The sequence below is a fragment of the Helianthus annuus genome, chromosome 9, assembly GCF_002127325.2.
Source record: "Helianthus annuus cultivar XRQ/B chromosome 9, HanXRQr2.0-SUNRISE, whole genome shotgun sequence".
In the NCBI taxonomy this organism is placed as follows: Eukaryota; Viridiplantae; Streptophyta; class Magnoliopsida; order Asterales; family Asteraceae; genus Helianthus; species Helianthus annuus.
The window spans coordinates 154,823,596-154,895,684 of NC_035441.2; the positions used below are offsets into that span (position 1 = coordinate 154,823,596).

The window sequence follows — 72,089 nt, forward strand, 5'->3', positions numbered from 1 at the left end:
ATAGGGGGAAGGAAAATGGCAAGGATGTTGAAGGAAGATGGAGAAATGGCTTCAAGATCAAGCACAGGTGATGTCCAGAAGTTGAAGACGGAAGCAGGTTTTGTTGCTTTCACTGCTGATTATCATATGGCAAAACACCACCCTCCTAGGCATAATTGAAAACAGGCAATAATATATTACTAATTACTGCTTGTATTTGTTAGTTTAATCATATTTAGATCTCTCATATTTTTTATACATTTTCTTTATTTTTATTTACCTCTTACATGCTTATATTATTGAGAATATGTAGTTTTCTAAAAACAAATTATCTAATCACATTTTTTAATTGAGAAAATAATCTCACTCTCTCAAACATTCATGTTTTGAAAGAAAATTTACTTGCGAAGTAAAGATTTTGGCTTTGACATTGTGTATTCTTCATATTTTGTCACAAGGTTTCCAAAACTTAGTCTACAAATTTTCTGTAAATCCATATTGCACTAATTAAAATGTGAAAATATAAATACTTTCAAAATATATATATATCTTGGATACGGAGAAGTATTAGACAAATTGACAACCCACTGATTTATTTGATTAGTTTTATATCTCTAGCCTTAAAAGATGTGTTAGGTGTGGATTAATTATAAGCTTAAGGTGTAATATTGTAAGGGAAGTTAATATGCTTTTGTCATTATTTTATGAACAGATATGCATGCTTCAAAGAAAGGACCACAAGACTTCTTGAATAATCAATTAGTAATCCATCTCTCCCTTTGTGCTGTATATCGTTATATATATAGTACTATTATAAAGATTTTTTAGTTGCATACATTAACATTATAACTCATTTTACTTACACATTACCAATTTTGGAACATCTTTGATAGCTTATTAAGACAAATCATTGTTCTCATTGCAGGGACAAGAAAATGAGTCCGAAGAGATGACCGTAAGCCCTAGCCAAAGCGCGCTAAAAGAAGATTTTTCTTGTTCTAGTGAAAGTCCCTCAAGTTTTCGTGCCAACAAGTTGTTTCCTGGTGATCATCAAAGCAATGAATGGAAAAAAGTACTTGAAGAAGCCGACAAGAAAGTAATGCAAATGATGCGAAGGGACTACGGTGGCATGAGGAGGCCACGACGGAAGCCTCCGATCAACAACGACGAGCCTAGAAACTGACTAAACAAAATAGCGATTTGGTTTAGTGTTTAGGTGTGTGATTCAAACTTTAAAATGAAAAATAAGAAACAAAGAAGAAGAAAAAGAAAGGGTTAGGTATAGGCTCACAATTTTGCTCCCCCTATAGAAGTGAAGTCCCCTAACAACTATAGATAGTATTAACAACAAGCAAAACCCAAAATGGTAGTATTTTTGTTTTTGGGTGTCTGTATTTTTTGTGTTTTTTAATAGAAGGGTCATAAAATGTTTTGTTGGTAATATTTTGTATATTACGTATGCTTTGTTTTCATCCATGAAAGTGTGCTAGTTTTAAGAGATCATGCAGAAAGAGCCATGTTGTATATTAGTTTGCTATATCATGAAGAAAGAGCCATGTTGAATATTTTGGTTGTAGAAAATTTGTGTTGTTCTCAAAAAAGTTTTCATAACCCCCCCCCCCCCCCCCCCCCCCCCCACACACACACATACACACACACCCACCACCACCATTTATAGTTTTGTGTTCCTTCTTCTTTCGAAGGCATGATGTGTTCCCTACGTTCTTTTTTTTTATTTATGATACAAGTATGTTTAATATGTTATTAGTTAACAGTTGTTTGACATACGTTTCTTGCGACACATTATTTTTAGTGTTTTGTGTTCTTCGCTGGTTTCTTTTTTTTTTTTGAACGGTCAACGAATCCTTCAAATGGGCTATTGGCGAAATTCACAAGATTGGGATACACTAGCCTCCGAACCGGGGAAAACCCTCACCTAGGGCTGAAACCCGTGAACACTCGCCCAAAGGCACGACAGTGCGGTGAGGTAAAACCCGCTCAGTTCAAGGATCGAACTAGCGATCTCCACCTATTCGCCTAGTCTTCCATCATCACCAGGTGCCACAGAAAATAATGCGTAGGGCAGAAATCGAACTTGGGTCCCTTAGAACATCCCTTAGACGACGGCGGATGGTGACAACGGTGGTGGTGGTGGATGACGGTGGAGGTAGGTGGCGGCGGTGGCGATGGTGGTAGCAGCGGCGACGGTGGTCGGAGGTGACAGTGGGTGGTGGCGGTTGATAGCGGTGGGTGGCGGCGGTGATCGGAGGTGGCAGTGGCAATGGTGGCGACGGTGGGTGGCGGCGACAGCGGTGACGAGGACGAATGTGGGTGGCGGCGGTAGGTGGTGGCAGCGGCGGTGGCGGGTGGCGGCGAAGGTGGGTGACGGCAGCGGATGACGGTGGTGGTGGTGGTGGTGTGTGGTAGCAACGGTGGTGGGTTGTGGTGTTGTTAATGAAGCGTGAAGAGGGAATGGAATGGAAAAAAAACAGGGGGGCGGATGGAATGATTTTGAGGGAATGGAATGCATTTTGGAATGGACGATTTCATTCCATCGACCAACCAATCACTCTTTTCTTCATTCCCTCACAATGATTCATTCCATTTCACCTCTCATTTCTGCATACCAAACGCTACCTTAGTGTTCTCGTGTTATGTATATACATGCACTATTTGTTACAACATATATATGTAAAGCCTCAAACATAACAATGTTAAACAATTTATTTGCTTGTCAAGAACATTTAGCACCTTTATGTGTTCAAATGCGTCAAGTTTTCATAGGAAGATTGTTTTTTTGAGACTGTGACAAGAAGCAATATCCCATGAAAAGAGACACATTTGAATCAAAAGTTCGTAAATTTAATGTCATTAGTGGCCTTTTAGTGTAATTGGATTTTACTTTAAATAAAATGATAAACTCAGAATAAACATTGATACGGATTTGGAGGTGCGGAGCATACGCTCGTTCAAGAATATTCTTCTTTCGGGCACCATGAAACCTAAAGTTCTTAGGCTGGGTGGTGTGGTACAAAGCCCCTAGGGGCTTTATCATGCCACGTAACGACACGTAATCGAGGGGTGTTATTGTTATCTTGCACGGTGTGAAAAAAAGCCCTTTAAAACCCCCATTTACTATATAAAAAAAGAAAAAAATAAAAAAGAAGAAATTTGATTGGTTGTTACTCTCTCTCTCGCTCCTCTTTCACGTCCGCTAACCCATTGACGAAGGCATGCCATAGCGCCCCCTTTGGCGGCCGGGAAAAAAGGGGAGGGACGCTATAGGGCGCCAAACTTGCTGATTAGGCCAGGGGCGGTACCATAGTCACCTAATTCGCGGTTCGCTTCGGTTCGGGTACGTGGTTCGGGTTCGCGATTCGCTAGATGGCACGAATTCGGTACGGAGGGGGGTAGGTTCATTTCAGTACGATCCGGTACGGTGTACCTAATTCGCGGTTCGCTCCGGTACGGTGTACCATTGAGACCGCTGTTTCGTGTTTAGTGATAAGGTAGTAGAAAATTAAAAAAATAGCTATTCATAATTTATATATATTTATAAAGTTTATTTTATATTTTTTATCTATAAATTTATAAGTTTGAGGACAAAATGTGAACTAGTGAAGATAGAGGAGGTTAAATGTTCAAATTAGTAAATTAATTTTACACTTTATATGTAAAAATTAAAGTTTTAGGGATTAAATATAAAGTGGTAAAAGATAAAGGGTTTGAATGTAGTTTCTAAACTTATTAAAAACCTAAAGCTGAAACGCAAGTTACGGCCGCCATTCTCCTCCTTCCTCTTTTCTGGCCGATATTGCAGCACTGGCGCCGGAAATCTCTGTCAGTTGAAACGCTCTGGAAACACATACTGGAACAATCTGGATAAACGAATTGAAACGACAAACCAAACCCTAAATTCGCGAATTGGTAGCGATTTGGATCGTATACGAATTTCGTATGGTACAAAACGTACCAATTCGAAATTCATGTTATTTTGAGCGAATTCTGTGACTATGGGCGGTACACACCCCCTGGTCTTAGGGTGAAGCCTTTTACACCTAAGCTACGGGAGCTCCAAGGGGGCAACGCCCCTCTTGGCGCGGGTTTGGGGAAACACCTTGATGGGGTCTAAGGTGCTGAATCTTATTGAGGTATCATTGGGAATGCCTAGGATTTGCATGGCAAGTGAAAAGTTCCATAAAAATAATCTTCTTTGGTAACTTGGATGATCATGGCAAGTAAGCTCAACATTGAATTAGCACAAACCTCAATAATCAGTGGTAAGTTACCATTAGGTCAGTTGTAAGGAAGCTAAGAAGTTACCATGCTCAGTAGCAAAATATGCTAAATATTAACAAAATATTAACAACGCTTAGTACTAACAATGTTCAATACTATCTATAAGCAGTACTAGTAATACTTGGTTGGTACTATATTGAACTAATTTTCTACTTAATTTTCCTAGGAAGAGTTGCTACGTATCAACCTAATTGATGTGATGGTCCCTTACCTATAAAGGAAAGAACTTTGTGTTGATTAAGAAACATGATTTTACATTCTCGTTCTTGCATTCCTTTATGTCTTATCTGATTATAGATTTTGTACACTCAAAATACATTAATTTAAAAAATCTCTGATTCGAAAAGCTCTCTGGTTATTTGAATATACGAAACTTACAAAAGTGATACTAAATGTGAACGAGAAACCATAACAACCTATTATTGTTTATAACAATTAGTGGAAGTGGATTTAAGCTTACATCTGATCCTTTCTTTAGGCTCTCAGTATTCACACATCCCCCATTTTTATTTGTACATCCCTAACCCTACAAGAAGCATATTGGGCTATATGGTTCCTCTGAGGCCAAGCGTATTGATCTATACGCTTCAGATTGGACAACTTTTCAGTCACTTTTCAGATGCTTTTCAGCTAAGGATTAGGGACCAGAGGAAGTGTATTGCCCTATACGACCCTAGAAGAATTTTCCTTTTCACGCATCACATATTGCTCTTACCAAACTTTAATTTTTTTTTTAATTTGAGTTAGTTTTTTTGTTATAAAATAATGATGGTTTTTTGTTAAAAATTTTTGTAAACAACATAGTTAAATTAAGCAATCCAAACAAACTAAACATATACATACATTATAACTTACCAAAACAAACATATCCTAATTAAACAGGAAATTATACATCAAAACATTAAAACTAAATTGTTCGTACAATATTACATCATATAAAAACATCACTAACACTATCTTCATCAATCCTCGTCAGACTCCTCGTCAGACTCCTCGTTAGACTCCGCGAGCTCCTCCTCCGTAAATATCGGGCCACGCCTAATAGAGAGCGACGGGTTGTGCTGCATACAGGACGTGCCCGGAGCCTATAAAAAATTTAAACAAAATAATCATTACATAATATTAAAATTGTTCATAAAAAATTGAAATAAAAACAAAATAACATACATGCAGTTCTGAACTACCTGCAGCATGTCAGTTCTGAACTACCTGCAGCATGTCAGAGCATATTTGTTCATCGTATCAATATGAAGCGTATTGCCCTATACGCTTCCTATTGATTTAATTGGTCCACCAACCAAAACCCTATGGGAAGCGTATTGCTAAATACACTTCCTGGTAACTGTAAAGGAATCGTATTGGCCAATACGCCTCCTGTTGAACTCAGTTTTCAAAAGTTGTCAGTACTTTTCAGGTCTGAACTCTATGCACTTCCTGCATGGCAGAGAGCAGCAGGTTTCAGCAAGCGAATAGGAAGCGTATTGGCCTATACGGTTCCTATTGGTTTAGCATTTATTGCTTTTAAACCTGTAGGAAGCGTATTGTGCTATACACTTTGTATTGAGAGATGTACACTAATTTTTGGGGGGTGTCTAGATACCATGACCCTTTCTTTATTGACACGCCATTCATCGTCTCAAGTTACCAGCCTTTTGACATTAGCAAATATGATAATTGAAACTTTGAAGAGGGTGAGAACAAAGCTCAATTAAGTGGAGAATGAATTCATATATTATTAGCTTTTACGTGCAATTTGATATGTTGTTAAAAAGGTTTGATGAAAAAATAATGTGTAACACCATGATTTTGTTTTTCTTAAAATAACATTCAAAACGAAAGACTTAATTAACAATCTTAACCTTCTTGGATCGTTCTATGCATATCCTTTCCCCCACAGGACATATGCTATGATCTTAACCATCTTCTTTTTTTGAACTTTAGCTGGCATCGTCTCTCTCTCTCTATCTGCAAGAGAATCCAGGTCGATGTAAATGTTGACCATACGCCAAAAAATCAGTAACCGGGTTACAAGTTCATCACCAGGGTGTGCTAGCTAGCTGCTACATGTAACTCCACGTTTTCAGAGGATCTGGTCGGACAACATCTCATTGATCCTATTTGGTTTATGGTTTTCTTCAACTTTTACATATAATTATACAAATTCAAAACGAAAAACTTTAGATAAGTTTTGGTTATTTAGTTTAATTATCTTTTTTGAATTGTGTAAAAACTTAAAGTAGATGCAATTAAAAAAATACAAATTAAAAGGTTTGATTCTACTTATTTAAAAGCTATAAGGGGGGGGGGGGGGGGGGGGAGGGGGCATAGTCACCTAATTCGCGGTTCGCTTCGGTACGGGTACGCGGTTCGGGTTCGCAATTCGCTAGATGGGGCGAATTTGGTACGGAGGGGGTAGGTTCATTTCGGTACGATCCGGTACGCTGTACCATTGAGTCTGGTTCGGTGTAAACAAATTAAAACAAAAATTACTAAATTCATAAATCCAAATAACCAAAATCCAATATTTGGTAATAGAAAACATAAAAAAAGTTCTAATATTCTAAACAGTTAACCAAATTATACACCTATCTTTTATGCCAAATCAAAACGGTTAACCAAACTGCTGTTTTATACTTTCATGTACTACAAAGGACAACCAAAAGTCTAAAACAGTTAACCAAATTATATAGAGCATAAATCACCCGCTGAGATACACAAACAACATAAATAACCAAATTTATACATGATTTTGAAAACGAATTGCTGTGAATTAATTTTGGAAACTGAGTATTATGGAAACGAATTGTTGTGAATTGATTTTGGAAACTAAGTATTAGGGAAACGAATTGACTGGTTGCCTGATTATACGGTATTCTCTGTTTTCCTGCCAAAAAACCCTAAATTCGCAATCTGTAATACGATTTCCAAAATTAAGGTACGTATCTAAAACGAACGCTAAATCGAACCCCAAACGAATTGCTTAATCAGATCGACGAATGGAAACCCTAAATTCGCGAATTGGAAGCGTACCAGTTCGTATGCGTATTCCGTACCATACGAAACGTACCAATTCGAAAAACGCGTGATTCCCAGCGAATTAGGTGACTATGGGAGGGGGTGTGCAAGCAGTAAAGAATGGAAAAAAAGGGAAGTGCATTTAGATACACCTATTGTTGAACTCAACTGAATAGGATGAAGGTTTGATATTGTTCTAGATAACTGTTAAGTTTATTAGGAAACAATTTGAGTTGTCATATGTTTCCTTATTGTTAGAAGTTTATATTTGGTTAGATAAGTTAATGTCACGGGGTTACCTTTCGATTCCCGTGTGGCGTCCCTATTTTCCTGGGATGATAAGCCAATTCGTCTAGCTTTTTGTGTGGGTCACTGGTTTCGTCATGCCTAGGGCTCATCAGGAGAGCGGCGTTGTACCATAGAGCACCAACAAATATACCACCAAATAATGGGATTTGTTGGTGCTGTTCAATAATAGCACTATTAAATCTCCAAACACACCACCAAAAAAAACAATGATGAAACACAAGTCCCACCACCAATAAATCTTCAAACACACCACCAAAAAATCAATGATAAAAAACAAGTCACTGGACCATTAAATCCATAAACACACCACCAAAAAATTAATCAAATAATAACAAATCTACGTAGCACCGAAAAACAAATCTCCATAGCACCAAAAAATAAGACAAGAAAAAAATATAAATTTTTATTATTTTTGCAAAATTCCAGAATTTTTAGTAATATTTTCCAATATAATTCCAATTACACACAAATGCACCTGCTCACGACAAAAGTTAACTAGTATTAAACAACCCAACAACTCGTTCAGGTATTCGGAATTACAAACGTATAAAACACAAACTAATGCTTACAAGATCAAAACATCTTTTTAATAAATCCCGACAATAAATCTACCACTATAGTCTCAATTTGAGATTCTTCAAAATACCCTTCTTCATTCCAAAGCTAAAAACAAATAAATACAAAAGTTAGATTTCAAATATATATAATTTAATGCAACAAACAAAGTTTATGAATATTTACGAAAACTCACTTGGTTAACCAAATCATGTTGTATAGAGTCGATAAACTCTTTCATATGTTTGATTACCATATACCCACATTCCCAACTGCCTTTCTGTTGTGCACTGCATCATATTCACAATGAATTACATTGACTAGACTATTTTAAACAAATAAAGTATTCACATACCTGTGCCATGTGCCACTTAAAATTAACCTCAAAATCTTCTTCAATCATCTTATCATCTTGACGAGCTTGTAAGTTTTATGGGTCTTCCCTTCATTTATAGAATCAACAATATAGCCGAATTTGAAGTCCGGGCAAAACAATAAGAGACCAATGTTTACTACAAAAATAAAAATTATAGAACCACCGGTAGCGGCCTCCGAGCTGCTTATCAGTTTGATGCGTCACCTAACCGGAAAAAAAAGCGGTCAGCGAGAAAGGAATGTTTTTAGGGATGATATGAAGTATTGCATTTCCATACATATTTTAAAAGAAATAAATGAAATGCACAAAAACCTACTTAAAATACATCCCGACCCTATCGACATGGCTGCCAAAGAACTGAAAAAGCCAGTAACTTCCCAACTCCAGCCAAATATCTTCAATAATTTACCTAGTTTTCGGTAAAATTCAAAATCGAAAGTATACAGAACATAATTTCTGTTAAAAATTATTAACCTTGCAGATATCTCTGGCGCCTTCTCCAAAAGCGCCTTCACCACATGATAAAGCCCATTCCTCGAAGTCGAATGCAAAGCAGTCTTCCCATTACTTCTCGCACACCAAACTAGTCTCTATATTCTTCAAGTAGTTCATAACATCGATGTTCCCTTGCACAGCCGCGGTGTGCAACATCGTGGTTTTCGATACATCCACTGTCATGGCTAACTCCGGCTGCACTTGCATCAAGACTTTTAACACACCTGTAATCAAAACAACAATTATCACAATTCATAACATGATACACTAATATAATTAATGATATTACCTAGTAGGCGACGCGATTCTATTTCTATGCTTCAATCAGTGAAACTTCAGGGCTAACTTTAAAAATGCTTCAATCTATTTCTATCCAGCAGATAGAACGTATCCCTCTCTTTCAAGTACATTATCACCTCCACTTTTACGACTAATCTCACCCTGAAAAAGTTTATTAGTGTTATAAGTTCTCAAAGGAAACTGCATCATTTTCATTCGATATGCAAAATATGAACTACTGTCAAGGATCCGTGAAACTTCAGGGCTAACTTAAAAAATGCTACATTTTAGAATAATTTCTCAGATTCTACAAGTAGGAACAACATCTACCAGAAAATTATTCATTGTTAGGGGTGCGCAGATCCTTCGTATAGAAGCCCAACTAAGACAAGCGCTGCTGACTGAAAATTGATTATATAACAATTAGAAGCTACTAGTTTTATTACAAAAACAAACTAGTTTTTTTTCATACTAATTACCTGCAGAAGGGTTGGTAATTCCAGTTTCGGGAAGGAAGATGGATGGCGAGCTGTTATGTGTACATCTAACGATTGCAAGAAAGAATGGTGTTGGTGCATTTTAAAGCATCAGCAGCAAGTCTAAATGTAAAAACAAAATAGCTGGATTAAATCCGTGCAAGGTAGATTCACAATCCACTGCATTGATCCACTTGGCTACATCCGCCTCTACCTCCGAACTGGTTTCAGTCTCTATCTACGTGCAGATCCTTTCTAAACTCCCCTATGACCGCTATCAAAGAGAAGCTTTTTTCCTATACCATGGTTGCACGTCTATTCTTCTTGGTTACTAAGATAAAAACTGAAAAATCCAAATAAGCACTTAAGTTAAGTTCTATTTTTTTGTCATTCATAACAAATAAGTTTCATATATGTTCTAACTAAATCACTTAATTTTTAATTTATAAGAAAAAATAGAAGTGAGAATACTCGAATTAAGATAATTTATACTTAAGAAAAAAAGGTCTGAGTGATACTAATAAAATGACAATAGTTTTTTCTTTTTAATAGCTTACCTTCTTTACCATACACCTTCAAAAAAAAAAACCTTCTTTACCATACTTCTTTCAGTTACATGAAAAAAGACCAAATCTAAACATAACTTATTTTGATACTTGTTGGAGTCTTGAGTTGATTCATCGACTCATTGTTCTTAACCGGTTCTAGTAGATTAACTTTTAAAAGATATTTATAAGAGCTTGATTTCTTAGTACGAAGCATCAAGGAGTAGTGATTTAAATAATAACCCTAACAAAACAACATCCTCCTAACATTGGATAAGCAAGTATTTAAATAATAACCCTATCAAAGATGTTCCCCAAAAATCAATTACTAGATGGATCATCAATCGCATACATGACAAACAATCTAGCATAAAGTAAGTAAAAAATAACATCAACTTCAAATAAAAAACCCTAAATGGAGAAAGAGGAGTTACTTTGGGTGGGATCAAAACGAGGAGGAGAAGGGTGGTCCGGTGGTACAGACGTCAAAGCTATACATGGTGACGGTGGTGGCGAATTCCGGTGAAATTAGGATCAGAATCGGCTTAGAACGTCGAACATCACAAGCACCAAGGACGGCTTCTCGTTGTCTCATGTTGTGAAAACAGATTTGAGAGAGAAAGTGACTAGGTGGGTAGATAGGGTATGGAATTGGGATTGGGTGGGAAATTGAAACTTTTGAGGACAAGAGATAGTGAGCGGGTAGATTCGAATTGGGAGGGAATGTGAAATTTTTTTGGGGTTATTATTAATATTTTTTTATTATTATTATTACCATTATTATTATTATTATTATTATTATTATTACCATTATTATTATTATTATTATAGTTAAATGCTTCGATAGTCCCGGTGGTTTGGCCTTTTTTCACCTTTAGTCCATAACTTTCTAAAATTACAGCTATAGTCCTCAACTTTTTCAATTTCGTTCCCGAATGGTCCCTGGCGCGGATGGAGGTTAATATTTTCAGTTAAGTGGGTGTGAAATGACCTAAATACCCTTACCATTAAAAATAAACTTTAAATCAATAGCCACCTTCAATCCAAACACATCTCTTCTTCCTCATGTTCGGATTCATCTTCAATCCAAACACACATCTTCTTGATAATTCTTCACTACCACCACTACCACCACCATCTCCACTGTACCCCACCCTTCACTCTAATTGCCGCTACCCCGTTATTCTGGCGACCACTTCAAGTATATAAGCCAATTTCTGGTGGTGAAAGGTGGATGATCAATGATAAATATACATACAGTCATCAACACAGCCTATAAACATTAAGCACTAAAACCATTTTTCACCAAATGAAACTCTATGACTGTGATATCATTAAAGCTCATAAAATTATTACAAAAGTTTAACGATCTGAGCCCCTATAACCACTTTTCTTAACCATTTGAGTCCAAACTTCTAACTTTTTTTGAATTTTCTGTTAGCTTTTAATTAAACGACTAAAATGCCCCTGCATATTATTATTATTATTATTATTATTAATTGTTGATAATACATAAATCCCCACACACTCACGATTACTCTGTATCACTCTTCTTCATGTCTCCCCCCTTCTCTCTCAACCACACCACCACTATCCTAACGCAGCCACCATCACCATCACCATCCTAACGCCGCCACCACCACCACCACCACCACCATAACATCGCCGTCACCACCCTAACTCTACCACCATCACCACCCTAACGGGCCACCATCACCGTCGCACCACCACACCACCACCACCCTAGGATCAGAAGAAGATGGTCGGGAGTATGATGTTTCCGGCGAGTCGAACTGATTCCACACATGATTGCCGTAAAATGAGATCGGATCCCAGTTGAAACAGACCCAACAGAGCCAAACTCTTAATAACAATGAAAACTCTCTTAGACATATCATCGAGCACTTGGTGGGTCTCATTCGCAAGCGCCAAATCATCTCGTTCGACTATGGGTCTTATGATTTCTTGATGCTGGAAATCTTCAAGGGTTTTATTTGGATTGTTATTGGGCTTGTGGGTTTGGTCTGGATCGGGTTGAGGAATGGAGGTTGAGAAGAATTTTGGGGTTAAAGATTGGAGTGTGAGGCTATGGTTGAAAATGGGTGCAGATTCTTGGATGCAAGTCGGCGGGAGATTGTGGACGCCATTGTTGTTGTTTGTGTGAGGAGGAAGGGTTTTGTTGTGAAATAACTCAATAAGTGTATTTTAAGGTTGTGAAATTTCCGGCACGCTTCAGTGCTTCTGGCCACAACGGGTTGAAGGTTTGGTGGGGGTGGTTGTGGGGGATGGCTTGTGCCCGGCTTGCCGTTTCAAGCTGGAGACTCTGATGGTGATGATGTTTGTTAGGATCTGAGGCTCTCATGATTGTGTTTGTTTGTATGAACTTGACAGATCAATGAATATGTAACAATGTAAAGTGCAGCAGAAATGGATACAAATTGTATAAACACAATCAAGGAAGAAAGTAGTTTGATAAACAAGTGCTTTTCATTGAGTCAAAAGATTGAAAATATAAAGCAAATGATTACAGCATGTTTACATAAACTAAGCTCCCCCTCAGCCAGATACTCTAGGGTTGGTTGCACAAGATGAAAGGATGAATTGAGGAGAAGAAACTCACTCAAAACAATCAAATATAACAGTACAGAGTACTGTCATATTTATAGGCAAACCAAACTACTGATGTACCTCAGCTGACGTCACCATGATAGTGACATCTAACGACCTGACAAACTATAAACACTTATCTATACAAAATTACTGATGTCTAACAACTTATTAATAATACAATACAAAACAAGTCTAACACTGTTCACGTTCCACTGTTGTAGTCTAAGCACTGGTTACTTGAATCATCAGTGCTTTCTTCAAAAGGTGATCAGTCTTTGAATGAGCAGTGCTTGGATCTTCAGCAGTACTTATGAGACAGCAGTAGATAGAGCTCAGTGTTTCCCTTCAGCAATCTTTAAGAGTATCATCAGTGTTTAGTTTCATCAGTTGTTGTAGTGAGCAGCACTTAAGATTCATCAGCTGTTAGAATATCACTGTCAAGGGGAAAGCAGAGAGTAAACTGCTGCTTATTGATAGTCCACTGATGTGATCCGGTTTTGGCTTTACATTATCTGTTCCTCTGTTAGGGTTCAATCCCAACAATGTTATGTGGTGGTCCTCGATCGAAGCTGTCTTAGGGTAGTTTTAGGAGTTAATGTCGGCGGCGATTTCGAATTTTGAGGTGGTTCCGGTGGGACGAGCAGGAGATTAACACCAGAACGCGGTAGGATATCATTTTGTCTTTGAGTCATCTCAATAAACTTCTGCAGATCAATGAATTCGTCACCGTTAGCATCCACATAGTTGATCATGCTCTCCAGTTCGTTGTCCGTTGTAGTTCGGTCTCAATCTAGATGCGAGAGTTGTTGACGGACAGTGAAACAACACCATTATGGCTGTTGTAGATGTCGGATTTATGATAAATTTGAGTCGATTGTGATGAATTTGAATGATTGATAGGATCTGGGGATATATATAAGAGAGAGAGATATATCTACGAATACTTTATATTTTTAACTATAAGGGTATTTTGGTCATTTAACAATACTTAACCAAAAAATTCTAATAGTGTTAGAAATTTGGACTCAAATGGTTAAAGAAAATGCTTATGGGGACTCAGGTCGTTAAACTTTTTTCTTTTGGAGTCAACTAGTTAAAACCCATAAAACACAGGGACTCAAAAAGTAATTTACCCTAAAAATAATTATTTTGGTGTTTTGGTGCTATTTAAAAGTTTAAGCCTCAAAAAATCAACTTTATTTTGTATTTACGTCTAAAAAATCAATTTTATTGTGTATTTTGGTGCTATTAGCAACCTTAGCCTTAAATAATTAATTTTTGGTAATGTATAACTTGTAAGCCTCAAATAATTATTTTTTGGTGGTGTATAACTTGTTTTAAGTGGTGTGTTTTGTTATTTGGTGCTTTCTATTATAAGATAGCACCAAAAACATGAAATTTACACCACCAAAAAATTGGTTTTGTACTAGTGACTGTCCCTGATAAAGTCCCGGACTAGCCGGTGAATCCAAGCGTTCAAGCATAACCCATAGCATAACGACCTTCGAATATTTGGCCCGTGACACTCTCCCACCACCATTTTATGCACGTCCTCGTGCATGCTCGTTGTTCCATACCTGCTCGCATACTTGGACAATGCATCTTCCCTTATGTTGAGCATGATTCACTTTGGGAGGGTAAGACACCCAATAGCACAACAATAATGTTCTTCTTTCGTGCCGGTTCAAAGTATTGCATTAGATCGCTTATGTTGGCGCCAATGTTCGCCAGTAGTTTCAGGAATACGGGGAACTTGAAGAATGTAGAAGCTTTCACCCTTTATCTTTTACGGCACTGCTAGTACCATAGTTTTTTAACGCAACACGGAGGGCTTCATTGACCCCGGATCTCATACTCTCATAATACAAAGACCTTCATAAAAGAGATGTGAGGAGTTTTTCACAAAATATCGATTGCTATTTATGTAATCGATCCAATTATTTCTAACAGTTGCCAGATTGCTTGTTATTTACCAGCAAATTTAACAAGCTGCCACATTATTATCTTCTATTCTTCTATGAGTTTCTTTCCTCAATCTTGAGTCGGGATTATGTAACTTTTTTTAATGACAAAGATTACATTATTCACATTCCTAAATTAGATCATCATCATACGCAGTAAATTCTATCAATAGCAAAGCTAAGGTAGGGTCTGAGGAGGGTAAGATGTAGACAACCTTACCTCTACCCTGTAGAATTAGAAAGGTTGCTTCCAATGAGACCCCCGACTCGATAGTAGTTTTGCATCAAGCATTGCACATAAGGATAACACTCAACAATCGGGACAAATGCCGATTCTTGCATGTACCCTTTTATCTTTCGGCTATAAACGCCACCACATGATGTATGATTAATCGTCCGCCGCTTTTAACATTATATTCACAAAATTAGTAAAATAACGTTAAAATTAGGACAATTTCACTTTTGCCCCCGATGACCTACACATATATACATTATATGTACTCACCGCAAGCGAGGCGTATCCTAAACTACACCAATAAATACTAATTATACCTCGTGCCAGGATTTGAACCCTGGTCTTTTCTCCAAGAGACAAGACACTCTACCACTTAGCTAAACCTGGAATGGTGGTTGAGTATGTAACTAATAAAAATGAATATTGAGGAAATTAGAACATAACTAATAAAAATTTAAATTCTTACCGATAGAAACCAGTTCCTAACAGTAATATAGCCGTTTGGAAGAGGTTATTTACCATTGTAACCCTCTAAATTATTATAAATAGGCCTATAATGTTTAATTTTAACCACACAACTTCTCTAACTCTCTAAAACACAAAACCACTCAAGTTTTTTATATATCCAAGACTCCAACGATGGCAAATAATAAAAATGTTGTTTGGTGCTTGAAACCAAACGAAAGCCCAAGGTTTGGAAGCACCACAACTTGTTTCTAATGTCGTACAACACTGAGATGGCTCGGTGCAAATATTGTGAGAAGTTTTTGAAAGCCATGGAAAACCCAACTCTTAAAAACTTACAGACAAACATTGCCCGGTGAAAAAAAGAGGGTGAGTTGACTGGATCTGTCAGCCAAAAGTAGTGGTAGTGTTTAACTTCCATTTTACGTGTTATTTGTTTAAGTTTATTGTTAAGTTTTAATATTTAAGCTTAGTATGTAATGTTTAATATTTAATATTTAGTATGTAATGTTTTAATGTTTCCTGTTTATTGTTAAATGTTCAATTTTAATAAAATAACATTAATATTAAACATAGTTAACATCTATTATAAGCATTTAAATTTCAAGCTTGGTAAACGGCTCTCCATTAATTCGTTCATACTCAGCCATTGATTCTTCAATAACTAACTTGCTGATCGTCATTTGCGCCTTCCTACTCATCCATTCTTCTGTAAATTTTGTGAAATCTTCCTATTGATTGGCACATGCTTATGATCTTTGCTTTAAGACCATTACTTGTACGGTCGGTTTGAAAACTCATTTCCTCGTCAAACCTCTTCTCAACGCGAGACCAAAATCCATTCCCAAAATTACTTACACCCTCCTCTCTTAAGTCGTCGGTTCTAACGTATACAAAAGCTAGACCCAACATGTACTCCTCATCATCACTCCAAGCTTGAGACATTTTCGTATGTTGTTTGTTTTTGCCATTTTTTCGGTTCGTTTATGCGTTTTCGAGTTGGGTAATCAACCAATACATCCCAAAACTATATATTAATGATTTTAGATGACCAAGAACCGGTTCCAACGGTCAAAAAATTGTTTTAAATGTTAGGAATCGGTTTCAATTTTTTTACATGTGGACGGTTATTACCCGGGTAAATCCAGGTCGAGTAGAAACCGGGTAGTACCCAATTCTTAATAAAATGTGGAATCGGGACCAATAGGTTATAAAAGGGTAGGGACCAATGCCTCCTACTACCGGGTAGGAACCGGAACCGATTCCGGGTCAGGTACGCCAGGTCGTGTATGGAACCGGTTATTTTGTACACCTCTAATTATGAATACCAATATTAAAAGTTACTTGTAATGTATAAAATGAGTACTAATATAAAATATAACTAGTTTAGGAACTCGTTTATTACACGCGGCTAATATTAGAAGTTACTTATAATGTATAAAACGAGTAATAATATAAAATATAACTAGTTTTGAAACCCATGTATTATACGCAGAATAAAGAAAATATTATATTGTTAATAATAAAGACTTAAGAATTACATATTAGTACTTAAAGTAATAAAGAAACAATATGAAAGGGTAATAAGATATGCTTTATTACTATTATACTCATGGTTATTAAAAGTCATCGCCTCTTGCGTCTAGGTCCAATTTTCTAGCGAGGTGAGGCAATTGCGCCTTAAGTCAAGGGAGTTGCGCTTTGATTCTCCAGATGATGATTCATGCGCAGATTCCGGCGAGATTCCTAGATTCTTGAGAGTTTTCGGCCAAATTCTCTAAATTCTGGCAAGATTCTAGCTAGATTTCTACTTTTATCAAACGAAACTACTTTTCTACACTAATAAACTAGCATTTTATAACTTTTGGTACTAAATAGACGATATTAAATGTTATATAATAGCTTTAGTTTATTTTATTTGAAGAATAGTATTAAGTTTCTATTATATAAAAATATTTTTTGTTTTCTTTGTTGTACGCTTTTTTTTTTCTCAGGTCCGTGCTTTTTTTGCGTCTTGCGCCTAGGCCCCAGGCGAGACCTATGCGCCTTGAGTGTGCCTAACGCCATTAATAACTATGCTATTACTATTGTTTTTTAATTAACTTTTGTTAGATTAAGAAATAGAATACAAATTGGTGAAAATAGGAGAAGCACACGTGATACAACCAATAACTATAATATCCTAGTATTTCGAGCTAAAGGGTCCATCGAACAGCTGGAAAAAAGCCCGGGCCCATTTACAGAAAGTATAAATAGAAGCAGATGAGTTTCGTATGAACAGATGCTATGAGAAACTCTATTCAACTGAATCTTTCAACCTTCTCAAGTTTAGCTAAAAGTTTAGGAGTCGAGGCCGATTCGCCTCATTTTTTGAAAGCTTTAACCTAAATAGTCTGAATCTAGCTACTTCTAACTCGCTAGCTTAAAGAGAGCCAAACTCGAGCCTCGTAAGTTTAACGAGCCAAGCTCGAGCTTAGGCAAGCTTGGGCTTCCCTCGGCTTGTTTACACCCCTAGACCCTTATCTTGGATTGATCCACATTCTAATCTTTATCTGAGTGATGTGTAAAAGTGACCAAAGAAATATATAGTGATTCATTTCTATATAAAACACACAACATATTCAAATCTTTCAAGATTCAGCTATACTGGTCATCTTTTTCAACTGATTCTCCTGTAACTCAATGCACCCGACAACCCCCAAGAATTCTTCGCCCGCAAATGACATGGTACTATCTTCCCGAACCAGCCGCCGCTGTTTTAGCTTCGTTATAGCCTGGGAAACCTCCCCAATGGAAGGTCGTTTCCTCGGTGTCTTATGCAAGCATCTGTGTGCTATTTGTGCTAAGCTTCTTACATCTTCAGGGTCACAATCACCAACAAGCTCCTTGTCGAGAATCTCATCGATCCCATCTGAACTCATTGCTGCCTTTTAAATTAAAATGAAAATAATCAAATCTTTCATCATAACATGTGTCATAAAGCTTTGACATGAACTCATTTTGTTAAAGAATTAGAAGTAGATGGTATTAACTTACTAGATTGACATATTCCATGAGATTTTGTTGAGGGTGAATGGCGGTAATGAGTTCAAATAGGATGACCCCGAGACTGTAGATGTCGCTTTTCATTGTGAACTTGTTTGTGGATATATACATTGGATCAATATACCCATATGTGCCTTTAAGGCCCGAGTTTCGACCATCAAACACCTCTTCTTTAGATAGACCAAAATCAGCAACCTGTTTTGTTTATGTTTTTCAAGCCCATTTTCACAACTATGCGATAAATAAATAAAATCGGGCAAATGATTTTCGACCTATGGTACTTGAAATTTTTGTCGTAAAAAAAAAAAAAAAAAAAAAAAAAAAAAAAAAAAAAACATTATACTTCAGAAAATATGAAAATCTTTACATTCAGAAGGTGCCCAATAAGACTTTTTTTGTACAAGAATTATGACTTATTTGTAACAAAATCCGAATAAAGTGGTTTGGAAACTTAATCATTTAAGCAAAATCTTACCTTGGCTCTCATTAAGTGGTCTAGCAATATATTTGCAGACTTCAAGTCTCGATGTATGACAGGTGGAACCGCCTGCTCAAGTAATATATGCACTTACATAAGATCCATCGGTTCAACATGTAAAAACAACAAAGACGACAAGAAGAAAAAAAAAAGGCCGAACCCCATCATGAAGATACTCTATTCCATGTGATATATCAAGGGCGATTTGTAGTCTTTCTTGCCAATTCAACGCAACTTTTTCTTCACCTACACGTAGCCTTAGTTAGAACATGAAAAGTAAGTTCATAATTTAGTATGAAATGAGTAGATCATGTGTAAGTTAGAACAATATAGAGTGAGTAAAAACGAGTGATTTTGACGTACTATGTAGAAAACTTGCCAAGCTTCCATTACTCATGTATTCATATATTAACATACGTTGTCCTTTATCTACGCAATACCCAACTAGATTCACCAAGTTTCTGTGGTGCAATCTTCCCAGTAATGATACCTGCAACAAGACTATCTCCATTTATAACAAAGTATGCAAAACAAAATACTATACGTGTTCCTTTTCATTTGTAAGATCCGTTGAAACCACACATAAAGAGCCATATGAGGAAATACAAACATAAAGAACAAAGGCCCTGTTGTCGACTAAGCCAAGACTTGAGTTTATCGGCTCCTTTACATACATAAATAAATCTACAAGTTTAGAGACATTTTTGTGACAGTTACACACATGATTAGATACAAGTTAGCAAAATGACACCTTATTTAACTTATTTAAAGGGGACATAGTTTAACTGCAATGGCACATAGGGAGGGATTACCTCGGTTTGAAATTCTTTCTCCCCTTGTTTGGATTCAGCAGCAAGAGCCTTTACAGCAATGACTTCACCAGCAGGCATTTTGGCTTTATATACTGGACCAAAAGACCCTTGTCCCAAGATGGTTGTAAAGTTATTTGTAGCTTTTTGTATGTCCCTGAAAAATTTTATGGGCTCAAATGATGCAACAATATATGTATACATATATGTGTGTGTGTGTTGACTGAATTTTATGAAATAAATTTCTTATTTTTTTTGTATCAAACCGGTCATTATTCTTCTAAAACGTCAAAAAAACTATTATGGGTTGCAAGAATAAACGATTTAAGACGCATTTTATCTAAATAATCAATAAATCTAGCTCTTTTCGGGTAATGTTTATTAAAAAAGACTAACGGTTGTGAAACAACATACTTGTAAGAGTATCTTGGTAATCCAGATGCTGAAACTAATTGTTCATTTCTTTTCTTTTTCCATCTAAATAGTGGGGAAGTTTTCGCAGGATAAGTTGAAACTTTAACGCTCAAAGACCTTGAGAAAGATTCACTCAATACATTACTCGCGTTTAAACCGCTTTGGCGTATAGGAAGATTTGATGAACCATGGTCATTTGCACCCTTTCTAAGACGAGCACGCCTTTTGTACCATCTTACACCAAAACATACAAGCGATACTAGAAATATGCCAACAGCCACACCAACACACACTCCAATTATCACTAAATCAGTCTTCTGACTCATGTTTTTTATCTCCTTGTAGCATCAATGATAACATCTTGCAAGAAACTTCTTTGGGTTCTATTTTCTAAATCATCAAAAAATAGAATTTTGTTATTCTCTTCGACACGTTTAGCTCCACAGCGTAATTACGTAATGCTTAGTAAAATCAAGAATCAGATAACTTGCTACAATAAAGTGACTAAGTTTATGTATAGTTAAATACATTTTACATTTGCCCAAAAATTTCTCTTTTGTTGTAGCAACTTCTTCCTTGCTTCTCGAGATTCGATCATATTGTTTTTTGACCCCAAAATTCTGAATCCGAATCATAGTTGTTAACAGCCATCGCCTCTTGCGCCTAGGCCCATTTTTCAGGCGAGGCGAGGCAGTTGCGCTTTAAGTAGAAGAAATTGTGCTTTAATTCTCCAGGTGATGGTTCAGGCGCACATTCCGGTGCGATTCCTAGATTCCGGAGAGTTTCCGGCCAAATTCTCTAAATTCCGACAAGATTTTAGCTAGATTCTTACTTTCATCCAAGGAAAACTACTTTTCTACACTAATATTTTAGAACTTTTGGTATTAAATAGATGATATAAGGTGTTATATAAAAGATTTTGTTTATTTTGTTTGAAGAATAGTTTTACTTTTTTCTAATACAACAACAACCATACCCAGTAAATCCCACAAATAGCAAGCTACTTATAGGGTCTAGGGAGGGTGGGATGTAGACGGACCTTGCCTCTATCCCTAGGGATAGAGAGGCTGAAAACGAACAGCATACCAACACACCAAGTCAAAGAATATAGAAATAAGAAGTCAAAGAATATAGAACTACTTTTTCTAATGCATAATGTATTTTAATTTTATTTCATTATGCGCTTTATTTTTCTAAGGCGCTCGCCCTTTTTGCGCCTTACGCCTAGGCCCCAGGCGAGGCCTATGTGCCTTGAGTGCGCCTAGCGCCTTTAATAACTATGATCCGAATAGGACTTATCCAACATTGTAAAACTAACTTTCATAACTTCAAGTCAGGACATTCAGACTCTGCAGAATATCCAAACACCCCCCTAAATCTAAATTGTTGACAATTAAGGAACAGATAAAGAAGCAAAACATGATTAAGATTGAAATATTGAATGATGGTATAGAATGTATAATATGCTTATCTACTATAGGGGTGGCAAAGGGAACCCTAACTCAATCAGAAATCAGCAAAAAATAAAAGAGAAAAGGTTACTCAAAACTTCAAAAAGGTTGACAAACACAAAAGTAAACAGTCAAACAATATTCTTTATGAATATGCCAATCAAGAAACACCCAAATTCCCCAAGCTTTATTATTACATCACACACCCTGTGATCGAATAAAACCTGATTACAACCAAGTAGCTAAACCCCAGATCAAGAATTTCAAAACCCACAAATAAAAACAAGTAATTTACAACAAATCAAGAAACGGACGCAAATTAACAAACAACAAATGCAATCACACAAGAAAAATGGATGGATCGTTACCCTTTTTTAATCAAGTGAGAGAGATCAGATTGTACAGTGGATTATGGAGAAAAGTTGATGGAGAAACAAGACCGAGTTGAGTGGTTAATGTTGAAAGAGAGTAAAGATTAAAGGGTCTACCAAGATTAGTATGTATGAATTGTAAATGAGGCCGTACGGACTATTTGAATTTTGAAAGCCACTTGAATAATGTGCTAGAGTAAACTGCAATTTTAACCTCTGGGATCTAGATCAATTGGTAATCTGACCCCCTCTAACGAAATAATTGCAATCTCCCCCGCCCAATGTTGATATTATGTCGCAGTTTTACCCCCTGGCCCATGTTTCCGGCACTTATCAACGTTTGCTGTTAATGGTCAAAGGGCAGAAAGGTAAATTCACCCTAAGCTTTACCTGCAACCTCATATAATTCCCATTTCATCACTTTGAAACCCTCAAGTTAACCTACCTCTAAAATCAAGAGTTGTACATGGCGATCAGTCATTCTTGAAGAATTACAGTCGATTGGAACTCTGTTACGAGCATGGATCGTCGATTATGGAAGGTTAGAGCTGAAGATCAGTATTTCAAACCGGACGAAATGTACCGTAAGTGACATGCAAGCTCACAGGGTCTGAATTAGGTAAAATTTGAACCTTTTGTTGTGTTAATTTGTTATTGATGTTTGTTTACAAGTGAAACCGAAACTCAATTTACCATTAAATTTCACCATGGAGGTCATTTTGTAGAAAACCCGAATAGGAAATACTTTGGTGGGAAGATAAACTACATTGATCATGTAGATTTTCGAGTGTTGAATATGGATGTTTTAGAGGAGATGGTTAAGAAATTAGGATACAATGATGGTCTCTGTTTTCTGCATTCATTACAAGGAACCCTACTGTTCTTTGGATTTTGGTCTTAGGACATTAAAATGTGATGTTGACTTAGAGCCTATCTTTGATTATGTGCGTCAAGGAGTCCACATGATAGACATGTATGTTGAACACCGAAGGTCAACAATCTTGATTGAGTCAAGTGAAGTTCCTGTAGGGCCATGTAAAGCAATTGTTCCAGCATCATTTCTAATAAATAATCAGAATCAAAGTCTGAATGAAGATGAGGAAGAAATTGAAGATCATAATGAAGAGAGTGAAGAAAGTGATCCTGATTATGAGTATAATGAGGAAGATAATTTGGTTTATGAAATAGAGGTGGATATGCAGAGGTTCAGGGCTAATGTTGAATTTACTAGGGAAGAACTAGATGGTTCAAGTGATGGGGATCATGATGATGGGAGAAGCGAAGAAGGTCATCTGCCTGTAGACCTGGAGGACTTTGAAAGTGGGTCTGATGACAATTCAAGCCTTAGAGATAAGGTTGCCCGGAAGATAAGGAGGAAAAAGAAGGGTGGTTTAAAAGGACCAAATGATCTGCCATTCTTTGTTGGTCAGCTTATTGGTGACAAGAATAAGATGAATCAGATGGTCAAAGATTATGCTCTTAAGGCAAGGAGGGATGTGTTTATCCTAAAAAAACGAATTGTTAATGTATAGGGTAGTATGTTTTGGAAGTAATCCACCACTACTTGGTCCTGTAAAAAAATAAGGGAGATGAGGGGCAAAATAGTAAATGCAGCAAAGTAGGGCAAAAATACAAGCACCTTAAAAGGCATACCAAGCCCACCTGCCCTTGGGCAGTTCACATCTCAAGGCATACGGCCAAGGATAAGTGGTGTGTGCATTCATAATCAACATAATTGTTTGACAACAAGGGTCGTTTCTTTCTACACAATGAGTTCGATTGCCAGAGAGATCCAACCTATGATTGAAAGCAATCTAGACATGCCAATTCATGCAATTCAAAGTCAACTGCTTCGGAAGCATCAGCTAGAAATATCACTACATAAGATCTTCAGAGCCAAGAGGATAGCAACTACGAGCATTTATGGTGATTACCAAGAACAGTATGGTCTGCTAAGGTCATACTGTGATGAACTTCTAAAAGCCAACCCAGGTAGTACAATTAAAATTGATGTGGAGCCATGTGGGAACTCAGGTAGTCCTACAAGGCAGTTTCGAAGGATTTATGTCTGTTTTGCCTCTATGATGAGAGGATTTAAGATGATTGGAAGACCGTTGCTGGGTGTCGATGGTTGTTTCATGAAAGGTCCATTTCCTGGACAGATCTTGAGTGTTGTTGGTATAGATGGGAACAATAGCATATATCCAGTTTGTTATGCACTTGTTGAGGCAGAAACAACACAAAGCTGGAAATGGTTTTTGCAACTGTTGAGAGATGACCTAGGGTGTACGGCTGAGTCTTGTTTCACCTTCTTCAGCGACAGACAAAAGGTAATCACTTCTTAAGTGTGAATTCATAACTTTCAATTAACTTTGGTTGCAAAATATTAGGATTAATAGCAATTTGTATCACATGGTCTGATTCCAGCTATGCTAGCTGTTTTTCCTAATGGTGAGCACAGATTTTGTTTAAGGCACATCCATGAGAATATGAAATCGAAGTGGCGTGGAGATCTTCACAAGAATTTGCTTTTGTCAGGCGGAAGGAAGACATCTATTCCATATTTTAACAAAGCTATGGAAGAAATTAAGACAACATAACGAGCTATATATGACTGGCTGAAGGAGATCCTATACACCGCTTGGTCAAGAGCATATTTTTCTGGAAGAGCTAAATGTGATATGTTGCTGAACAACATATGTGAGGTTTTTAACAGACAAATCATATGAGCAAGGGACAAGCCAATTATCACATGCCTAGAATTCATTAGGGAGTACATGAACAAAAGGATACTGAATTTCGGCGGAAAGTGATTCGATTATGTTTGCATATGGATGCTTTATTATGTTCACATTTGTGTTCAAAAAGAATTTCGGCGAAAAGTGATTCGATTACATTGCAACATTTAGTACAAATTCCTTAATTAAGTGGTACAAAAATACAACATACAACCAAACAAATCTAGATGCTGCTTTCTACCCTATTTCCAGTGACAATCATCCAAACAAGACCAATCCGAATCAGAACCATGCTCCCCTTCATATGGATCAAAGTACCAATCATCTTCTTCATCCCAATATGTGTAATCCCATACATGTTCCAGCACTTCAGGGTCATAATCCTTTGTCGGATCTCCGAATATATTTTCGTTATTTGTTTCTTGCTCCAAGTAAGGTCTGAGTATCTGAGAGTCTTGATCCTCAAAGTATACATAACTGTCTGGTTCTTCGGCTGCAACGCCGTCTTCATCCTTAGCAAGATCTTTCTCATTCTCAACTATATATTTCTCTTTGTCAGCAATACCTACAGCATTACAAACAGGCTACCAAAACAAACATAAAGTAAGAACTTGAAAAGGACCATTGCATAAACTTGAAAACTCATAACTCAAATACAATTAGGGTCAAAATACACAAACTGATCTAATTTCTCTACATTTAACTACTTAATCAAATAAAGTAGAACAATCAAGACCCAAGTAATTCCTAAGTACATCTTCAGTTTAACACATCGCCATTCTTGTACCGAGCCAACTGGTCTTTGCACTTAGCCAACTCATCCTTATCTTTGATACTTTGAATTAAAGCAGGCATTACCTCTCGACAAATCGGACATCCCTGTTCTTCACCAACATCAGCCCATCTGAGGAATCCACATCCTCCAACCTATAATCGGACATCATAAGCAACACCACAACTCGTAATAATCACAGGAGTAGTTTCAATAAGCATAAAACAGAATTCACTTACACATTGAAGATACCATCTTCCAGGATTAGCCTTGGTTTCTGATTGTTTGTAAACTGTTTTCCCACCACAAGGACAGATAATGTCTGAGGGTTGAGTTTTGGCCATTGTTTCCTTCGATCGAAGCACAGAGGAAGAAGAGGTAGACATGTTCAGCAACAACGATGAATTTAGGGCTTGCAGATTTGGGGGGCGACTGAACAATTGGGGGAGAACGGTTGAACAACGATGGAATTAGGGCAGAATGATTGGGCTATGCTTCTTAAATGAGGAAGACGAAGGGCAAAATGGACATTTCAACATAGACTAACGGTAATATTAACGTTGGCTGGACGGAGGGAGTAAAATTGCGACATAATATCAACGTGGGGGGGGGGGGAATTGCAATTATTTCGTTAGAGGGGGTTAGATTGCCAATTGTTCTAAACCCCAGGGGGTAAAATTGCAGTTTACTCAATGTGCTGTATTAGATTGTACTCGTTACCTAAATGCTTCTACAATATGCCTTTGGGAACCAATGTACTCATTACTTAAATGCTTCTTCAATTGCCTTGGGGAACTATTTTTTTAACGACAAGGACGTGTTAACCACCGTAACACCGGGCGCTATGATCAAGGTCGACTACTCGATCGTCGCCAGCCCTTTGGCTCTCCCCAGATGCGTGGAAACCCGACCTCCACCCGCCCGAAGGCACGACAGTGGAATAATCGGTAAAACCTTGCCTTCCATCCAAGTCGAACCGGCATCACCTGTATTCGCTTTTCACCTGGATGCCGCAGAAAATAATGAGGAGAGTGAGAATCGAACCTGAGTCACAAGGACACCACCAATTAACATTTTCTCCTAATATTATTACATTCTTTAACCGTGTGGTAAGGATTATATAGAACTTTATGATTTACATTTTTCCGATATTCAGCCCATGTAATACACAGGTTTGTAAGCTAGTACTACATATATGTAGCATATCATATACTGCATTACATTATATGCAGCATATGCATATGATACAATCAGATATAATATAGAGTAGTTTTTCACGAAAAAAGAGTTTTATCATGATCCTACCCTTATACATATAGTTTTATTTTTCTAAATCTTAAAATTTATTAATGTTGATAAAATGTTATATAAACCTTAAAATTTATTTAGGGGAAAGTGAATATGAGGCTGTCACACACCTAAGCTTAGATGCGAAACCCATAAAACTACGTCATTTTAATTAAAAATAATAATATTGGAAACCAAAACATACCATTTCGGTTCTTCCTTTTTCTATGGAAGTTCTACAAATCCTATTTCTAAGAACATATAAAAGTTGCAGCTTAATCAAATACATTTTGAAAGATCACGAAATTTTCATGGAAAATCAAAACTAAGAATCATATCAATATCAAATGAAAGAAAAAATAGAACAGATAAATCATCAAATCTTGACTATTTAAATCTCAAATTAAATCTTCATATATCGTTTTGGTTTTAAAGATTCAATTGGCTCAAACCTCCACATTAAAGCATTTATATGTAAAAATTTAACCCTAGTCTCTAAGCAAAGTAAACGTCTCTGTTCTTCAAATGGTGAAATATGTTTCAATTTTGTAACATCATGCCACCACCAGTTCCGGTCATCAAGATTTTATCTTCAATCTATTTTGATTTTCATTTCATTCAATTTGATTTGATAGTTTTGAGTTTTTTCAATTAAAGTTCACCGCTTTATAGAATTGAAGAACATGTATTTAATTAAAGCTACCTTTTATATGTTTTTTGAAATAGAGATATGTAGAACTTCTTCATCGTACAAAAAACAGAAGATAGATATAAGATGGTGAATTATTAGGGTTTTTAATCAGAACTACGTAGTTTTGAAGGTTTCGCATCTAAACTTAGGTGTGTAACAGCCCCATATTCACTTTTCCAATTTATTAATGTTGAAATAATGTTATATAAAATGAACTATTTAAAAAATGTCATGAAAAAATAAAATTGTTTGTTATTTGATTTGGAACATAAGTACACTTTATCTTGTTGGTTTCGTGTATATGGTATTTGGCTTTAATGTTGATAGCATATTATTTTGTTCTTCGAATACAATCAATCTTATCATTTAACCTGTGTAATACACGGGACAATAAACTAGTTAACTAATAAACCTCAACATGTGCCTTACGCATGATTGGTTTATTATTTTACTAATCAATACGGTTTCATAAATATTATTTTTATACAACTAATGGGTTGCTCAGAAATATGATTTGGAACTCTAGCAGAAGCCCTGGGAAGACGGTCAAAATTTGTGTTTAAAATAATAAAATATTAAATAATCTTATTGGTGAAATATATATGACTGGTCCACCGCCTATAATCTTAGGTGTTCATCCACCTTATTTCCCCATGTTAAGTTAAAATGGCATCCTCAAGAAAACATCCAGGTGATTAAGTGGTGTGTTTCAAACTAAAAGATTGAGAGTTTAAATCTTGCATCATGTAAGTATTAGTATAATTATCCTAGAAAATGTATGAGTTGTTTTTAAAAAGGTAAAATTACACACTTTTGTGAAAGAAAAATAAAAAGCATGAGTTTTAAAGGGTCGTCTACAGAGCCTGTCCAGGGGTGGGCAGGAAGGACCATCAACCAGGACACGTTTAAAAAGAATCTTTATATATAGAGAGATATATATATATATATAGAGAGAGAGAGAGATAGATTAAGTTGAAGCTAGAAAGAAGATAATTAGGTGCAAAAAAAAATCCTGAGAGAAAGAAGATAGAAGAAAATGAGGCTTTCGTACTCTTAATAAACATTTTAGGGTCAAAACAACTTAACGATCAATAAAAGCTTTCAATGACACTGACAACACATGTTGATGAAAAGGCTACAGAAAAGCTTCATTTCATTCCCCTTGTTTTTTTTTTCTTTCTCATCATTTTTTTTTTTGTAGGATTTCTTTATTTTATTTTAAAAATTCATTCCATTTTTGTTGTTAGGTGGCTAAAAGTAATCTAATTTATATACTATTAAAGAGAAAGGTAGGTGGAGAACTTTCTCTTTTAACCCTCAAATTTTTTACTTTTTAATTTTTTTTCTTCAAAGTTTTGAACCAAAAAAAGGCCCTTACACTTTCAAGTTTCTCCACTTTACACCCTTAATTTTTTGACATGAAACACTATTAACCCTTATCTTTAAGTAAGTCGCACATTCACTTCTAACTTTCAGTAATTGACAACTTTGACCTTCTTAACCTTTTCTACTTAATAACTTGACACCTCCTTTGGTTTAAATGACTTTTACAACTTTACACCGCAACGTGGACAAATTATTATACTTTTTTTTTATCTATGTTCTACTTATTTTGTGTGCATTCGTAAACTGTATTTGAAAGCAAGTCGGGTCAAATATACTACGTTTCCATTCGATGGAGGTGTAATTTTTTAAGTAAAGAGTCGGGTCAAATATAAACACGAGTTACTTTAACTTTCGACGCCGCCGCAACGCGCGGCGGGTCAAAATCCTAGTTTAATACGTTTTTAAAAGATATACAACTAACTATGTTAAGGTGTACTATAATTGTTTTAAAACAATATTTGTTTCCATAGCATAATATATTATTTAATTATTTTCTTCTATGTGCGGCTTTTTTTGCTCGACAGTACTTTTCTTGTGCCTTGCGCCTAGGCTCTAGACAAGGTCTATGCGCCTTGTGTTTTTTTAAAACATAGGTTATATGTTTTTTTTAATAGAAAACTCATAAAACATAAACTTTTATCTTAGTCTCATTTAAAACTATTGATCTCAAAATTTATAACTTAATCCCGTTAGGTATTAGCCCAATGCGCATTTTATTTTCAAATAATAATAATAACAATGAGCGGCAAAAATAGTTTACATTATCTATTTCATTAAGACCTAATGGACACATTTTTCCATACTCAGACAGGGCACCTGAATTCTGGCCCGGTCGTCTATGGCCATTTATACTTACAAAGGCACCCCTAAGAAACGTCCCCGAAGGTGACAAATTCGTTTGTTACCACCACATCACTGTCTATGAGTCTCACAAAAAGTTATTGGTGATGGTATAACTTACTTTATAAATATTTTTATCTTTATTTGTTAAAATAATGGGAAAATATCAAATAGAAAGTTTAGTTTGGGTAGAAATGATAGGAAACAATAAGGGATGACATGTGGCAAAGATGAAAAAAAACATAATGAGGGGCATTTTGGTCAAAACTCACCATCTTAAAAAAACCAGCATCTGCAATTCATTTCTCTTCCTCGTATACTCAAATCCACCATTTTCAAAACCATAAACTACCACATCACAACCAACACTACCACCACCTCCACCACCACCACCTACGATTGTCACCATCTTGCTGGAAACTAGATCTGAAACCACCACCACCTTCAACCACATGTTGGGTTTTTCAGATCTGACACCACCATTCCACCATCCACCGCCATCGCTCCACTGCCATCAGTAGTTTCCCCACGGTGTATCGGAGTTCTTTCTCCGTCCACCGTCGTTAATCAGAGTTCTTTTGTAAGTTGTGTTATTTTTTATTTTCATTGCATTTTAGGTTATCAAACCTCAATTGCGTTTTTCACCTCATTATGTTTTAGTTAGAGTTCTTTTCATTTTTGCTCTTCTGGATGTTAAGGCAGAGGCATGACCATGCTAAAATAGAAGCATGATCATATTGGAACAAAAGCATGACCACGTTAAAACTCATCGTGTTTTAGAACCTGCAGTCAAAGAACATGATCATGCTAAGACAGAGGCATGATCATGTTGGAACTAAGGCATACCCATGGTAAAACTACATTGCTTTTTAGAACCTATGTTAAAACTCAATTGCTTTTTAGAACCTGCAATGCAAAATATTGATATTGGGTTTCATTACGTCTTACAACCTGGAGTGTAAAGAAAATGATCATGCTAAAATAGAAACATGGTCATGTTGGAACAAAAGCATGACCATATTAAAACATAAACATGGTCATGTTAAAACTCCATTGCTTTTTAGAACCTACAGTGCAAAATATTGATTTTTGGTTTCATTTACAAGTAAAGAACATGATCATGCTAAAATAGAAGCATAGTCATGTTGGAACAAAAGCATAACCAAAATATTGATTTTTGGTTTCATTTACAAGTAAAGAACATGATCATGCTAAAATAGAAGCATACTCATGTTGGAACAAAAGCATAACCATGTTAAAACATAAACATGGTCATGTTAGAATTCCATTGCTTTTTAGAACCTACAGTGCAAAATATTGATTTGGGGTTTCACTGCGTTTTACAACCTGGGGTACAAAGAACATTGATCATGTCAAAATAGAAGCATGGTCATGTTAAAACTTCATTGCTTTTTAGAATTTGTAGTGCAAAATCTTGATTTTGGGTTTCATTGCGTTTTAGAACTGGAGTATAAAAGATCAAAGAACATGATCATGTTAAAAAAGAACATGATCATGTTGGAACAAAGACATGGCCACCTTAAAACATAAATATGACCATGTTAAAACCCATTGCGTTTTAGAACCTAGATGTTAATGTTGGAACAGTGACCATGTTAAAACAAAGGCATGGCCATGTTAAAATAAAAACATGACCATGTTAAAACAAAGGCATGGCCATGTTAAAAGAGAAACATGACCATGTGAAACCCATTGCGTTTTAGGTACGTTTTCTTTAGAATTTGAGTGCAAAGAACATGATCATGCTAAAACATAAACACGATCATGTTAGAATAGAGGCATGACCATGTTAAAACATAATCACGACTATATGAAACTCGATTGCGTTTTAGAACCTGGGTTATAGTGTGTTGTTCTGTCCATTGCGTTTTACGCATCTGGGTTTTCGAATTTTTTTTTCAGAAGTATATAGCAATAGTGTGCTCGTTTTAAAGATAAAAAAAACACTTGTTTTTATGGTGTAACTTTTATAAAAAAAATATTGTCGTATGAAAAAGTAATTAACGTTTTAAAAACGATGGGGAATTGGTGGAGAGAAATTATTGACTTTGATGGACTAGAATACCCTCAAATTAACTCATGTGTCTCGTTTTTTGTTCAATTTCACTCATTTAATCTTAGCAATTGATTATTAATAAATGGTCAACATTACTTCCTAACCTTACTACCCAAATAAACTTCCTAATATATCCTTACCCGTATAATATAATACAATGTTTTGAAACTACTGCATCGAGTTTTTTAATGTGATCTATCATTTGTGGAATAGAAGAATTAGTATATGAAACACTATTTTGAAACTACTGCTCTAATTGTTTTAAAACAAAATCTTATTTAGTATTTCATCTCTCTTCTATTGATGCTAGCCTGAACAACTTACAGCTCATAATCCTCTAGTTATAGTTGCTATTAGTAGACACCATTAAAGAACACTCTTCTTTTAGACCAATTATAATATGATGAATGCAAATTATTATACTTCACCATAAATGTGCACAAACATTCAATCCCATGTGAGTTTCAAACAAGAAAGTACTCATCGACACGTACAACAATATCATAAGTCAAAATTTGGTCGCGTTTACATACCAACCATGAATGAACCGGACCTGGAACTGAACCCGAACCCAAGCATCCTCAGAAACTCGAGCCTTTGCCAGCTTCAATTGCAGCGTAAACAAAATCCTCACACTTCCCAGACGGGCCTGACATGACATCAGCCAAAACACCAATAACATCAAAGGCCTCCTGTAAATCAGTAGCACTAGTCATATCTTCCAGCCATGATAACATCTCTTTAGAGAACCCCACCAGCTCTTTCACATCTAACAGTTTCGCCTTCATCAATGACTCCCAACCCTCCTCGTCCTTCTCCCCTGTTTGACTTGCTCCTTTCTTTTGCACCTTGAAGTAGCGTTGGAGTTGCTCGATTAACCCAGTGTACACGAGCATCGGCTGGATTATAGGCAGTAGTTCCTCTGGCGTTGTATCTGACTTGGTGGGAGTAGATGGTGTAGACGACGATGATGATGATGACGAGCGGTGTGATGACCTGGCATGAGTGCGTTGCATGTATGCATGGTATATACCACGCTGCAGGAAAGCACGGCGGTGTTGCAACCAAGACTCATAAGATTCTGAAAGAAGGGAACTCACCATCATAAACTGAACTGTTTCCTCTGTTCCCGCAGAGGAAGAGGTCGGGGATTTAGAATCCGGCGTGGAAACAGAAGCTGGAGTCGAAGTGGAAGAAGCAAGATATGCTCCAACAGATTTTGCAAGATTATTTCGTTGAGAAGAATCATGATCGACAAAGTAACGAGCCATCTGGATCATAAACGGGAGAAACTTTGCATTGCTTTCCTTTCCTCCGCCTCTACTGTCGGTGCTAAACGATGCACCAGTGGCAAATCGTGCAAGCATCTGCAACATTAATTGTATCACATCAGAAATAATGGTTTATACAAAATAGAAAACGACAGTGAAGGGAAAAGGGTGTGTACCAGAACTATATCATAAGTCAACAAGCGAAGTCGACTTCCATCGGCACGTCCAAGGGCATTAAGGTAATCCCAGTACTGATCAACATAACGTGTATACTGAGGTAACGGAACGGCGGGACCTCTAATGGGATAAAGATTATTGCAAAGTGTCTCGTTGTTTCTGAGGGCGGCCCCGTCCCATTCCTTCTTTGGATTTCTAAGTGCAGCATCTGCTCGCTTGGCTTCCTGGTGGCACTGGAAGTGAATGATGTTGAAATGGCTAACGGTTGTATAAACGCAATCTCCACGGGTGCTTCCGGAAGTTCCAACACCTAGATTTACCCGCTTACTGAATGTGTAGACACCGAGCAAGGTATCTGGTCTAAGTCGATATCCCTCACGGCATACCATGCAAGCCAACCCGTCTTCCTCTTCTTCCATCTCTTCTAAACCTTCAAGGATTGGCTGTGCAACCACGATTCTCTTCCCACCGTCAGTACCTAATTCTTGACGCATTCCAAGTCCCTAATTAAAAAAAAACAATCGATTAGATATACTGAAAATAAACAAAGCATCCGGAGCAAAAAGTGTTGTAAAAACTAATAATTAATAAACTACCTGAAGCAACTCCTTTCTCCTCACTAGAGCACGGCGTCTCATTTCGTCGCGTGTGGCATGGCGCAACGCGCGAACCTTCTCAGCAAGAAACCCGTCACCTTTTCCCTCTTTATCTGAGAGGGTATCTAACAAGTTTTCAGCTCTTGCTCCGATATCGTTTTCACCAGACACACCTTCTAAGGCATGGAGCAAAGGTAATATCCCTCCTTCATCCACGCATTTCTGTGTTGCCAAGTGTCCCATTGAGAGTCCTCTAAGCATAGACAATATGAGAGGAACAGACGCAAGCTTTAATCCCGAATTCCATTCTGGGCTAGATTTAAATCCAGCCTCTCCGGTAAAGACGAAACTTTCTTTCAAATGTCTAACTGCAACTTCGGTAATCCCGGTTTCCAATATGATGTCTTTTAGTCTTTCACCGCAAGAACTTGTCTTCATCGACTCTGAAACCCTAACAAAGTTCTCCACTGCAAACCTCTGTTTTAAAGCTTGCAAAGAGAGGCTCTCATCCTTTGGGTTTTCGAGATATTGTTTCTGAAGCTGGTCAAACTCGACCCAATTCTTTAGGTATGGGTCAAAGTGTTGAACGAGTGTTTCCATTGCAGCAGGCTCACCGTAAGTCAAGTAAGGCAAAATTCTAGCAACCATCTCGGTGTTTCTCTGCTGTTTGCTTGATTTCTTAAGGCCTAGTGGGTGAGACAGCCGTTCCAAAAACATGAGAACTATTTTCTTGGCTTGTTCACCAGCCCCAGCTTCTTCATTGGAGACTGTAAGAGCGTTCTGTGTGATGTTGATATTATCGCTCTCGTTAGCTTCCATTGTCAAACTCTCAACGATTAAAAGAATGCCTTCAGCTGGCTCAATGGCGTCAACAGAAAACGCACGCCGTGCGATTTCTAGAAGTAAACTTAAAGCTCCAAGCCTCAACAAGGCCCTCCTGTTTTCCCTTATTTTGCAGCAGTGCATTAGAAGATTCAAAACAGCTACCAGTTGCTCCTGGTTTGACTTCAAATCATCTCGTGAACGCTGCAACGTGAGAAGCATTATAAAATGCAATCCAACATAAATATCATGCAGCAATAGAGAATAAAGAGAATATTTAAAAATTAGATACACACCTGAACAATTTCCAATAAAATTTCCAACCCGCCACACTCGCGCACAGCACCTGCTATAGCAAACTCCACCTCGGGATCTTGAGACTCTTCTCTATCTTCATCCAGTTCTTTGATCATGGGCTCGGTGGCTTCACCGTCCAACCCCTGTGAGATGGACAATGATGTACACAATGAGTAACGGTGAAAACAAGCATTTTAATAGAGATGAATACTTGAAACGAAATATAGTGGAGAAACCTGAAGCCTGTAGGTTACAGTCATAGGGGGAGAATCTCTTGCTGATGTGGCAGCAGCAGAAGAAAGCAATGTGGCAGCAGCAACCGTGTTTGAAGACTGGCTACTTGACTTTTTCCAAACTTGCTCATAAACCTGAGCGATGCTCAAATCAAGGGAGATTATATTTCCAGCTACAAGCAATTCCATACCGTAATCATCCTCGATAAGACCCAAAAGATCCAACTGGTTACAAATTTTGTTTTTGACATCACGCATCAATGGACCTATTTCAGCACTGGAGTAAGGGTTTTTAGTCATTGAACCACGGATAAACTCCTCTTGCGTGTGTGCCTTGTTTAGTATCAAATGATACACAGCTTCCGGTTTTGATGGGCAGATCAGGTTACAGAGTTGCTCCAAAATGAACTGCAGAATTGATTGCATTTTAGTTATGAATGAGCAAATAAAACAATTACCTCACGACTTTTAACAGTATTTCTGACATACCAAATTAGACCGTCCTCTTTTGTCCTCCCCATGAGTCAGTAGACCGCGAATGCATGCCTGAATGAAATGCTTTTTATTTTCATCGCTCTCCAGCAAAAGACCGTCCAGAAGATCCTTCAAAAGTCGGCTGCAGTCACTTATCAATTTTGTCTTTTGCACTATCAATCCACGAATAACAATCAGGGCCTCAAGTACTTCAGAGAGCAGCTGTTCTCTCATAAATCTGGCATCCAGATGACATTAATATAGATAAGAACGATATCAAACTATAATACAAAAATTCAAAAAAAAACAACGTGCAGAAAACAATACCTGGATCGGATATTGGGGACATCCAAAAATTTTCCTAAGAGCTCAATAAGTTTGTGAAGAATAAATCCCTGTGAGATGTCAATACGCAGGCTCCTCTCCAAAGATTCAACATTACTTACCTCTTGAGTAATCAACTTACATATTGTAGTCAAACATCCACATACAGTCAAGAAAAGACGTGCATCTTCTGTTTCTATCATCTTGAAGAGCAATTCGAAATACTCAGCAGCATTTTCACCAGCAGAAAGAGTTGCCGGCAACAAAGACATGAGTAAATTTAGTAGCCGAAACCGTCTTGATGAGCTTTGGGCACAAAGCAGGCTGATCAACATGCACATCTCAGATCTTATAGATTGAGAACAAGCACTCAGAACCAGTTCTGTAACCCACGAACCCAGTTCAAAGGATGCTATTTCACTTTTACCTGTTCTACAAGCACGACGTTTCCATCGAAGCGCGTACTTTAAGGCAAGATATTCATATCGCTGAGGCCGTGATCTCTGCCCGTGTCTAGTTGCCTGTGAAACTTTATGCCGCCTAACGAAATCGAGATACGAAGCACCTTTTTCCCACTCTGAGTAGCTCAACAACTGAATATCGTGAGGCTTTTGAGAACCATCCCAGTTCTTCTCTGATGCTTCTGGCACAGACTTGCTTCCGCTAACAGATCTAGACGAATTTGTGTTGTTTTCATCCTTTTGCGGTGGTTTTCCTCCCTGTTCCTTGTCTGATGAATCGGGTTTTGGAGGAGTGCATGCCTGCGATATAATCCTCAAGCAAGGAAGAATAACATGCTCGGATATAGATGGATGTTTGGCGCCCAATTTAATTGAAGAGAATAATAACTGGAAGACGACACGCAATCTTGATTCCCAAAATTCATCAGCCAAAGAGCACACCTCTGAAAGCAAAAGCAACTCTTCGCGTGTCGCAAGTGCGATATCCATAGAACGATGATGTTCGAGGCAATACATTACCTTCTTCTGTATAAGAGCGTTCAACTCCGACACCGCATTCTTGTCACCTTCAGAAAAAGCGCAAAGTGCTGCTCTGGCTTGAACACGAGCTGTTTTGGGACCTTGATGAATGTTATTCTCAAATAACTCAGAGAGTATTCCAGCTGACACAAGCTGCTTCTTAGAGCCTGTGTGCCTTGACAGTACCTGTAGGATCTCGAGACACTGTGTCACGAACACAGTGGCACAACCGTAACAACTGTTTGGTGACCTGGAAACAACAAGTCTGGATGATGCAACCGACTCGTCAGAATGTTTTTGGTGCAAGTAATTCATCAAAACCCGTCGAAGCCCTTGAAGGGTCTGAACACTTTTGCTGACTGAGTCAAAAGCCGCTTTGCATTTTTCACCATAAAGAACACCAAGAAGTGCGATCTTACGGTTTATCTTACATGAAGGACCAGGTAAAGATACCATCATTTGCTGAACAGAATCCTTCTGTTGAGAATCCATGTCATTCTCACCAATGCTTGATACAATCTTCAGAAGAGGTTTTTTAAAGCCTAAAAGCTGCTGATATCTCCTATGAGCATTCTCAGATTCAGACTCTATAGCAGCCAGGCCCTTTTTCATATCATCATCATTCTCCATGTTATCAAATGTGAAGCTTGGTTTTGCCATGAAATTGAATTCAAAACGTCCATACTTGCTATAACCACACTCGTTACATAGAAAAGAATCCAGATTTTCGTAATTAATGTTGCGGCATTGCCTACACTGATAAGCATTCTCATGACAGTTAGCACAGATTCCATGCCTATCAGTAACAGGACGACTGCACCGTGGGCATTGCAAAGGTTCGAGAGATAGTGCCTGTAGATTCTCGTAAAAAGAATCAAGTTCAATCATGAAGTTACATGCAGTGATGGGAATAGGGAAATCCACTTTCAATTCAGTCTGATTAAAAGCAAGATGGCATATTTTGGCACGCTTCCACAAGGCCCAATTGTTTTTCAGCTCCGCCAAGTCAGCCACAGGTCTATTGTTGTAATACAGGTTCAATACCTTCACTGACTTCGACTTGCGAGCATCATGAACATTCATGGTCACACTCTGAATGGTGTAGCTCCCTGTGCACTTCACTATTATGCGGTTATCAGTGAACTTCGTCTCTGATTTCAGACTTTCCAACTTCATTTTACTGTAAGGAAGCTCAGGGCAGCTACACGCAACACAAGGCTCACTCTCCAGATAATAACCGTCAAACTCCACCAACCCACTCAGGGTATTGTATATGCGTGAGTTGGGATGGTTAGCCAACAGCTCGTTTTGTAGGTGAAGGGTATCAAAGATGCACTTGATCACATCAGAAGTTAAGCATCGGTCTACAATTTCATTGTTCTGTTGCTTTGTATTGTTATCAGGTACCTTCCCTAACAGACAAGTGACGAGTTCTGTATACTCCATAATATTCTGACCATACATAGGTAAGAATTTTATTTTCTCCAAAAGAATTGTCAACACCGTTTCCTTAAACGATTGTTTTCCATGATGCCACGCTCCATACAGTACACATTTGGCTTCCACACGGACAGCACTAGAGTTCCACTCAAGTAAAAAGCAATCAACAAACTGCCTCAACACATCATACCCTTTGTCAGCAAAAATATCAACCATTGGCTCCATATCCATGTATGATTTATCCAAACCAGCTTCCGTCCCATCATCTCCTTTCTTTTTCTTCTTTAAATCAACAGATTGTGACCCAGATGACCCAGATTTGCTCGAACTTGTTCCAGTAACAGTTTCACTTCCATCAGCTTTCTGTAGCGACAAGCTAATGTCCTTTCCGTTGTAGAAAGACAAATTCAGAAGTTTAAGAGCCTGAGACACGCATTCTTCTGGAAAGTAGAACACACCATTAACAAGAAAACGCAAAACATCACCATGCCTCAAACAATATTTCTGCCAGTTTCTTGGACGCGAAGAAGCTACTTCAGCCATAGTAGACAAAGATTTCACTATCTTGACACTCCTCTCATATGAGAGAGTACTTTGAAATCCACCTGACTTGTTTATGTGTTTATACAGATTCTTAACTTCGCTTGAGAACTGCCACGAGTCACGAACGTTGTAATAGTGTGTTTTGCTACCGCACAGATGTAAGAAAAGCCGCCTAGCATACCTTCTTACAAAAGTCGTATTGACGTTATTGATATAACTGCATAGAACATCCTGATATCCATCAAGCTTCAGATCTTTCCCAGATGGAATTTTGAAGAACTTTTCTTTTTCCACAGACTTGTCATGCTTTTCAGGGCGAACCAAGCTGTAAACTAGTCTGAAAGTGTTCTCTAACAATAACCGATGGTAGTCCGCAAACATATCCGAGCGATGCGATTTAGCATACGAGTCAGAGAAGAATGGAGAAAAATTACCTGCAGGTATCTCTCTGCGGACGGTTAATAGGGCCCCACATCCTGATCCAGAGTTAGCACCATGTGAAGAATCAAAACCAACAGACGGGGACTTAAAAACATGCATTAGCTGTTGTAAAATATCCATAAGATAATTTATAAAATCCTGTTGCCGAAGGGCCCCGCAAGCTCGAAGCAGTTGAGAATGAAAACTATTCTTCTCTTGGTCATCCACTGAAGATGAAGAGGTAACTGGGGCAGAAGACGGAATCTGGGTAATGCTTTTATCGTGTGAATCCGTTGATCCACCTGGTTTTGGTATCGAACCATCACCACCAGGCTGGTGCCAGTTTCGCAGCATTAATATGAAGAACATAAATACCAAGATTGTGACTTCCCCGAAAGAAGAACGGGTATTGGCTGCAAAAGGTTTGTTAATAGAAATTTCATCTAAGAACCATTTTATCAGTTTCTCCAGATCTAGACTTTCAGGCCTTGAGCTATCAACAAAAGGTCCACCTACTGCGGAAGATAGCCTGTAGAAGAGCTGCATAACCGGGATAGCCCGAACACCAGAAGTATTGTCCATCCATCCTTCTAGTTGTTTAAGGAACTCCGAAAGGATTAAAGAATTTATAGCCCTTTTTGATGCGGAAATTGTAACAGGGTCAGTGACTGAAGCTAGAAATTCTTCAGATTCATTGGTTTCCAATACATGAATTGCAGTAGAAGTCTGCATGCCAGCATCAGATGCAACTGGCAGCAACATCGGATCAGTTAAATCATCAGTAGAGAACTGCATTTCATTGCCCTCTCCACCATATGTTTCGACTTCAATTGGAATTGCTGACATAGGATGGTCTCGCGAGTGAGGCGGAGGAAGCCGGTCAGCATCGAGCATTTCATAGCAGGCTTCACATAAATCGAAATCAGGGCAGACTGTACAGTGCCATCTCCTCCTGAGTATAGGGACAGTGGAACAGCCATCACAACAGTATTGAACAGATGAAGTGATGGAGTCTTCCTCAACCATAATCCGAGCATTTCCACCTGTTGAACTTGCCACATCAGCACGTGCAGGAGCAGAGGTTGAACTCTCCACTGAGTCATCTGTACCTAACATAGTTTGCTTTGGAAATGGGACCTGAAGTAACCTTGAAGATATCGCCAAGCTGCAGGGAAAAACATTTAAATTACATATTTAATATACAAGACATAGATTGATGTTATAGAGTCGGATAATTATTAATTAACCACCTGCTAGAAGTCTGGACAGCCTCATTTTGAGAGAACAGAAGTTTTTTGAAAAGAGAAACTGCTGGCGCGACAGTATCAACTCCTGCATCCTTTTCATGTGAAACCAAACACTCAGCATAAGAGTAGATAAGATCTACAGATGCTATAACAATGTTGTTCATGGTCTGTGTTTCAGGCTGCTCTATGTCCAAAATTCCCCATAAAACCTGCATAAGCCCATCAACCACCTCTGAACCTACAAAAAATGAAAATGGCAAACACAAAGTAAAGAAACATCAGCAGGTGATTTGAAGAACAAAATAAAAAACTAAAATGAAACTCAAAACTATACCATGTGTTTCAAGGAAGGTAGCCAAGTTAGAACGCCGATGAAGTGCAATCTTAGAAACAGCATGCATCTGGGCTGTAAACTCTTCAATGATCCACCCTGATGTACTTCCACCAATTCCCAGCCTCGATAACAGAGTAGAAGTTGATTTTACCACCCCTAGAAGCCTCATGGTATCCTTAACCTAAGCGTAGAAGTTAATATTAGCAAAAGGATATATTGAAGAGAGGAAGAACATTCATAAAAGAAAGTGACTTAATACATACTTGATAATATATTTCTTTTTTAGGAAACACAGCCTGAAGAACACGAAATGCAGCAGCCTGCAACAAAGGTTCCCGGTCGCTTTCGAATATCGTTTCCAACAACTGCTTGCACTTCAACTTGCTGAGCTGTGCATTAACTTCCTCCACGTTCGAGTTACCCTCTGGCTTCCACAATGAATATAACCTTGACAGAAGGTTGAGTCCATCTGCAACAACCTGCTCCTCAATAGGCGCTGCTTGACCAGTACGGCCTTTTTTCCCAGATCCCGCAACCCATGAACTGCTACCAAGCACACGCGCCTCCATGTCCAATACGGCATCCATCTTTTCCTTCCAACCAAATTCATCCTTTGCTCGACCATAGACTTCTAAGGTGTCTATTCTTGGCAAAGTTGATCTATTAAAAGTTGGTCCTATGGATATTGTGATTTCTTCATCAGCTAGAAGTGATTCTGCAACTGTAAATGGGATGTCATACCAAGACCTCATGCCCTCGTCTAGTTTTATAACTCTCTGGAAAATGGTTATATCGGACGGTATATGATTTGCTGATGTATTACCCACATGGACACGAAATCCAACCATCACTATGTCGGGATTTGAATTAGAAACAGTAATCTGAAAACACACAAGGCAGTGTCAGATGTCAACAACACAAGGTCAATAACAATGTAATGAAAGTAGATTATTTGATAAAGTGGTAAAAGACATAAGCAGCAGCATAGTAATCAATGGTACCTTAAACCCTGCAGGTGTAGGACTCTCAAGAAATCCATCTTCTGATGCTAAGCTCTGCTTTGCACCTTCAGAATCCCCGTTCCTGATGGCATCACCACTTAACTTCACATCAGCCGTAATGCATACTGTTTTTTCAAAAAAATCAAGTGGGAACTCTGGCTTTAAACTAGCATAAGCTTTGCTGTTGAGTATCTCAGACCCTAACTTTTTAACTTTTTCGGGAATCACATTTGCACCAGCTTCAACCCCCACAGGAACATGTGTATATATCTGAAGACTACCATCATCATGCAAAACAAGACAGTGAATTTTATCTTTGGATAAAGGCTTATATGCCGTTATACCCACCAAAAGCGAGGTAGAATACACTCCATTCCGCATATTTTGTGCAAGAATTTCATGCTCTCCAATTGAAACAGTCAACGCAGCATTGGATTTCACACTTGAGAAGCAAACAAATAACCCACTGCCAGCAAGCAACTCTTTAAAACGATGCAATCCAGCTGGACGACGCTTACCATCTTGTTCATCCTCATAAACAGCAGACATCTCAGATAGAGATAACGCACCATGATTAAGCCTGCCTACTAACGTTGTTCCATCTTGATATGAAGCAAATAGCAGCTTGTAAGTTGATGAGAAGTATAACGAAGAACCCTTTGCATGTGTTTCCCTGCCTGGGGTTTCCACAATATCTTTTAACGTTTTTGCACCAGCTTTTCCATCATTTGACAATTCTAGCCGGAATATGCTACCGTTTTCAGAAAGAACTAGAAGGAACACTTTCGCCTGGGAAACCACAGCCAGTGTTGCGTCGACAATTGTGTCATCCGGCAAGGTGATATAGTGCATGGGACTTATGTTGTCCTGAGAAAGATCGTATATCTTCACAAATTTGTTGGTGACCACCATAAGCTGAACTTGTGAACCAGGAATCCATTCTAAACGTTTTATGTAAGCACCCTGCAAGGCAAGTTCAATTGCCAAACGATCTGTTACCTCTCCACGATGACTTACGGTAAGAACCTGGCAATCTTCATAGCCTGCCACGGCAAGGTAATTCTCAACCAATGGGTTAAAAGCAAGATGTACAATCTCGAAACGAACGACATTCTTTGACAGAGGCTTCACATTAGCCTTGTCAGCAGTAACAGGTGCAATAGTGGCCTGTCCAATCAGCTGTCCAACATCGAATATAGCCACTTTATCACCCTCTCCAACAGCAAGTCGGCCTCGAGTGCTGACACTAAGCAATGATTTGACAAGGGAACCACTAGCTAAATGGGACTTAAGTTCCTTTGCGTTTGGATAATCTGCTTTTATCTTTAGATCCAAGGAACCGCTTTTGTATGCCTTCTTTAACTGTAGAAGATCTGCACTGAAACTCAACAGTTTGTCTTCACCAATTGAGATATTCTTGTCTTTGGAGAGGTTGGAGTCTCTTTGGCTAGTTATAGATGGCAACAACGAAGAGCAAAGTTCAAGCACCCGATCTTCAACATCAAGTTCTTTTATCAATGACGGTATTGCCTCTTGTATTTCCCTTGGAAAGGATAATCTTAAAGAGTTATCCATGTCCAATGAACCATCTTCATCAACATCTGACTCACTTTCAGGCATCTGATCCCCATCATCTGTGAACGGTAGAAACGAATGAAGATTGCCAGGATTACGAGTAGGCGTACTGTTGCTGTTGCTGCTACTGTTACCTCCAGTGAATTTCCTAGGCTTCAGGCACTGGCAACTGCTGCCCCGTACACCCCCTGCTCCACAGTCGCAAAAAAACCGACTTGATCGAGAGTAGACAACACGATGTCCTCGATGACAGACTTTTGCACAAACAGAACAACAACCTTTTGAAACGGTCAGATCACATGTATAACAGAAATACCAGTGCTGTTCCATAAAATTACTCCCACTGGACGTAAACGTACAAACTTTAGAAGCGAGGGCTTTTTCACTGTTACTATCATCAAAGTCTTCCTTATCAATACTACCCACTTCGCCATCTGATGTTCCATCATCCTCATCTTCATCAGCTGAAGTTGCATCACAATCAAGAGATGCGGACCCACCTTCTTGATTAGAAGAAAGAACCAAAGCATCAGGATGTTTCCTTGAACCCAAGGACCTTGAGGCCAAGGGTCCTATCCCAGAACCACTCCTACGTGAAGACTTCTCAACTAACATTGCAGCAGTGTTGTTCTTATTAGACCCAAAATCACTTACCAATGATCCAAGAAAACCAAGGAGAAATTTTAAACCTTGAAGCAAACGCTCATCGGAAGCCAGTTTTTTTATCAGCATCACTGTCCGTTCTAAAAGGGGTTTCACTGAGGCCTCTCCGCTTGAAAGTTGAACAACAAAATTCAAATAGGATTTTGCTGTATTGACATCATACAGCATAAAGGCATTATCAAGTGAAACCAACAAAGCTTCGTAAATGTGATAATGCAGTTCCTCAGATTGTGCTTCAGGAGGAGATATTAGTGATGCAATGAATTTCATGGTTGACTCTCTTAGGGATGATGATGACGAACTTCCGTTTACACAAATGGCATCGCCTGAAGGTTCACTTGTGGACCCTAATAGTCTCTTTTCCAGCCATTTGGAGAGACGAAGCACATCCATGTGAAGGAACTTCTTCTGCAATTTCGGTTTGAAATTGGGACTTACATCTCCAGATAGAAGATCAACAAAGAAATTAAGAACCTTCACATTTGCCGATTCAGAGTTGCAATTGTCCAATGCATCAATGAGGACCAAAAGATCCCCATGCGGAGAACTATACGGGCCTCCCATTTGTTTAGAAACATCTCCGTCAGACATGAAATATTTCAATACAGATGACTTTAAAGAATCCTTCATGATGTTGTCTATGATTTCAATAGTCTTGGACACCACACATTCGTTAACAGCAACGTCAACAACTTCCTTAACATTAATATCCCTCAAGATATCATACATGTTCTTCATCTTAAAGAAACTTCTGTAATCAAAACCTTCTAAATCATCACTCAGGCTTCCATAAATTGCATCGCAGTGACCATGAAGACTGCTAAATACCGCATCAGCTTTAATCGACAATACCGACTCAAGAATCTCATAACGTACTTCAGCCTCAACGGAGGTAATTTCCTTTGCCTTTATCACCTTGAGAAGTCCATCCAGAACATAAAGTATCCCTTTAACGCTAAGAATGCAAGATAGGAGAAACCCACTGGAAACTTGATTACTACATGGGAAACCGTGCACTATAAGTTCCAAAAAGACCTTATTCCAGATTCCCGGTGCCATCTTATCAACAGCAGTACCCAACTTTGACAAAAGTTCACAAATAGACTCCAGTTGACCAGGGCTGATAGAGCATTTCTCAAAAAGCACATCCTGCAGAGACTTATCAAATCCGGTGTGTTTTAGAAGCAATAGAGGTGAAAACTTGTCATCAAAGCTCTGGCCATCGCCAAAAGTAGAAAGTAAGGTTTTTTGGTAAACGTTTCTGTAGGTCGATAATATTATGGACAACGACCGTAAGACCACTGCAACGGTATCTGCATTAAGTGAACTGACGACCAGCTTTTCAGCAAGTGAAAGAAACTCAGCGTCTCTGGATGTGTGCTCCAGTAAGACCGCACCGAACGAATCAATTTCGTTATTCACGCTATACCTCTGAGTTCCAGCTCCAAATAGGGACAGTACCAGAGACAACAACGATCCACTCCTCATAAAGTCCCAGCCAAGTTGTTCAGTTTCCACGTAAATTCTCATTGATTGCAACTGTTCGAGCACGGAAAACACTAAATTCGAAAAATTAGCACCTGTAGCAACCCCACAACTGCCCAGGATTGAATGACTAAAGTACAGAAAGTGTTCAGTGCTATTCATATCGAGAGTCTGAAGATCGGAAGGAATCAAATCCAAGGTGGCGTGCATAGGAGGGATATCCCAACAAAGCATAAAAACGTATCGTTCAAGAACTAAGTCCTCCATTGTAGATGCTTCTTTGCCTCTCCAAAACCCTAAAATCCAAGAGAAGGAAGAACATACTTCAGCCCAATTCAGACCTAAGCATTCAACCGCCACATCTTCCTTACATGCTGAAGCCGTAAAGGATGTGACATCAATCAGTTGATTTAAAAAGTAACTGCTGACTTCCCCTTCTATGGTAAAAACCCGCATCACGTTCTCCACAAAAGTTGATGCCCAAAACGTATGGTTGCTTGCATTGGGAACTGACCTAGCAAGTGGAGCTTCCCTTAACTTTAATTTCAACTCTGAAAGTAACGTTGGAGGACAAACATTGGGATAAAATATCATGTGTCGAAGAATCAAAATCAACCGTGATACTAGCATCGCCCAACATGATAGCTGGGTGCTGCTAAAGCCATTAGAGAGAAGCTCAACTGTTTTAATTGAGGAAAATATGAAGTTCGCTTGTACCGCTTTTTCTTCTTCAGATGATAAATGAAACGACATCAGAAGAATCTCGATATGAAAGACGGAAGGAAGATCGTCAATAAGTTCTTTGAGACTAGGGCAGCGTCCGCATACTGATTTCACCTTCTCGAAAACAAATTCCACAAACACTTTCTGGACTATTGTTCTCAATTGATTGCCAGATAAACCAACCCGGCATATAAGCGTATGAGCTAATAAAGCCAGCGTCTGATGGTTGTATACAAAAGAACCGTTCTCTACGGTCAATATTTTGCAAACGAGGTACTCTTCAAGGGAATCGGGTAATGCGTGGAATGAGATCAAGTTGTGTAAAACCTCATAGCAAACCTCGTGAGTATGCACAAATTTTCTATCACCAGCATCCGAAGGCCTGTCTCCAGCATAACACCCTTGACAGCTGAGAACAGAAAGCATGATATCGATATGATTTGAAGTCAGCTTTTTGCATGCATCTTCATATGTTGAAGAATTCCATTCAGAAGAAAAAACGCTAGTCTTCATAAAGATAAACACTTCCGTGGCAGCTTGAAGCGGCATATTTAGATTGCTAACAGAACTAATAGCGATAACCGATTGATCAAATCCATCTGTCGATCCTACAGAGCGCCCACCCTCGGAGAAAAGATCACCAAACAGTGCTTCATCCTCGTGGCAAACGGTGCTTTCAGGTTCCAGCGTGGAAGAAGCCTTTGTACAGCTGGAATATGATCGATCGAGTTTCGGTAACATCTTGACCCCCTCTGAGTGTAGGAAGAAAGCAAGGTGCATTAAATTGTCCACCCATTGCTTTGATTTTGGAAATACCACTTTTAACAACTCTTCAACTGTGTATTTCTTCACCAAAGAGATCTTTCTAGAACCAACACCACATGAGAACAAATCAGCCTGAACATCAATAGCAGAACTGCCACTATTTCCTGTGTGTAAGCCCTTCAATTCAAGAGCCTGATACTGTTGTTTCTTTATATCTTCAACTAACTTCAGAATGTAAAGGACGATTCGAGGGAAGTAAGCCACTGGAAGCTTTATGTTTGTAACAGACTTGTCGTATCTCCACACATCAACATCCAGATTTTCAAATACCGACACTATTACACATACCAAGATGTTCTGAAACACATTGCTGTTGCAGAAAATTGTATGTACTAGGTGAAGAAACGCCTCCAGCATAGACACCACAAGACTTTCGATATTGAATTCAACGGAAACATTGCTTGTGGCAAATTCATATCCACTTCTGAACAAACTAGGCAGCCCATTCGCAAACGATGCGAAAGATCCCAACAATTTGGCATCGTATTCAACATACGGGGCGTCTTTACTAACACTTGCGAGTAATTTGAAAATTCTTGTACAGAATGACAATCTTTTTCGCAAATTGATGCCGTCTATCTTCTCATCACACTTATCCAGATTCTCAAACAATCCCGTGCAATATGAAACAAGGCGGTGTATGCATCCCAAGTGAACAACTGCCCAGTGCTGCAACAGTGGGACCAGTTTATTAAAATCATGAGAACTCCTTCCGTTTGTCCATGAGTTCATAATATCATGTTGTGTCCACTCAGAAGCCAATGTCATAAGAAGACGATCAACAGGTTCTTTTTCTTTTGAGCAACTGTTCCCTTTACATGAGTAAATGACATAAAAAGAACACACTGTTAGAAGACTGTAATTAAATCATAAAACAAACCATATGTAAGGAAAGAAAAAAGATGAATACCCTGAATGATACACTCAATATGGTCTTGCAAATCTATATTCTCACTTCTTAATGTAATTGACTTCAATGAATCTATGAGTGAATTCAAAGAAGAAGGATGACACGCATCAGCCTCTTTGATCGTTCCATCTACTAATGCAATCTCCGATAACTGCAAGATGTATTGGAAGAAATGTTATAGCGGTAATGATGCATTAATACATAGCTGCACTCACTCTGAAACAATGCATTAGTAGATACCCAAAATCCTGTGATATACAGCTTGGCGTGACAAAAGGATAAGGAGGAGAGAGAGAAAGAGAGATGAAATTCCAACAGCCACTACCACTTTTTTATTAAATGTGTAACTATGCTACTGGCGTTAATCACTATGAGACCATGCGTAGTGGTAAGGGTGAATAATGCCCCCACCCTTGGGCGTTTTCCGCCATGTGGCAGTACAGTCAGCAAGGGGCATTATTGGGCGTTTTTTTCTAAAACGGGTGTAGTGGGGATGTGGGCATTATGTTAAAAGGGTGTAGAGAATTAAATAAAAATAAAAAAAAAAACCCAACAAAAAAAGCTATTGGCCAAAAAAAGGAAGATTAAATGTGATTGGCCATTCAAAATTGCACAAAGCGTGATTTGAAAAACGCCCGGGGGGGGGGGGGGGGGGGGTTGAACAATAACGGCCAATAATGCCTAGGGGGTGGGGGTGGGCGCATTTGGGGATGAAAAACGCCAAAATTTACACCACTACGCATGGTCTGAGTCTATGATTACGACTAATGACATTAACTGCTATGATAACAACTAATGGCATATTTTAGACTTCCATAAATCACTACATGTGCAGCACTTGCTTGGTGGAGTGACCATTTGAACCATTCTTTTAACAGTTCCACCAAATGCTTGATAAAAAAAATATTACCCTACCACTATCCATAAGATAAGCTCCTAACGGTTAATTTTTAGAAAACATTACGATAGTGAATGGCCTTTTAAGTTGCTAGCCTTACTCAACCCTAAACCGAACCGAAGTTACATATCTATTAGTCAAGTTCATGAATGATCGTAAGTATTGCAAAAAGAAGCCTTCAGAATTCAGACCTTACTAAATCTTGTTAGTTGAATTAACAAACAATTTTTATAATTCACCAATCAAATAAAGGTTCCAGACAACATCCCTTGCACTTGTTCGCAATTGATTTTAATGTACAGGGTTTTAGTTAGTATAGAGTTAAAAAAAATAAATTCCCAACAATCATATATACATCAAATATTGTAGAAATCACTAGGGGTCAGTGGTATATATACTGAGGCTGAAAAGAACCAACAACCTAATTCAACTTTCCAATATTGTTAATTAGGGTCTGATACTCATACCCTTTGGTCATCCTGAAAGGAGGACATCTTTACTAATTACATGAAGGACTTGAGGCATAGAAATTGTTTTAGATACGCATGAGTGTCAGTCAATCTTAACATTTATGCATATTCAATAACTTCTTTTTGGGTTTCCTGAAATGGGAAATTCATTTTAGTTTGTCTAGAAGAAACTTTCTCCGGTATTACATATTCATTCGAGATTTTCTTTATAATCCTATTAATATTAATAAATTTGGTCAGCCGATCTCGTAATAATCAAAATTCATCATCAAAAGCAACATTGCTATACATAGCATATGCCGAGATCCATAGTTGTGTACAAGAAAGTAGGCATGTAGGAAGAGGCTCTAGTCAAGCCATGAAAAAAGGAACCACCATCCAGCCTGCAGTTCTTGCAGTAATATGAATGTTAGTCAAGATTCTTGTAGAAATAAGCCCCACATAAGCTATTGTAATTCTTCTGCTAGATTTGATAATTAAGTGTGATGGTGATCATGAAGGAGGTTTGCAGGCTGGACATGGTGCAAGTGACAGCTCAGTGACAGATATGCAAGTGGGCATGGATTTAGTTGACGCAACACTTGTGGACTAACTACTAAAATTGAAAATCTTACAGAATGAATATACAATGAGGTGCCGCTGTCTTACCTGTGTGTGTTCTCTAACTACCATAAACATGTCAACTACCCCCGTAAACACTTTTGTGAGCTCATCGATAACCAAGTATAAAACAACAACCAAACCCAGTACAACCTCACTCATAGCTAAAAAAGTTATTGGTAAAGCCTAGAGAGGGTGGGATATAAGCAAGCCTTACCTCTATCCCAAAGGATAGAGAGGTTGCTTCCAATGACTGGATAACACATCATGTACACACACAGCCAACCTATAACATGCACAGGCCACCAGAAACTAAAAAGCTACGCTCCTAAGGCAAGAATCTAATACAAAGCCATACCATCCTCCAAAAATTCCTTAACCTTAACCCTACATGGCTACATCCGCTTAAAATACTAGAATATCCCCCTGATTCTAAGTCTATAACCCTCAGTAGTATAGAATCATGGTTGCTAATAGAATATAAACAGAACAAAATACAGTAACTTGTCATTCAAATATCACGCAATGGTAAATATAAAAACAACCCCCATAATTATCCTCATAAAGTTAAGCCCCCACCAGTTCAAATATAGAAACTAAATCTTGTGTCATCAAAAACAAATATTGCAGGCTGCTAATTAGTAACATCCAACTTAAATTTTACATACTTTTGCAGTTTAACTAACTAGTAAGATATTCTTATTCAACCTAAAGTTATATATAACCATGTAAATTACCACTCAAACAGATTAAACTCAAACGAAACTTATGCATATTTAATAATTAGACAAGTAAGCAATAAAACAAAATAACAAACCTGAATAAAACTTAAATCATCACTGGTAGCAACTGACTTCTCCAAACAACAAAGAGCAAACTCCAACGACTGCTCCATCACAGCAACAATTATCGGTTCCACTTGCTCCACTGTCAAATCACATAAAGTAGACACACATATTTCACTTAAACAACTTAAAAACCAAAACACAAATAGCAAAAACCTAATAAGAAAACCTACCAGAAACAGATCGATTTGAACAAACAATCGCATACGCAACGGAAACAACGGCTTGAATCTGAGCCGGTTCCCAGCGTTGAAGCCCTAATTTTCCATCACTATCAGCATCAACGCCTTGTTTGAGGATCAAATACAACTTTTCGAGCCCTAATTTCTCGGAGCGGAGTCTGATATCGATCGATGATGAAGATGTAGGTTTATCGTCGAACAAAACTCCGATGAGTTTGTCGATTTCGTCAGCCATGGCTGGATAGATTGATCGGATAACCGATTGTGAGTGTGTTTGATTGATGTATCAAAGCAATTATAGAGATACTTTACGTGATCGAGGCTCCCACAGTGCGTTTTGATAATGAAAAGAGGGGAGTAGTGGAAGGGTTTAATAGTGTGGGAAATGAAACAATGAGGCGGTAGCAAAGAAAGAAAGTAGAAAAGGCAAAAGGAAAAATGTTTAGGTGACAACAGCTTGTCTGCATAAATGGATTGCTTGGCCACCAAGTTTTTATTTGAAATTTTTTTTCTAAAAATATAAACTACACTAAAATAATTAGAGTTGATTACACCAAGGATTGGAGGAGGTCATCATATTATTATATTATATTATAACCTTATTAAAAAGCAACTAAGTTATGCATATAAGAGTTGTACAATTGGCTTTGAGAGCTTTTCAAAAAAAAATTGGAAATTTTCTTTTTGACCCTAAAGTTTTAAACTTTGACAATTTAAGTTTAAAGTTTTAATCTTTGTTTTATTTTTAACCTTAAAGTTTTAATCTTGACAATTTAAGTTTATAGTTTTAATCTTTGTTAATTTAACCCCTTTCATTAATTTGATTTTTCACTTCTAATTCAAAAGTTTTCATCTTATACAATTTAACCCCTTTGATTAATTTGATTTTTCACTTCTAATTTAAAAGTTTCCATCTTTTGCGATTTAACCACTTTGATTTTTTTTTACTGATGTGTTGTAATCTTGGCTTTGGGAGTTTGTCAAAGAAAAAATGGTTATGAATATGGTTGTTGTAACCCTGGCTTTGAGGGTTTTTAAAAAAAATGATTTTTTTACTTTTCACTCAAATGTATTTCATAAATTACCTTTAACGTAAAACTATTTGTTTTTTTACTTTTAACATAAAACTTTTTATCTTTTGCAATCTATGCTCACAGTCTTTTTTACTTTCAACTTTGGCCCTTTATAATTTTCATTTTCCGCAAATTTTTCGCTTTATGCTTCGTTCTAAATTTTGTGACTAAACACATCGAAACGTGCGTCTTTGGTTTAACGTTTTTACGTTTCGTTCTAAATTTTGCGAGTTAACATGACGCAACGTACGTGTGTGGGTGAACGTTTTTACATCGTCTTTTTCTTCCCGTTTGAAAGGTTCAACATAACGTGCGCATCCTAAATCGACTTAGTTATAACTAAAGAATCCCCGCCGCATTGCGGCGGGTCGTAATTCTAGTTAAGAACTAAATGGCATCTTAGTCTACGTGGTTTGGTCCATTTTGTCAGTTTAGTACAAATGTTTCATTTTTTGTATTTGGGTTCAAAAAGGTTTTATAGTTACAATTTTGGTCCAACTGACTTAACCCCATCCATACTTGTTAAGTAAGCTAAGGGCATTTTAGTCATTTCATTTTTCTTTTTATTAACCCTTTATTCTTTATTGTTTTCCCTCTCATTTTGGCGCCCTTTCACACCCTATATAACCAGAACCTGAAATCCTAAATTCCCAATTAACACAATTCGAGTAAATCATCTCTTCTACCTACCTTCAATCTTCATCAATGGTGCAATGTCCATGTGGTGCTCATATTGTAATTCGAACTTCGTGTAGATGCAAACAATGGCATCTACCCGCTAGCCTATGCATTGTTCCACTAATTGCAACAATCTCCTGTGTGGGATCATAACATCAGGAGGAAACAACTTCTGCAAATCAATAATCACCTCCTGTTTCAGCTTCGGTTTAGTCACATTACCACGCGAACATAACAACAATGACGAAAGCTCACGAACCCGTGTTTGATCAATCGAAAGACACGATATCTCAGTCCTTAAAGTTCTTAAAGCATCAATAAACCTATCAACATTCAAAACTTCCAAAAACTTCTGTTCTAAAATCACAAAAGACGCCAAATTCACAATTGATTCATCAAGAACCGATAAGTTTCGCAACGAATTCAAACTTTCATCCCAATTCCCATCAAGAACCAGTTTGATGAATTCATTAACTAAACCTGATGAAACTGCAATGCCGGATTCTTTTTCAAGATTTGAAATTGTATTTGTATACCCAAAAGAATGTAATGATTCTGCTATTAGTCTAACGAATTCAACTTTCTTGATTCTCTTTGAACCGATTGAATCATTGGCTAACATTTAAGCCATTGATGATTGTTTGAGTTTTATACGTTTGAATGGTGGTTCAGAATCAACACCTCCCATGAAATATACAATCAGGCCATACATAATTTGAAAATCTAGTAAATCAATGAACCCAATTCAGATTACAAGTAATCGGTATCCAGATTCCAAAAAAGACAGAGAGATTTTACCATTGTTTGCATTTATGCGAAGTTCGAATTACAGTATGGGCACCACATGGTGTAACACCCCGAAAACGGGTTTGGTAATTAAACCACGTTAATACTAAAAGACGGGTAAAGTACCGATAGTGGTAAAATTTACCCGGAAAAATATTAAGATTTATATAACTAAACCTAATATTTAATAAAAAGGGAAAAAGAATGCCCTTTTGGAAAAATAAAGTTTATAGAAGGCCCGAGTTAACGGGACTTAAAATAAACTGAGTCATAAATTCCCCGAACCCATTAAGTTAACTAGGAATGTTTAACCTAGTTAATAAGTGGGAATATTGTTAGAAATAAGAAGGTTGTGGCCTACTTGATAACTAACCAAACAAGATGGGCCAAAGCTGGATAAATTGAAAGTTTAATTATAAAAACAAGGTTTAAAACAAAACACGCATATGTGTGTGTGTTCTGTTCGACCAGAATACTCCCCAAGAGTTCAAAACCCTAAGTTCTAACAATATCATCAAATTGAAGGCTCGAATAAAGCTCAAATTCACAATTGAACGTGAATTAACAATCACCCAAGCTAGGGGATCATAAGGTATGTAAAATTTTGATGATTTGTGAAGTTGTGAAATTTGAATAATCATCATAATCGTGAATTATGAATGAATTATTGAAGCTATGAATGAATTAGTGATGTATACTTGCTTAGGAACAAAACCCTAAGTGAAAATTATACATATGATGCTATGAATTGAATGATTATATGATTTACCACACTAGGATAAGTGGGTTTTAATCATATGATGAAATTGATGATATAATCATGAATAGAATCATCATATCTGATATTAATAAGATAATACTTGAACAATTTAGGTATTTAAGTATATAAATCATACTTGCTAAGTAGTGAGTTTAGTATGATATGATAAAAATTGATGATATGTTCATGTTCAATGATGTTTAATATCATTGTGTATTAATTCGGTAAATTATGATTACAAGAACTTGGTTAATAAGTGATTAAAACGGTAACATAAGGATGATGCTTACTGGATAATTGACCAAGTAATTAAACGAGTAGTTGAGCTACTTCGTGTAATTATTTATGTTAATAAGCAGTTGACTTTTAAAAAGTCAAACTGACCTTTGATATGATCGAATGAAAAAAAAATTGACATAAGAATCATAGGATGGAATAGTCGTAAATGATTATGACTAATATAACCATCTTGCAAATTATAATGATAGTTTGACGCTTGACAAGCTAGGTGAAAGCTTGGGAAGGAAGCGGGTCAAACAAATCAAGAATAAAGGAAAAGTATAATTCGGATGCAAGGTAACTAAAGCTTACACTCTTGTTAAATTATAGAATATTTCTTATTGTATTGATTACAAATAGGATGAATTAACAATTGAATTATGATGTTCCGACACGACATGTAGGGGTCGGAACAAAAGACAATAATAAACCATGTTTAATGGTTAAAAAGGACTAATACGATTATTTAGTCATGCAATGACTAATAGAAAATGAGTTTTTAATGGTTACCTTATAGGGTAAACCAACATAAACATCAAGGGTTAAACGGTAATTCGGTCACTCGTTGACAATAACCGTTAGTTTTTAAAGACACTTTATGTCGTAAGCCATAATGGGTCAAAAGAGTTAAGAAATGGGTTATAAATAAAATGACCGTACGGTGTAAACCAGAGCGAGTAATGTAGACGAGATGGTAATAATGTCATCTCGCAAAGATAAACGGTCATTTAGACCAAACGGGTCAAAAGGTGAAGGTATCACCCTTTGACAATATCGACTAATGAATATTTGTCGAGTTATGTGCTTACAGGAGAAAATATCTAATGGATATTCGTGCCATTATTAATTAGCGGTTAGTAAAGCAAGGTATTAAAAACGGGTCAATATATTGATCCGAGCAAGCTATGTATAATAGGTTAACTACTCATTTAGAACTGAAGGTTCAATGAGAGTTAAATAAGGTCAAAAATGGACATTTGGTTATCTTTCTAGGTAAACCGAGTGATTTAAATTGTAGACATTGTGTTTTGAAAACATAATGATTATTTAAACAAGATCATAGTTTAATATGTGAGATTTTGGGTCAATATGCCTTTCAAAATCATTCATCGTAAATGAAAGGCTTAAATGGACCAAAATGCCATTGATCGACAAATCAAGCAAACGACCCTTATGGGTTGTTTATAAATAAGTCATTTGATCAAGTAAATACTTAGGACACGTATAAAAGCGAAAGGTATGATTCTTGTGAGTTAAATGCCTTAAAATGCGTTTCGCCGTAAAATGATAATCCAAGGGGTAAAACTCGGAATATATTGATCACCACATTAAATCCACCACAAATATAGTTGTGGTGGAAGATCATTTGATAAGAAATGTGGAAATATGAAACTAGAAACGAATGAAAGCGATTCATGCTTAAAATATGCTTAAATACCCTTAACGGGTCAAAATAAGCATATGAGCGAAAACGGGTTAAGAATATGTAAGAAACCCGTGGTTTGGACCTTGAATAATAGGAAACTGATATAAGATGAGGTTCATGATAATCGGTATGCAGCACACTAGTTTTGTTTGATAAAATCATGAACGGGTCAAAAATTGGTATTTATATATTAAGCCGAACGCTTAAAAGTCTCAAATTTTGTTAAACCGGACGTCGGATTTTAACTCCATGTGATAGAGAATCGAATTACGATCACGTAAGAAGAAACGTGACCAAAAACAGATAAAAATGATCAAGTTATGATCATTTTAGTCGAAACTTGGATTGCTGGATATGTACAGCAACAGAAGCAAAGCATTCTGTCAAAAACACACCCTCGCGTCGCGCGACAGGGTAGGCGAATTGTTGTCACGGCCCGCGACGGGTGTCGCGTCACGCGACAGCCTGATCCTCATCCCGTCGCGGCACGCGACGGGTTAAATGTCTGCAATTTTGTTGCTGTGTTTGTTTTGGGTCTTAAGAACTTGAAAAACACATTATAAAAGTATCATAACTAACTCATTTCATGTTTAATGAAATGTAGGTTGCTTTTAGGTGCCAGAAGAAGATCAAGCTCGATAAAGAACCGAACACGATCAAGAATTCAAGCTTCCGCATAATGATTCGTCGGCACGTTTTCAACGGCGAATTTACATACCAAATGTTGAAATGTTTTATTTCTTAAAATGTTTTAATAAATTCGCATTTTCAAGTGTATGATTAATTGTAAATACACTATAATAGTTGAAATTTATATGAAAATCGTATAAATGGACTAAGGGTCTTACACATGGACATTGCACCATTGATGAAGATTGAAGATAGGTAGGAGGGATGATTAGGTCGAACTGTGTTAACCTAGAATTTAGGGTTTCAAGTTCTGGTTATATAGGAGGTGAAAGGGCGCCAAAAAGAGAGGGAAAACAATAAAGAATATAGGGTTAATAAAAAGAAAAATGAAATGACTAAAATGCCCTTGCTAACTTAACATTGCACCATGTGTTTCAGTTGAACTAAAAATATATTAAATCTAACCTAGTTAAACTAAAGCGTAAACTAAGAATAAATATATCCACACAATATGTTGCTCTTCATCATTTGTATAAATATATCTTACTAAAAAATATATTACCTATCTACCTTGATGCTAATGATTAAACCTGCTCAAATGTTTGGTTGGTTCCTATTTTGAAGTTGGGATTCTTTACAGCGAATATAGTGCCTCAAATTATAATTATAGGCAAACTATTATTATCTATTTAAATTTTAGTATGTTTTTATGGACTTTGAAGGGTTTGTGTGTAAATTGGATTTTCAATCATGTTTTGTATTTTTCTTTTATAATTATTCATCATTGAGTATAGTCACTAAAGCGCTAATCAAACAGATATATTTTATTCGATGCAAAATAGTTCAGAGGGGTAAAATAGTCATTCTGCATAATCATTCAGAGCTCCAATCAAACAGCACTTACTGGCTCAGAGTCTCTTATCCGGTCAAACATCTTACTAGTTCAGCACTTACGCAGTCAAAAGTTGCCAAACAGCCCCTAAATTGGCCAAACATAACGAAATACTCATCATAAATGGTTATTCGGCCAAATGGAGGAATGTTAGACAAAACTCATTTAGATGTGGCCTTAGCCATTTATTTAGTCAAATGACTCAATGGGCTCGTAAGACATATAGGTTATAGGATTCCCCCTTGATGTCATTGAAAATGCACACCTTATGCATAGAGAAAAACACGCCAATAACTCTCTCTTTGAGATTTACATCAATCAAGGACACTATAATAAGAACCAAATCATAATCATAATCGATAAATGGAATCATCATATTTTTTCTCTAAGATCTCGATTCTTACAAGTAAGTGTGATTATGTTTGTATCTAATTTATTGATAATGATTGAAACTACGTAATTAGAGTTTATGTTTTACCGATGATCTTATGCTAAATCATCAGGTCACTCTATCACAAGACATGTTGATAGCAAGTGTCAAGTATCAAAACACTACCAACATAAAAGCTAATGTATGAAGTCAAAAAATTTCATAAAAAACACACCGGCCATGTGTTAGTTAGTACCCCAAATGCGAATCACACCAACTATGTGTTAGTTAATAACTTGTCATCAATTGATAAGCAAACATCTAATAATAAGTGTATATATAAAAATAAGAAGCTTACCCTTTTGCACCCACCACTACCAAGATCAAGCACTTCATTCAAAGTCAAATATTAGATTGACGGATATATTTTACACGACTGAAGTATGTAAGCGTGAAAATTACAAATAACAAATCAACATAAAAAAGTTGCCGTTATGAGATCTATGCATCACAAACACATGATATGAAATAAGGATAGACGATCTCATGGACCACAAGTAAATATTATTCAACAAATCACTAAACATCTTACAAACCTTTAATGTGTGAAAATAAAGGGGAGTGGTGGGATGCCATACTCGCGCATGTTCTAGGTAGTGTTAGTGTTTTAGTTTCACTATAACCCTTAAATAGCGATTGTTTTCCTTTTGTGGGATATGAAGAAAAATAGTCACAAGTATCTCTCCAATATTCTATCAAGTTCTTTTTATTTTCTTAGGCAATCGATTATTGGTTGAAACCACATCACAATAAAGTGGCTTCACCATGCCCAAACTAGATAACCTCCCTTTAGTTCGTAGCCCTACAATACATTTATTGCGTTATGTTTTCCTCAGTGAATCCAAGATTTTAATAATCGGGCCGTAATTAAACCAATCACGTTACATATTCATTGATTGGACGAGTCAAATCGGTGTAAAAGCGGATGAGATCATAATTAATATAAAATGAAATAGTACATAAACATAGGCCCAATCCCCAAATTAATTATTATATATATACAATTTACGTCGATGCTTGTGAACAGTATAACATTTACTCAAATTTTTGCTCTTATTTACGGTAATGCCATCTTTCCACCGCTCAAAGAACATCCACAATTCATCTGCCATCATTGTGTTTACGGATCAACCATGGGACGGCGCCGGAACTATGGTTCTGCCATGAACTCTTGCCTGCCGCGATGAGAAACCTGCCAACAGCTAAAACGGGAATTGCTTTAGGATTTCGACCAAAAACGCTCTAGGGTTTCGACAAAAAATGAAAGCTTCCGCCGATCATCTTCACTTTCGGGTTTAGGTATAGCTATTTTGTTTTCCTTTTGGAAATTTCTAAGATGTGTATATGATTCGTTCTAAATAGGATATATGTGCCAAAATTCTAATCTATTAAGTGCGGTTGGTGTGGGAAATTCATATTCAAAATGTTGACAAACTGCAATTTTAGGGCTTTGGAATTCAAATTGGGTGGGAGACCTTTGAAGCACACGTATAATTTTAGCTGTAAATTCTTCCCCAATTTAATCGTTTTTCTTTTAACTGTAAATTCTTCCCCAATTTAATCGTTTTTCTGCACACTTTGTACTTACTTTTATTTGATTATTGACATGGGAGTTACCATTGTGAGGACGTGAGATGCAATAACCTGGTGTCTTTGAATTGAATTATTATATAATTATGAAGCATGTTGCATACAATAATGCCATTGTTGCAAGTATAGTGTAGGTAAACTTTTGAAAGACTGGTTGTATGGTAATGTAGTGGATACAGAGGTTTTTGTTATGCATATCATCATATGGCATTTAGAGAAGAATATCATACTTTGGATAAAGGAAGTCTATGTAAGGTATGTTCTAGGGGTGATCAATAATGCTGAATTAACATGTTGTAAGTAGTGAAAATGGATGCAGTTATTTAGAAAATGACCACTGATTTGGTCTTAGATATGAGAAACTGGATGCATACATTTCTGCTGCAAAACTTTATATATGTTGGTCCTTCCATAAGTTCTCTATATGTGTATACATGTGTATCTATTTAATATAACTCTACTTGATATTAACTTTAAGTGGCGGTTCGTATCACATCAGTTATCGCCACATGTTAGAAATATGAGGCGCCAGATATCCCCCTTACCTCCTCCCCCTCGGTGTTACTTTTGTACCCGATAACTCTATTTTTTTCCTTCACCATTCTCCCTGTCACTCCGAAACTCCCCGTTGTTCTTCAAACGGTCTCTAATAGCATCTGTTTACCGCTGCTTTTTTTTGCCTAGGTAAGCTTGCGAACGGGACGTTTTAATGATGTCTCCGTTTATGTTCGTCTTAACTTTAACTTACTTTTGTTTTCATCAACAGTTGTCCACTTCCGTTCTTGCTGTGGCCATTTTGGTTCTGTGAGTTGTAGTGCTGCTGGCATCGGTTCTAGCTGTTTTGCATCATGTTCGAAATGGAGTAGTAAAAAGGTATAACATGATCATGTGAAAAAATTTAAATTGTATTTCCACTTTTCTTTCTTGTGTAATTTCAACTTTTTAGGTTTACGAAAAAGATGCTTGACAACTAAACTTTATAGAGTATTGCACACAGAAATACTAAGAAATTAACGTGTTGGACTATACTTTTTTATGCTTTTAGCCATATAGGACTATTTTTTGTATTCTCTTTTCGGTTGCTATAAGGAGTGCATCTAAATGCGATTCCCATCGAGTCTTCGTCGTAGCACCCGCCGCAACGCGCGGGTGAAAAAAACTAGTATATATACAATTTATGTCGAACCTTATCTACAGTGCCAAAGGGCACTTTAGGTATTCCCCACAATTGTTGATGCGAAAGAAAGGCAATAGAAGACAATTGCAAGATAGAGAGAAGGGAGAAAGACTAGGGTTTATAACTCAGAGAGAACGCCTCCGTCGAGTTAAGGTTAATACACATTTCTCCTTAATTTAATCCTTCTAACATTAACCTCACTCAAAACTTTTTACTTTGTTCGTTCTACCATCCCAACGCTCATGTGCTCTGGGAAACATCCTCACCTTCCATGGCTATGAATTACCAATCCATGATCAAATGTTTCCATGAACGTTGAAAAGTGAAGTTTATCTAAAGCATAGAGAGTTAGGTATTTTCGGAACAATTGATTGATTATTTAAGGGAGAACGTGATTAATTGAAGATACAACGATATTCTGTCTAGACAAATTGAAAAGTGAAGAGCTAGATCACATGGAATTGAATATTGTGAACGGGAGATACATTTTGATCAAAAACAGAGCGATCTAAAACAAGGTTGTTCAATATTCACAAGGAAGTAATTCTTACGATTTATTATTCAACCAAACATCTCATCAGTAGTGGTTAAGATATACTTAGTTATCACCTATACTATAACCATATACTTCAACACAATCACAACAAAAGCATAATTTATTAAGCTCAAATTAATAAAATTTAAAGAAATATAATTTTTATTTTCAAATATATCAGGTTACACTCACTATACGCTTAACTGTAATACATATAATAGATTGTACAAGGTTAAAAGAAAACAATGAATATGCATAAAATGTTACTTAAAAGTTACACCGGTCATAATATAATATAATCAAGGGTTGGTTTTTCTCAAGTAGATGCCTGGTGGGACTAGAGGGACTCCTGGTATCGCACGTGTCGGAGGTAAGGGAATCGGAAACGCGGGTGGCGGCGGTGACGGCGACGGAATCACACCCGGTACAGGCGGAAGCAACGGCGCTGGCGGTGGCGACGGAATCACAGGTGGAACCAGCGACGGCGGCGAAGGCTGTAACGGAAGTGACGGTGGTTGAAACGGGTTCGGAGGAAAACCGAAAGTTTTTTTGCCGGACAACTTAACATTCTCCAAGGATTTTTGGCCGGTAATGGGTGGAAGTCCAGGGAGCCGTGGTAGCGGCGGAACTAGGGGCGGAACGGGTAAATCCGGCACCGGAAGAGGAGGAAGAATATCGATAGGTGGTAAGAAGGGTGCTGGAGGATCAGGAAGTGATGGTGGGAAAGTTTTTCCGGTGAAGTCTTTTTGGTTACATAGTTGTGGTTTGAATGTGAAAAAACCGGCGGAAAAGATGTGGGTGCCGGCCTTTTTGGATTTGAAATGGATTTCTGAAGAGGTGGCTGTGGCTGCTACTGAACAGTACGGTTTGCCGCTGCTGATTAGTGTGACTGAACATCCTTTGATTTTGTGGACGTTTTTACCGATGGAGATTGGGAGTTTGGCTTCAAATTCACCATTTTCGTTTGTTTTTACTTCTGACTGGAACGTCTGTTTTCCGGCATTCTTGCATTCTACCGCCACCGTTGCCCCTACAAAAAAAAAAAAAAAAAAGGAAAATCACGAAAAATATTAAGAAAATATATTTTTGAGTTGAATTGGAAATAGACATCAATTTTCAAGTTTTTAAAACTATTTAAACTAATCAGATTGCATCAAGTAAAGCTTCGTTAGCTGAGGCGGTTAGTAATCGGATTGCACAAAAGGGACGGCTAAATTGTCGACGTATGACAAAAGCGCCAACAAAGTTCTCGCTTTTTCGAGCTTTGGAAAAAACGCCGGCTCAACTCCCACTTTTGTCGAGCCGACGCTTTTGTCTACATTGAAAATTTTGAAGTCAACAATGATTATTCTTGTACTTTTTCCTAATAAATAAACTTGGCTTTTGATATTACGAAATTAATTAGTTGATCGACTTTTGTTTTTTATTCTTAGTTTCCACCGATGGACAGATAACACTTGTCACAAATCACCGACATATTAGACCCTCGATTATAATCCCCTAAGCCACATTTTAGTTTAAAAAAAGACTTTTTTTTTTTTTTTTCGTGGGGCGTCTGGCACAACAATATGGATATGGTACGCCAAAACAATATAATCTGTTGTGTCATTTTGAATATGTTGTACCAGACTGAGATCTAACCGAAAACACTTGTTGCGCTTTAGTTAATTGATAATTTTAGAAAGTTAAGTCTATTTTGTTACTTTTCTCAGTCAAAATGGATAAAAACAACAAGACAACTACAAGAACCTGAAATGAAATGGTTGGATTTGGGCACTTGTTGACGGAAGCAAGTGTCACAGTAGACGGTTCCAACAAGCGTGGCCGCAGAATGCGGGTGTTTCCGGTGTCTGGCATAGGAGACACCGTTGAAGGAGAGACACAGGAAAAACATCACGAATGAAACCCATGAAGACATTGTGGAAACTCAGTATGATTCGATCTTCTGCTGAAGAAGCAGTTGAGTTTATAGGGGAAGTTTCCAATTCACGAGTTTGGATTCATTATGGCAATCATGAAAAAACCAGTATAACTCCAAACCAAACCAGCAGTGAATAAGAGAGCACCTTTGGCTTTTGCTATAAATATTTAATAAATTACAAACATATTATTGTGATAATAATTAAAAATAATAATTTCAATCCAATAGTATTAAACAGTTTTTGTATCAAAAACACATACTTATAATTATTGTTATATGACTTGTAAAACAAACATAATTCAAATCACAATTTACAATTAAATGGTTTGAATATTTTTGTATTACAGTATAAGTTAGTTCGTTGTCTCGGTTTCTCGGGTCTGTTTCATGTTTATTGTGCTCTATCACGGGCGTTTTGGCTGTTAAAGGAAAAAAAAAAAAAAAAAGACTATTTTCACTTGTGTGGTTGTGTGGGTTAAGTTGTTATATGTTGGAATGTAGATGCAAGCCGGAAGGGGCAGATAGATGGGACCAAGATTGTTCACGGAGTGCTAAAGTTGGCCACAGGTTCCATGAGAGTGTGACGCTAAGGGTAGATCCATGGCTCATGGTCATGCTCATAGCTATCCTTTCAACATTCTTGGATAACACAGCAATTCACCCAATTACTATCTCTAAGACTATTTCCAATGGGCCCTTGGAGATCATGTCCTTGGATGCCCTAAGAGATCCTTACCATTGGAGTTCATCCATCATAGCATGCCCTTAGGTGAGATGCCCTTCCACAAGGGCATGTGTTTGTCTCGGTTCATGCGATAAGGTGGGCCTAAAGTAAGAAAAAGAAAATGTTTTATTTAAATATTGTGTGTAATGAATAGGTGATGAGGTGGAAATTAAGAAGGGTAAAGATATTTGTAAGGTTGGAGATGAAATTGAGGTTTTTAAGGATTTGTAAGGATATTATGTGGCAGATGATGTGGCAGCTAAAGACGTCTAAGGGCGCATTTAGCATTGGAGATAGTCTAATGCATGAAGTATAGTTATCTATACAAAATATATCATTCGTCAAGCAAAGTTGTGATGGTTACGTGGTGTACTCTATCAGGCCGGACCTAGGTGGTCCCAATGGGTCGCCTGCAGTGGCGCAGGTTAGAAGAGGCCGGGGAGCGCCGACCCCTCGAACTTTTCGCTCAGTAGTGTTATGTATGTAGCTTTCGTATATAATTTTTGGGTATATACGTTTTCGGTTCTATATAAATTTTTGGGTATATACGTTTTCGACCCCCGTCGGAAATCTCAAACTTCGCCACTGGTCGCCTGCATCCTATATAAATCATTTATTTTCTTTTGTATACATACGATCTAATCCCAATTGACTCTCATGGAAATTTTGACATCTACCCACAAGAAAGAGATATAACTTGATTGGTAATTATATTGAAAAGAAGAAAATTAACTTCATCAGATAAGTTTCCTACGCTGGCATTGTTGCACTGCGAGTCTTGTTTTGTTGTTTACGTGAAGAAGAAAATGAAAAGAATAGAACGTTTTTAAATTTATTTCAACTCTTGGGCTTTCTTTAATTGTGGCTACAAAAACTTTTTTTTAACGGCTAAATTCTTTAATCTCCTGCAGTCTGTGTGACTTAAACCCAAGATTTTCTTCTTTTCAACCTAGGTGTTTTTAAAAGTTTTGTCTTTGCCAATGGACCACCACCCCATTGGTGAGGCTACAAAAGCTTAATACTATAAACCTCGATATCCTATCAACTATAAACCTATATTTTCTATTTTATTTTGGTTCCTACAATTGGTACACCTTGCAAATTAAATCGACACCCTTAATACGGGTCGTATAACCCCATACGACCCGTATTATGTAATAACAATTCTCAAAGTCAGTCAAAGGCTAACGTTGTTTGTCACGTGCAAACCCAACACGGGTCGTATAGGTCTATACGACCCGTATTAGGTACGAGGTAGTACGATGTCACTCAACAGTGATAGAAAATGATGGATGTGATATTACGTTAGCTCTATACGGGTCGTTTAGGGCTATACGACCCGTATTGGTCTCTGAAAATGAATTCAGTTTTCTGCCTTTATAAACGACGAAGGGAGACGTAGGGAACATTGTTTCTTCTATTTTTTCTTTATTTCGTCAAACAATTCCACCATGTCTTAGTTCGACCTCAGTTACGTATTTGGCGAATTGTGCAGCAACAACACGAGGACGTTTATTCCGGAAAGCAGTGTGGTATAGTATTTATTAACTTGTTTTGTTTGTTATATGACAACTGGCACAAACCTGTAATTTCCGTACAGTTTTAATTATTATTTATTATCTGCAATTATGTGCTTAAATGTCAACATTGTCTGATTACATGCTATATATGTGAATTCATGCACGTTTTATACTTCAAATATTGCTTTGTGCATTACCTTAAGCGTTGCGTCAGAAAGACTAGCAAACTCACCGGTAAGACACACTGTGTCAGCATTTCTGCAGAAAGTAGTCAGACAATAGAATTAGGGCCTAGGAGTAGGTCCAACATCTAAAATACATTAAAAACCCAAGTGTGGAATACAAGGGTTAACATATAAACTTTCCGAAAGCTAAACAATGCACTAAAAGCACCCGAAACTCACTTTAAATGCAGAATTCGGCGCAATTCAGCCATAATTCAGCTATAAATCAGCTTTTAATACCAAAATATCATGCAAAATTTATAAAATTAGTGTCCAGAATAACTTACAAAGTGTCGGGAATTGAAACTGTCACAAAAGGGTGCTTCATACTTAGTGAAACTGCGCAATTTAGCACTTTAACGAACCGTAACGAAACGAACAACCGGACACTACTCGAAATACCAAATTTTCACTAGAACATTGTTTTTAGTGTTACAAAGCTAGTTATGATCACCGAACATCATATTACATATCATAAACACTAAAAACCTAAAATACCTAACTAATACCATTACATTCCAACTAAATCAAGAAACTAGAATTTGAAATGTTACACTTTACCCCCCTCTCTTTGGACGGTTGGGACAAGGGTCCCACCTAGTGATTTTATTTGATTATTTTTGATCTTTTGTTGGAGAATATACCAACAAATATACCATGAAAGATATGGAGAATTTTATAAAATCATAAACTAATACCATAACATCATTCTACACCTCCTAACTCACCATCAACCTCCTCCTTCCTCCTCTAACTCTCGGCTCAAACACCCCCATATACACACACCTTTTCAACTTCATTTACAACCATTCAAGGCCACTAGAAGGTGTATGGAGATCATCTAAGAAGGCTTGAAGTGTAGGAACTTGAAGGACCACCTTGTGGAGCTTTTAACCTCTCAATTTCTTCCATAATCATCATCTTCATTCTTGTGCCACTTCCCTAGCCATTAGAGCTAGTAGTAAGCTCCTTGATCTTGTTTTTACTTCTAATCATAATGGTTAAAATATTATGTAAGTGGTTAAACTCAAAAATCACAAAAGAAACAAGAAGATGATCATTAACATAAAGCTAAATAACTTGAAATCTAAGTTGATTAAGTGTATGTATGAAACTTGTTTGTTGATTTCTTGTGTTTATGGTGTAGATCACCATAGAAAGGCTGATAGGTGATGATTAAACACATGTTCTAGCAAGTATAAGGATGGATCTTGAAGAAATTATAATGATCATCCTTTATGTTTCACACGAACTTGAAAATAAAAATGTTTTAGAGTATGATGATGGTTGATATATGTTAAAAGTCTTGTAAATAGATGATTACAAAAATAATTTCTCAAGAAACCAAGTTTATTTACAAGATTTACAAAGTCATGATTTCTAAGTAAACTAATCAGATTTTTAGTGTTTAAACAAAACTAGAAACATGTTTGTAACAAGAAAAATACAAAAGAATTATTTTTGGAAAAATTCATCTTACAGTTGTAAATGACTAAATCTTTCAATAATGTGATTTACAAACAAATAACCATGTTTTAAAGGTAACTAAACCTACTAAATAACATGGTAAGTTACTACAAGTTTTTACAAAATTTCAAGTTCATGATGTAGTGTAATTTACATGATCTTGGCTCATGGTAAGTCTTGGTTAAATTGTTGATGATTGATGATGATTTTAAAAGAAAATGACATGCTTTGAAAGCATGGAAACCTCCATTTTTAAGGGAAAACTATGACAAAATTTTTGTAGAAATTAAACACTTAGAAAAATATTTTTAAAACAATGTTTATAAGTAAATTTTGAACATGGTTTTCACATAAAAGTTTGCCATAATTTTTATTACAAAAAATACAAACATTGGAGGTTGATTTTTGATAAATAAAAGTGACTAAGTATATATTTAGGAAAATATATTTAGATGTCACAATATGTGTGTTACTTGTATATTATGTGTAGTAGTTATATTATTTTAGGAATTTGAAAATAATATAACACACAAATATACCAAAATTTGGAATACAGAAATACTACCAAAATTCCAAGAAACACATATATGAATTATACCCGAATATCGGACAATCGGACTTATGGACTATAAGTAATATATTCCGGAAATAATCCGTAACTTAACAAACGTGGTGAACGATATTTTGAAACCAAGGAAACGGCAAGATATGAATTTTTACAAGTATTACAAAAATATAACATATTTTTGTCAATAGAAGATATATTATTTTGATGGATAAAATATATATATTTTCTTAACAAGATAAAAATATATTATTTTGGGGTGAAGACTAGAAAATATATTTTCTAAGACCAATCTTAAAATATATATATCAATTTTTGAGATTTATATGGAAATATACTTATTTTGCCAAATAAATTATAGATATTTTTCCATAAAATCCTCTCAAAATATGTATATTTTGAGAATATAAAGTGGTGACTTTTAGTTGTCTAAAAATAATGTTCCGGAAAAATAATCACAAGTTTAAGTATGAAATACTTAATAAATACAAGAAATACGTACCCTCATGCGTATAAATACATATCGGAATACACCACCAATTCGTGGCAAAATACACAAGTATGAATATACACAAATACAAGTATTCCTATGCTTGGGAAAATATATGTGTAGAATATTATAATAACCCAAATTGAATATATATTACTTTAACAATATTCCAAATAATTGGATAAATGTAATTTAAGTTAAAAATATTAATATTTTAACTAAACTTATACCTTGGGATTATATAATACATCAAGGATGTAACTCAAAATATACCAATGATTCCAAAATAAGTCTTAATAAACAACTAAGACTAATAGTCGTTACACGACCTAAACGTCTAATAAAACATAATACGTGTTGTCCACCCCCGATTTCCACGTGTCACCGTGGGCCCGGTGTGGGGTACAGTGACGTAGTTGGCATCGTCATAGACAATCAACACAATATAAATCACAGCGGAAGCAGAATAGATACATTTCAACTTTTAAATAATTTGCAATAATAAATATCACAGTAGTTGAACGGATCCACAGGCGATCAAATAAAAATAAGAAAAAAAATAGTTTCAACAGATATATTGTCGTCCGATGCTTGCCGAGACTATAAGTGGACGCTCTAGGCAAACAACCAGCCTATTTCGCGTCATACGTACCTGCACTAAACCCTTTTGGGAAAAAATACGTCATGTTTACACTGGTAAATACAAATCGACTGACTCATTTGAAAATGACTGAAAAATTGATTTAAAATGCACAAAGGCCAATAAATATTTCTATTAACTTGGGATATTTATGCAATATAAACTTTGTGAACGAATTACATGCAACTTAATATCTCTGTTTTGTGGCCCGGGGATCTGCCTGTCCGGGCTACAGATTAAATGCACACACCACATTAAAGAGTTATACACGTCGGGGTGTACGCCTACACCCCGTGCCTTGGTCGTGGCGCATCCTCGTAAGATAATGCCAAGGATATTCCGGGACACACGGGTCAATAACCCCCCAAAGCCTTTAAGTAAGACAAGACTGTTTAAACGAAGTCGCACAAGCTATTCAAGACTGTACACCCATAAGGCGCAGGACTTGTGCGCCCGATCAAGCGGTATTTTAAATACCGTACCCCAAGCCCGTATAGGGAAAATAAGTCAAAATGTATTTACCTGAGCAAGTATAAGTCACAAATGATAAGTGTTGGTAGCTTTTACCGGGCCTCCTAATCTGGAACAAAGGTTTATAATTAACCTATTAGATTCCTAACGGTCTTTTATTTAAGCTAAGCTTTGACCGGTTAGTTTTAGAATGATACGGTTTACGCACGATTAAGCGAAAGACCGGATAGAATGTGATTTAGACCCGACAAGTTTGAATACTTGTATAATATGGGTATACTAAATACATTCTGGATTTTGAAATAAAAATGATATCGTTTGACCCGTTTCGGTCAACGCAAACTAGTTACGTAAACCGAACCGAACGCGAAAAGGGCGATACGGGTAGACAATGATTCAAATGCAAGTTCCCTGAGATAATATGCTTAAAATATGATATTATATCAGTAAGTTATGTTCTATATTGCCCGGAATAATTTTAAACCCAATTTATGCCTTAGAAGGGCATTTTGGTCATTTAAAAGATAATAAAAGAGTAAAATTAGAAATCTGAGTTTCGGGTCTGGTTCATACAGTAAATATACTTAATATAACATATTATATCAGTAGGGTATGACCCATATATCAAATTTATCATTTAAAACCAAACTATGCACCGTAGGGGTATTTTAGTAATTTCACAAGGGCTAAAAATGCCAAAACTGGAAACTGAGTTCATATACTTATACTTACTGTTTTATATGAAAATATGCTAAACACATCAGTAGGTATAGGTCTTATATGTTTAAAACAAGTATAACGCTTACTATGCGCTTAAAACGCTAAATATGCGATTTAAGGGCGTTTTCGGGTTTTCAAATTAAATCTGAGATTTTTATATTTCCAGAATACTTAAAATAATTTATTCATCATATAAAATCAGTAGAAAAAGGTTTCGGGTCAAAAGGATGTGTAAAACTCATTTTATGGCTAAAACGGTCAAAACCGACATAAGCCGAAATGACTAGGCGATCTAGGATCCGTTCAGCCAAAAATTAATTAAAAATCATCAAAATTCCCAGAATATTATATTACTTCTGTTGGTAAAGTTTCGTATCAAAACGTGGCCAGAAACGGGTTCTACGCGAAAAGGACCGTTTATGTAAATTTATAATATAGTTTTACGCTAATGGCCATAACTCACAATCTGGACCACCAACTGATCCGAAATTTTCGGTGCAAGTTTATATATTAGAAATAAAGATTTCTATCCTTTCACTTTTCCAAAAATCACGTTTTATATCAAAAAGGGCAAAATAGTCAACTTTATGCATAAATCGGAAACATGCATTCGAATCGGCTAAGCATAGACTTATGAATAAAATTCCAGAAAGTTTAACTAAAATAATGTCAAAAATGCTTAATACAGATCTCAACATGCATGTACGATCCGAACGATAGTTTACGAAAAAGTCGTTTAAGACTTTCGGTTCCATCGGGTTTACACTAAAGATCGTCGAGTTGATCGTGGTAAAACACATTCTTATATTCATAATAAAGTTTTATGAAGATCAAACAGATTGCATGTCATCTATATCATTATTCATGTCATTTTTCACAAAAATCGCTTCTGTTGACTTTTTAGAAATAGGTTTGACTCGACATTTAGCATGCATGTAGTGGGAATCAGAGAGTACCCTTTAGAGGGTTTGTTTCCCATAATATACCAACATAATCAGGTTTCAATTCGAGAAATGACTGATTGAAACCGTTTAATCAGAAAGTCAAAGCTTATGAACACCAGTTTGACTTTTAGCAATAATCAAAAAACGGATTAGAACGAATTGAAAGCTTACAAAGGTCCTATAGGTGTTTAGTGAACACTAGAAGTCGCCTTGATGATCTGATTATCTCCAGAAAGTCTTGAGAACCTTGCAAGTCTTGAGAGATCTGTTCAAATGAAATGTCCAAGAATGAGATGATAATCTGATTTAAAGCCAAAATTCGAGGTTACTGTTGTAGTAGCCATGCATGGCATTTGATTGGAGTAATTTGGAGGCAGAAACCAGCTGTTAAGCACTTAAAATCGGACCCAAATCGACCCAAATCGAATTTCTGTCGCTGGCAGCCCCACGCGGCCCGCTTGGGCTTTACCAGGCGGGTCGCCTGACCCTGGTTCAGCCAAAACAAGTTTCAAACTTGACAGCTTTGGCCCCTGAACTTGTACGCGATGTTTCGGCCACTTTTCTCGACCCGTAAACCCCAAACTTGGTTTTTAAGAACCTTAGGACTTTTACCAACATGGTAATGTCCTCGGATAACTTTGCGCTCAACCGAAAAGCCATGAAATTCGACGTTGACGCTTTTAGTCCCTTAAGTACGGTTTTGGCCATAACTTTCTCATACGTTGACGAAACTTCATGAAATTTTTACCACATATTCTAGTGAGTATATTTTAGCTTACAAAGCTTCGGGTCTGCCAAAAGTTCACTCAGAGGTATAAATTAAACATGTTGACACTTTTGGCCCCTATAGTTTG

At 37.1% G+C, this 72,089-nt stretch overlaps 4 protein-coding genes and 2 long non-coding RNA genes across 11 annotated transcripts in view; 2 read left to right on the forward strand and 4 right to left on the reverse strand.

Moving 5' to 3' along the window:
- LOC110913117 overlaps positions 1–1,420 on the forward strand; it is a 2,187-nt gene extending 767 nt beyond the window's left edge. The window contains exons 3-5 of the mRNA XM_022157973.2: positions 1–97; positions 692–741; positions 905–1,420. The exon at positions 1–97 is cut by the window's left edge and continues 51 nt beyond it. Of these exons, the coding sequence (XP_022013665.1) occupies positions 1–97; positions 692–741; positions 905–1,162 (405 nt within the window). The 3' untranslated portion in view covers positions 1,163–1,420. The remainder of the gene's footprint in view (positions 98–691; positions 742–904) is intronic.
- Positions 1,421–8,081: 6,661 nt separating this feature from the next.
- Positions 8,082–11,005, reverse strand: LOC110910012. 5 transcript variants are annotated; one of them, XR_002575763.2, is made up of 9 exons: positions 10,763–11,004; positions 9,787–10,126; positions 9,638–9,708; positions 9,318–9,469; positions 9,008–9,252; positions 8,850–8,928; positions 8,513–8,737; positions 8,354–8,447; positions 8,082–8,265 (listed from the first exon to the last, which is right to left on the reverse strand). It is a non-coding gene; the product is annotated as an uncharacterized LOC110910012 (long non-coding RNA). The 5 variants fall into 5 exon arrangements; XR_002575762.2 differs by having other exon boundaries at positions 8,850–8,942; XR_002575764.2 differs by lacking the exon at positions 8,850–8,928.
- A 6,861-nt stretch (positions 11,006–17,866) lies between these two features.
- Positions 17,867–22,319, reverse strand: LOC110910011 (calcium/calmodulin-regulated receptor-like kinase 2). 2 transcript variants are annotated; one of them, XM_022154724.2, is made up of 8 exons: positions 22,165–22,319; positions 20,346–20,735; positions 19,935–20,088; positions 19,486–19,612; positions 19,283–19,368; positions 19,120–19,191; positions 18,636–18,839; positions 17,867–18,526 (listed from the first exon to the last, which is right to left on the reverse strand). In XM_022154724.2, the coding sequence occupies exons 2-8, from the start codon at positions 20,669–20,671 to the stop codon at positions 18,230–18,232; spliced, it is 1,266 nt and encodes a 421-aa protein (XP_022010416.1). In that variant the 5' UTR covers positions 20,672–20,735; positions 22,165–22,319; the 3' UTR covers positions 17,867–18,229. The 2 variants fall into 2 exon arrangements, with proteins under 2 accessions (XP_022010416.1, XP_035833636.1); XM_035977743.1 differs by lacking the exon at positions 22,165–22,319 and adding an exon at positions 20,874–21,143.
- Positions 22,320–32,354: 10,035 nt separating this feature from the next.
- On the reverse strand, positions 32,355–51,707 carry LOC110910010 (auxin transport protein BIG). Its single transcript, XM_022154723.2, has 14 exons — positions 51,285–51,707; positions 51,084–51,193; positions 48,299–48,449; positions 42,118–48,200; positions 41,380–41,997; positions 41,117–41,297; positions 40,786–41,020; positions 36,156–40,700; positions 35,844–36,066; positions 35,358–35,762; positions 35,121–35,264; positions 34,003–35,028; positions 33,406–33,909; positions 32,355–33,325 (listed from the first exon to the last, which is right to left on the reverse strand). The coding sequence occupies exons 1-14, from the start codon at positions 51,526–51,528 to the stop codon at positions 32,540–32,542; spliced, it is 15,255 nt and encodes a 5,084-aa protein (XP_022010415.1). The 5' UTR covers positions 51,529–51,707; the 3' UTR covers positions 32,355–32,539.
- Positions 51,708–59,268: 7,561 nt separating this feature from the next.
- On the forward strand, positions 59,269–60,863 carry LOC110910009. Its single transcript, XR_002575760.2, has 2 exons — positions 59,269–59,546; positions 60,604–60,863. It is a non-coding gene; the product is annotated as an uncharacterized LOC110910009 (long non-coding RNA).
- Positions 60,864–61,693: 830 nt separating this feature from the next.
- LOC118482174 (proline-rich protein 4-like) lies at positions 61,694–63,588 on the reverse strand. Its single transcript, XM_035977744.1, has 2 exons — positions 63,299–63,588; positions 61,694–62,579 (listed from the first exon to the last, which is right to left on the reverse strand). Exons 1-2 carry the CDS (start codon positions 63,465–63,467, stop codon positions 61,849–61,851), a joined length of 900 nt encoding a protein of 299 aa, XP_035833637.1. The 5' UTR covers positions 63,468–63,588; the 3' UTR covers positions 61,694–61,848.
- Positions 63,589–72,089: the final 8,501 nt, after the last annotated feature.

Excerpts from the sequence above, each read along its gene's own strand:
- LOC110910011 (XM_022154724.2), bottom strand. The coding sequence starts at position 20,671 with ATGAGTCAGAAGACTGATTTAGTGATAATTGGAGTGTGTGTTGGTGTG. Across the intron at positions 19,192-19,282 it reads TAGAGTATCTTCATGATGGG|GCGGTTCCACCTGTCATACA; the intron begins GTTCGGCCTTTT and ends TTACTTGAGCAG. Across the intron at positions 18,527-18,635 it reads TCATGGAATATGTCAATCTA|GCAGCAATGAGTTCAGATGG; the intron begins GTAAGTTAATAC and ends TTAATTTAAAAG.
- LOC110910010 (XM_022154723.2), bottom strand. The coding sequence starts at position 51,528 with ATGGCTGACGAAATCGACAAACTCATCGGAGTTTTGTTCGACGATAAA. Across the intron at positions 48,201-48,298 it reads TATTGAGTGTATCATTCAGG|GGAACAGTTGCTCAAAAGAA; the intron begins GTATTCATCTTT and ends ACTCATGTAAAG. Across the intron at positions 33,326-33,405 it reads TGACTTATGATATAGTTCTG|ATGCTTGCACGATTTGCCAC; the intron begins GTACACACCCTT and ends TTAATGTTGCAG.
- LOC118482174 (XM_035977744.1), bottom strand. The coding sequence starts at position 63,467 with ATGTCTTCATGGGTTTCATTCGTGATGTTTTTCCTGTGTCTCTCCTTC. Across the intron at positions 62,580-63,298 it reads ATCCAACCATTTCATTTCAG|GGGCAACGGTGGCGGTAGAA; the intron begins GTTCTTGTAGTT and ends TTTTTTTTGTAG.